At 35.9% G+C, this 72089-nt stretch overlaps 2 protein-coding genes across 3 annotated transcripts in view; both read left to right on the forward strand.

Moving 5' to 3' along the window:
* The first annotated feature begins 14354 nt into the window (after positions 1-14354).
* On the forward strand, positions 14355-53727 carry LOC128229677 (glutathione hydrolase 1 proenzyme-like). 2 transcript variants are annotated; one of them, XM_052941462.1, is made up of 14 exons: positions 14355-14591; positions 36493-36559; positions 36969-37235; positions 38226-38323; positions 44070-44180; positions 44724-44940; positions 45822-45988; positions 47057-47206; positions 47601-47743; positions 48070-48257; positions 50705-50780; positions 50956-51096; positions 51342-51455; positions 51870-53727. In XM_052941462.1, exons 2-14 carry the CDS (start codon positions 36510-36512, stop codon positions 52053-52055), a joined length of 1908 nt encoding a protein of 635 aa, XP_052797422.1. In that variant the 5' UTR covers positions 14355-14591; positions 36493-36509; the 3' UTR covers positions 52056-53727. The 2 variants fall into 2 exon arrangements, with proteins under 2 accessions (XP_052797422.1, XP_052797421.1); XM_052941461.1 differs by lacking the exon at positions 44070-44180 and adding an exon at positions 40422-40538 and having other exon boundaries at positions 14357-14591; positions 51870-53726.
* Positions 53728-64691: 10964 nt separating this feature from the next.
* LOC128230885 (uncharacterized) overlaps positions 64692-72089 on the forward strand; it is a 13525-nt gene continuing 6127 nt past the window's right edge. Inside the window, exons 1-4 of the mRNA XM_052943312.1 lie at positions 64692-64985; positions 65554-65727; positions 69121-69249; positions 71951-72089. The exon at positions 71951-72089 is cut by the window's right edge and continues 2 nt beyond it. Coding sequence (XP_052799272.1) covers positions 64943-64985; positions 65554-65727; positions 69121-69249; positions 71951-72089 — 485 coding nt within the window. The 5' untranslated portion in view covers positions 64692-64942. The remainder of the gene's footprint in view (positions 64986-65553; positions 65728-69120; positions 69250-71950) is intronic.

Below are 72089 nucleotides of genomic sequence, written 5' to 3' on the forward strand. Positions count from 1 at the left end.
TATTGAGCTCCATACCTCATTATTTCATTTATGTCATGAGAAAGTTGTCATTGTGGTGCTGTGTTGATACTATTGGTGTAAATCTTTAAGTGTAAGTATCAATATTTCAATATAACAAACCAAAGACATCTAAATACGCAGTTAAAGAGTTTTCTTACAAAAGTCACTATATTATCCTGAGTCTTACTTGTCAGATAGATTACTGCCAGCTCTTTTCTGAGATTGCAGTGAATGGTTCATAAAATCATTCTAATGCTTCACTTAATTATCGCTTTGAAAATCAGCTTATAGATCTCATATTCCGTACACTTCTACTTATTAGTAAAGGGAAAAAACTGGTCTAATGAGCCTTTCTTTGTGCACGGACTTGTTCTATATGGAAATAAACGCAGTTTTAAAACATGTACTTCGTTTTTTTTATTTGATGAAATGAAAGAATAAGTTAACATCCAAGCCAGGGAAACATTTTTTGAATAGATTAATTGAATTTGATTCAAGAAAGATTTATATTAACTGATTTGTTTGCAAGGAAATATGGATTGCAAGCTTGTAAAACGACAAATTGTTATCTGATAATAGATAGTCAAGATAGATGTGATAGATACATATAAACTCATTTGTTTGCTAGAAAATAAAGATGGCAAGCTCGAGAAACGACCAATTTGATTTGGATGGGTTTTTAAAAAAAACAACATATTTTTTGGATTATAAGTTTTAGTTTGGAATTATCGGATTTTTAAAAAATAAATAAAAAATGATTGAGTTTGAAAATCCGCTGCCTGTTATTATATTTAATAAGGTGTCCTGTTCCCAAGATAAAATAATATTAAATTAAAAATCGCTGAAACAGAACGTTTATTGAACTTTGCTTTCTTCTCAACAGGCGTTGGAATGGTAGATATGGCTACTACAGACACCTGAGTGAGAGATTACATTAACGGTGTCGGCCCACAACGAAAATCTCATCTTTGTTTTATGTACATAACTCCAGTTCACCACTTTATTATGACTGTGCAGAAAAGATTTTAGCTTAAAAACTATTTTCCCACAAATTATGAATACTTTCTATGTTGATTTAATACCAGAAAACCATATAAAAAACTTCCGTTTTTCTGCTATCATTATTTCTTTACAGTCACTATCTAAAACCTTAATTCATGTGTTGGTTATTTGCAATGCAGTTTCGCTTTTAACGTACATGTGAACGTTAATGGTAAATTCTTAGTCAGACGTTGGATATTTCAAATTAATTGGTTACGCTCGCCTTGTGGTGAAATATTAATTGAACTAAGCAATTTGTTCAAATATCGGATTTGACTGCGGCATTCTCGTCGTTTTATGGCTATGTCATTGATTAAATGATGCCGTTGACCATTTTTCCAATACCATTTATATCAGTTTTCCCCAACTACGTTACGCTGTGTAACGTTGATGGGTAAAGGCAGTGAAGCGAACGTCAACAATGAATAGGCGTTATATTGATAGATATTGCCAAGAACCTAAAGCTAGTTTGAAAGAGAATAACCAGACTCACAAAATGCATGTACAGTATGAAAATAGCAGTCACAATTTGATTAAAGCTGTTCATTGACAGTACTGACTGATATTTAGTACAACACTGTTCCTATCCACTTCCATCTGAGCCAGCCATTCTATATTTGCAAAACTCATTTAAACCCTATTCTGTATTCCCAAAGGGTTAATAGAAACTAACTATAATGTGTCAAGTGATGTTTTGTCTATTTTTTTCTTGAAAAAAAAAGCAATAGAAAACATGTTTTCAGTGTAATAGAAGGTATTTTTTAATAATCACGTAGGCTTACCTTACACAGTTATCAATTGCATCACCTTTGCATTGCAGACCCGTAGTCCGGAGTGCCGCTGGCGGCGGGTAATAACCATAATTAGTCCCACCTGGCGGACACCTGATGTGCTTAAGTACAGGACCCGGTTTTTAAACGTTTTACCGATAAGGCAAGGACTTTTCAGCTCCCTAATTGAATTGTTATTATTACTGTCTAATCTGACTATGGCATTTCGAGTGGGAAATATTTTAAGCTTAAATCTAAGCTTATTCTTGGAATCGGTTCCACACACATAAAAAGCTTTGTTTGTTGAGGTTGAGGTATACTGCACCCTTTTTCCGTTGAGCGGTGGTCGACTGAGGTCGTGACTATTGACCATGTCGGGTTTATTACCATTACCAAAGAATATAACTACACCCACAAACGTTTAATGCAATGTACATTGAAGGAACAGCGTTGTTTTTCTTGATAACCTGGCTCCGAGCCGAAACAGCGGATCTGTTACATGATGTATTGGTATTAGGAAGAAACAAATGTACTACCGGTGTGTTGTTCTGATTCCTGATCTGATTAGATTATATCTGGTATATTATGAAAGAAACGATAGGCACAATTTGTATTGGTGTTAACATTATTGTGTAAGCCAAAGACAATCCAGGATTGTCACAGTTTCTGTTCATTAATTTTACTTCGATCGTTTCTGACAAATACAGCAAGAATTGTTTAGAAATATTTGAGTCAGTCTAGTGTTACACCAAGGCTTTATTATTAAACTTACGCCACTAGTAAAAGGAAGGAAATACTTTAAAATATTGTGTGGGCCAATGACAATCGAGGATCATTCAAATAATCTTTTTCATTAATTTCTCGTCGATCAATTCTGAAAATACCAAATAAGTTGGAGTCCAATTTTGACGATCTACCGAAACATCACCAGAATTGAACTTTAACATATACGTAGCGAATCTTGGTTTTCATAACTGATGACAGAGTGGAGACTACAGGGACAAGCCACGTACATATTTCTAGTATAACCAAGTTATTTTCAATACACTTCGGCTGCATATTTGCTCGTATTGTTTATTGTCAAATGCATAAGAAAATAACTTTTATTACACTGAAAACATGTTTCCTTTGTTTTGAAGAAAAAAAAATGTCACTTTTCACATTATAGTTAGTTTGTCTTAATCCTTTTGGAATACTGCATAGGGTCTTAATGAGTCTTGCAAATATAAAATGCCTGGCTCAGGTGGAAGGGGATAGGAACAGAGTTGCACTAAATATCAATCAGTATTGTCAATGAACATCTTTAATCATATCGTGACTTCTTTTTTCATACTGTACATGCATTTTGTGCGTCAGGTTATTCTCTCTCAAACTAGCTTTAGGTTCCTGGCAATATCTTATATAACGCCTATTGATGACTTTCGCTTTACTGCCTTTACCCATCAACGTTCCACAGCGTAACGTAGTGAAGAAAATTTGAGGAAAACTGATATAAATGGGATTGGAAAAATGGTCAACGGCATAATGCAATGTCAATGACATAACCATAAAACAACAACGAAAATGCCGCAGTCAAATCCGATATTTGAACAAAATTGCTAAGTCCAATTAATATTTCACCACAAAACGCGCGTAACCAATTAATATGAAATATCCAAAGTCTGACAAAGAATTTACCATTAACGTTTACATGTACGTGAAAAGCGAAACTGCATTGAAAAAAGAACACAACAATTAAGATAAAGCATCAACACATAGAACACTAAGCATTTTATTACAGCTTGAAAAAGAAAAGAAAAAAAACTATTCAAACGAAAAAGTACTCCTCAGAAACCATTACCATGCAAAAGGCTAAAATTGTTTTACCAATCTTAACCTGTGGCTTTAAGGGAGTGCTTGTTCTTATTGGATCAGTTCAGAGAAAGGTTCTTAAAACTGTTTTTCTTGTCAGAAAAGGCTTCTTTCTAACTTCGCCCCCCCCCCATATGTAATGCTGTAATGTACCAACAGTTATAAGGCGTTATCTGTGTTTTGGTTAAAGTTGTACTAAGTCAACATTTTCTTTCATTTTCAGATACTAAACTATATCACAGTGCAATACAGTACATTGAACAAATCCTGACAGGTCTTCAATGACGATTGGACGCTTTTTAATTATAGGAAGGATAACAAGATGTACATTTTAATAAATATTGCGCCATGCCACGATTGCTACGGACATTTATCGTTGCATGGCTTTAACTGAGACATAGAGCTTCAATGAACTCTAAATATTCTCACAAATTAAGAAATGTGTTAAAAGTCAAAAGCATTATGTTACTTCGGGCGTAAAACATTCTCGACAGCGCCATCACTAGACCAACAGCGCCAACACTTTTATAAATATGTGCATTTTTCCTTTTAAGAATTGCTTTTTTAGTGTTGTTGTGTTCCGGCGTAAGTACTATACAAACAGTTATATTTGAATGTGCCAGAATGTTATTACGGGGTGTGTAAGGAACGAATTTTATTTGAAATGCTAGCAGATTTCAAGATATGCTCAAGTCCCATTCTTGAGAAAAGCTTCTTGCAACATTGAAACGAAATTGTAGCAAACCTGCAGTAAAAGTGTTCTTACACGGTACCGCATTCTCCGATTTTCGAAATATGACCGTTTAATAAAATTATCAAATGAAATATAAATCATATTCATGTGTATATTAACTAAGACAAGGCACAGGTGCACCATTGAAGTTTCGACAGCTCATTTTCTTTGCGCCACCGAAGTGGTGGAGCTGGCGTTTAGAGGCCGTGTCATGACTAATACTTCTTTTGACTGAGTCTGTATCTTTGTACAGTTTGTTTACATTAAGACGAAAAGACGCTGATATACATGCTTGTACATATCAAAATTGTTTATTCAAACACCCTCTGTATGTATATGATATATAAACACACAACATTCTGGTAGAAACTTAATTATCATGTACTAACACGAGTAATGAGTTTACGTTAGTTTTTCTCATAGACACTTCAGAAATTTCTGATGTCCAAATAATCAGAAATAATCTTAGTGTTTGGGCGTTTTGTCTTAATTCTACACCGGTATGAATATTTTTGATCAGGACCATTTTGAAATTTTGCACTAAATGATAAAATAAATATTCCACAGTGTATGTACGTTTGCCAGTTAAATTTAAAGGTTCGCGAGAAGAGACGTTTGGATTAAAGTAACCTCTTCCATTCATCCCAAAGTGAAACAAGCCATCATTGTGGTCGGTAATGTTTTGGTTGATGGCCTCTTTTATGTCGCAGGCGCCACCTCCCGGCCGTTCACGCTGTAAGCGGCCCTGGCGTTTCGGCCATAGATCACCAACAAACATACCTAAAAACATACCTAAAATGGACAGCAGGAATATGGTTATATGCTTTCAAAAATAGAAACTCATTAAAAGATGCACTCCTTACTCCCATATACGATTTAACACGATTAATGATCTTGTTTTATATTCCAAAAAGGAATAATTTATATCGAAAACATTGGTTCTTATGAAGGATACCGACGATATAAAAGAAATAAGCATAAAACACGATATTTCTACCTTGTGAGACTATAGTAGACCACAGTAAATCTTTTAGCATTCATCAATCATTTAATACTTTTGCGTTTTCTGCTATTAAAATACTAGGTTACAATCTTGTTATCAGTAATAAATAGTTTCCAAAAGGCATTATTTAGTAAGTAGGTAAAGGTTTGTCAGTCAAAATTTATGTTTGTTATAAATATTATGTGCATGTAATGATTTTGAATAAAAGTGTCATTTTATACAAGACAATTTGAAATCAACAGCCGCTTTATGATCGAAACTGTAAATATATAAGTGATGCGTTCAACATAGAAACGGTTTAGCTGGATTTCTGTTTTCAAGAAACATTAAGAAACAACCAAGTATCCCGAAGCACCATACAATGGTTAACTGTATTTAGGACCATATAGAAGGTAACAATAGCTGCGTTCTGCGTCAAACACAAATAAGAGCATTTTTGTATAACCCACTCAGATAACTTTTTGTCGTGTTGCGAGCTTGCAATCCATATTCCATTGCAAACAAATGAGTTAATATCAATATTTCTTGACTCGAAGCAGTTCAATTTAACTATTCCAAAACTTGGGTCCCTGGCTTGGATGTAAACTTATATTTTCATTTAATGAACTAACAATAACGAGGTACATGTTTTAAAACTGCGTTCATTTCCATAGAGAACAAGTCCGTGCACGAAGAAAAGCTCATTATGCGAGTTTCTCCTTTGCTAATTAGTAGAAGTGTACAGAATATGGGATCTATAAGCTAATTTTTAAAGCCATACTTAAATGAAGCATTATAATTATATAATGAATCATTCAATACCAAATCAGAAAAAAAAACTAGCAGTAATCCATCTGACAAGTAAGACTCAGGATAAAATGACAGACTTTTGAAAGAAAGATCTTAAACTACGTTTTTAGATGTCTTTCGTTTTGTATTTTAAAATAAAAAATAATGACTTATTTATATCAATAGTACCAACACAGCATCACAAAGACAACTTTCTCATGATATAAGTGAAAATAATGAGGTAGGAATGTGCAAAACAAATATAGATGTATGTAGTTTACATCTCTCTTCTATTAATTTATAGATGAATTATCTTGCAGGGCAAATGGAGATGTTTGTAAAATCCATGATATTTTATTGTAATATTCAACACATAACATCAGTTTGTTTTTGACGGATTGTGATTATAAACATATAGTATGCCCATATTACCCATTATATAGTTTTGAAATTTACCTCCTCCGACGCCCATTCTGTTCGGGGTGCGGACGCCCATAGGATAGCTATAGCCGCGTGCACTGCTGTTCCCTGCCAGTCCAGAACATCACTGGGAATATCAACTCATGTATCTTAGCAAGCCAGCATTCGAAAGCACAACATACATAGACTATATCAAAATGCCAGTCTCGATTTGTAAGAGATGGACGGATGTAAAAACAATAATTGTTCGCATTTTAAACACCCATATTAGGCCATGGTTTCTCTCTAGAATCTGCGAAGGTCCCTAACTGGTTTGCTGCATTTTGGCCTTTTTTCCGCTGTAACGCCATCACAACAAAAAGTGTGTTTAAATGTCATAACAGACATTAGATAGAAGTGACGGAATTCCCTGTGAAAACCATGTAGATATTAACAGTTGAAGAAAGGACTGAGCCCTAGCTCCTTGTGGATGTATCTTCTGGATCATTAATTGAAGAGTGTAAAGCAACGGAACATGAAATGCAAACCACTCCTGGGTTTAGATCAGTACTGAGAATACCATTTCCCCAGAACTACCAGTTTAATGCCAAGGACCACCAAGGCAGGTTCTGGTATATATTGTGAAGTGTTTCGGAATGACGCGGCCGAGTATTGAACCAGTGACCTTCCGCTATCAGGAAGCAAACTAAGTTATCAACTCGAACAGCAATCATTTTATGTAAAGAAGTTGAAAAAAAATAGAAAAAAGGAATGAAAGGAATTAAAAACTGACAATTGAGAGGTTAAGCGCTCCAATAATTATTGATAAAACACTACGTACAAGACGGTAGCCAATTTTTACCAAATCGAAGCTGGAACCATCAATTAAACACGTGATGACGACTACTTTACTGATCAAGGCAGATTAATTATCGAGGTAAAACGGTTAATTACCCAATAAACAAATATCTAAAGCTTAATGTTCCGTGTCAAGGATTCCTTTGATGAACGGACATAACGCGATTAATTCACATTATTCTACTGAAGAAACGTGTATTTCACTCTTTATAAAATGAATTATGTTCCTAAAATAATCTCACATCAAATTGAAATGGCTTTACGTATAAACATTTGCATGTTTGCGTTTACAAGCCATATAGCGAGCCCATTCCCTAGTAGCAACACCACCACAATTAGGCTTACTACAAGTTTCTTCGTGCAATGACATAACGGACACACTCGCCGGCTCTCCTCGCAGTTCGTCCATTTTCTGGTCACTGAACTGGGATTTCAAGAAAAGACAAGGTTACATCAAACTAATATTTACAGTAAGATAAGATCGTACACTTTAAAGAAATGGTGCAATAAAGAAACACATTAACTTCTGCTTATGACAGAATCAAGTGTTGGCTTTTCTAATTATTTTCACGTTTTATTTCCATTATAACTGTCATCGCCTGTTGTTGGAAAAAATTATACAGTTTATTCAAAGGCGAGTATATGCCGTGTATTCAACCATATCTGTAACACCAGACCAGCTGTCTGAAAACCTGTCAAACATGTATTATAAAAATTGTTTGTGTATTACCTTTAAGAGTGCCAAGGAACGACATACATTTATTGTCTTTCTTTATGTTGTTATTTGTCTTGTTTCAAAATATATCATCATTAAGAATTTAATACGAATTTTATTAAATACTCGACCTCCTTATGTCCAACCTGAAAAATGCGATTCATAAAGGTCGCCCCCTCCAGAGGGCGCCAATAAAGAGATGGTTTTTTGTGTGTGTAAATTTCTCGAAAAAAATGGTGAGTTCAAGTGCAAAAGCTGATGAATATGAAACATTTAAGCAAGGTTACCATGTCATACTGGTCAATTTCTGAATTAGCAATTCAACATGTTGAGAAACAGAACATGGCGAATGTCGTTATCTAGGAAAATACATGTGCACGAACCTGGATCTTGGTTTAGGTTTATAGCTGGTACTTCTAACCATCGATAGGAATAAAATTTTATGTTTGTGAATCATTTCAGCATCTGAGTAATCATTGCCTATATGGAAACACAAAACAGTGCTCTCAATACTACGACTGCCGTTCTGCATCTGTTTAGTGCCAGCGAGTAGACTGACAACTCATTGAAGCCGGTAGATCAGATGCTGAAACACGTATTCTTAATTGTATCGGGAAATAATCATGAATTATACAACATATCACCTACTCATGCGCTCCGAGCGATGTTGCTGGGACCCTGGTCTCTTTTTTCAGACAAATATTCACGCATCAACCGTCAACCGTCTGAAGATGTTGCCCATCATGTAGGTCGACAACTTTTTTGGTGACTTTAAACTTAACATTGAAAACGTTTTAATAAATAATATCTGTTTAACCAGTAGAGTACATAAACATTCGCATAACATTCTAGTTCTACATAAACCAAGGCTAGTATTAGAAATACTCTGAGATTCTCTTACTTAAGTCAATTTCTTAAAATGTTCATAGTCAAATTACACTATATTGTACAATATAAGTATTTTTTAAAGTATATTTTGGATATAAAAATAAAACAAGAATACAAGTTAAGTTTATGAACATTATAAATTGGTAGATAAAGTGGACATTTGAGCGCATTGCCCAACAATATTGACCCTGCACCCATGCATTCATAACTGTTTGTGAGGAATGGGCAATAAGTGGCATTTACACTAACAGTGTCAATAAGCATCACAACCAACAAAGACCAATACATAATAATGTGCTCGTGCAATATAAAATTTAGCTGTTCAGGTGCATTTAACATCGTGACCAGACCTGAAATATTGCTACCAAATTTTATGACAATAAATAAGCAGCCTTAGTTCTGGACAAGGACATTTTGGTCATTTCATTATGACGATTCATGGGCCATAACTGTTCTAGAGAACTATTCACAGTGTGTGTTGTAAAACAGAAAACGACAAACGCAATAGCTTATGTTTGATGATTCTTTAACCAAGTCCACACCATAGTCGACTATAAAATAAGTTTTACCAGGAAGCAAAGAACCCCCAGTATTTGGAATGTTTGTACGAAATTTTATTGCTATGGCAAAATTGGCGGGATTGTTCTCTCAAAAAGTCATCATAGAAAATCGAGTGTCATTACGCGAAATCGCAGAATAGAAAGAATGTATTAATGCGCTTTAAGGATCTGGCTGGGGCTTCAGGAGAGATGATGAGATGGAGCTTTCAAGAGCCAGACGTGATGAATCAGAAATCAGGAGTTTTAAGGCGGGAACAAATATCGTATTTTCATGTTCAATGACCTTAGAACACTCTCGCTGTTTAGCCTACATGTACAGTAATATGTACAGTATGTTAAACATAGCTGTGCAACAATACCATATTACAACATGTGGAGAAGAAACTTCTTGATGACCTTTATATCGTTAAATAACGTGTTCGGAAAATATAGACCGAAATACGTTACCTCGGTGTAACATTTTGCAAACACATGATATCAACCATTATTATTTGAACGAACTCTTTTGTGTAGAAACGATTCTATCAATAATACTGTATCTTGTTTTCTTAAAATAATGAACTTTACCAGCCTTCACTTCCAAGTTAACAGCATTCACAAAGTCAATGACAAAGAAGTTAAGTGTTGTTTATTTCTTTACGCAATTATTTCTAGCATATGCTATATAGATGGAAGCCGTTTTACTTCATTCACCACTAACAATTGAAATTCCTTGTTGTTTCAATTCAGGAAGCTTGACAGACGATCGAACAAGAATTCCATGCTTTCCTTTTCGTTTGCTATGTATTGTGCCATTCAGCCAATTTTAAAATGTGAACATATTGAACAAGTTTTTAAGTTTTAAGATACTCTCCAAACCTGTTTCCTGCTTAATCCATTTGTCAGGCGACACCCATTTTAATTGCTTTGAGTCGAAAAAAATAATGACTGGAGTGAGCGGGCGATTTCTTTTCACGTTTTTCAGAGGAAAGAGTGCCGTAAATTTGTTGAACGTAGCATCAATTTAGTGTAGCCAAATAATGGTGTAATTTTCTAGGTGCAAATTCTTGTATCTTATGACAAATCGGGTAAACATAATTTAGCATACATCGAACTCTTTGTAACAGAACAATAAGCAAACCCATGGCATAATAGATATGTAACATTGTTTACTTAGTTGAGCCAGGAAAATGCCATGAGTGCTTTCATAACATCAAAAAGTTATGTATGCTGAAAGTGATTGTTCCCTTGTAGGTTTTCATAACCTACTTGAACTCTAGCAAATAGTATATACAGACTACCGTTGTCACACAATAAAAAGAAGAAAAAAACTGGTGTCATGAATCTGCACTCTGGTATGAACTGTTTTGGTCGATATGAAGATAAGAAATCAAGAAAAAAATACCAACATATATGATTTATACAGCGCCGGTGATATCCTTGTACTAATGCACACTATCCAGATTGGTTTATTCTCGTGTATAGAATGCATATTACTACTATCCATGCTTCCCAAATTTAAAATTCAATTACCTTAACAACATAACACAAATGTACTGTGCTAAAACATTGCATTGGGAATTATTCTACAAACTCCTTTACCATATGAACATCTGAAATTTAGGAAACAAAAGCGCTTCTGTAATGAAAGTGATGCGATATAAAACTGTTTGACAAAAATAAGGAAATATTGGGCCGATTTGTTAAAGTTAGCAACGTGATTTATCGTTGTTAAGCTTTTAACGTGATCTATTTGATGATGTGCTGACATATTTAATTATAAACAAGTACAGCTAAAACAGTTGCCTCAAGTCTTGTTAGAAATATAGAAGATGTCAAGTGTATTCATTACACCTCCAGAGCGGTAACGATTTGAAAGTTAACAACTATGACGCCAAAGAAATGTTAACTTTAACAAAGCTGTGAACAATGGGCCAATGGTTAACTTTTACGGTATTGTCACATGGCAATGCTTGCATTAGTTGACAGAAATCGTAATTAGCATGAAACAATTCTCAAAACATCTTAAGCCCCTTATAAAAGAATAAAGCTAAGCGCACTTTTTTTGTTTTGGTATAATATGTGTCATATTTACATTCTTCAAAAATTTTAAGACATTAAAAGGACATTGTCTTTATGATAGACTATTTCTAAGTAGTAAAAGCAAGACTGAATTTCGGCTTTACGAAATAAGCTGCTTCAGCTTGTTCTTGGCTTTTGTGTTGATTACTGGCCACCGTATAGCCCATATACAATCGAAATTCGTTATGACAAAGTTGTCGGACCTCAGGAAATATTTCGAGATAACGGACATTCGATACATTCGAAATACTAAAACAAGTAGCATCAAACACAATACAATTAATAGGAGTGCGATTTCTATTCTCGCTGATTATAAGTATTTTCGCTCGGAACGTTTAAGTTGATGAGAAACATCTTTTGATGAGAAAACAACATCTTAGTAAACAGTATAGACAATAAAAATCTTATTTTATGCAGCACAATATCAGATTGAAACAATACAATGGTTAATTTGTTAAGAAAACATGTCATAAATAGTGTTTTAATAGTGATTACATTCTTTATGATAGCGTTATTGAAATAGCAGTAATTAATAAACTAACATTAATCTCAGAAGAAATACTCGATGAGAATTATCATAAATGTATAGGGTTAGCAGTATCCAGTAAATCATTGTTAATATTTGGGTGGGAGTGGCTACATAATTATAATAAACAATATATATATTCACTGAATGTGAACGAATCATGTAATGTATTCAGAAAAGATCATTTTATTTATAAAACAGCTTACACTGCTGCTAATATATCCCCGGTGTCGGATCGCAGCCCTATCAGTCCAGCTGGAAGCACCAGACTCGTAATTACATTGAGGCAGATAAACGAACTTTCAGTTTGGTAATTATATACCGATCAGTGGCATTAGATAATAATATAGTTGCTATAATGTTTATTATGAAATGGACTGCATTTATGTCTGCATCTTACCTGTAGCATTTCGAAATGTACGCACGCACAATTGAGCGAGCTATCGGTATGGAAAGACTATTAGAAGTTAACATTCATAAAGAACCATTTTCAAGCATTCTAAGTTCGATTTGTGACAAATTTTAACCAGTAAAAGGTTGCATGCATATATGCATCTAATCCTTCTGTTTTTTACTTAGAGATGTAAACATTTGCCATAAACGAGGAACCACAATGGATTTGTTCGCCAGGGCGTACTGAAGTATCATTGCTAGCACGTATCATTGGCCATTCTACCATATAGTTAAGGAACTTCGCGTTGCACAGTACGAATTTATGAAATCGTGAATTTATGAAATCGTGAATTTAAGAAATCGTGAATTTATGAAGGTGAAGTCGTAAATTCACGCAATTAGAATCGTTATATCGTGTAGGTAGTTGAAATGTCACGCAGGTCTTTCGTTTTGGTGGGGGTCTTTGTATTTTGACACTCGATTTTTTATGATGGCGTTTTGAAGAGACCCTATCAGCAGATTCACCATAGCAATCAGATTTTTAAATTGCTTCAATTGCCATGAGGTTATCTTTTTCAATGACATTTCGCTTTGATTTCAATGACGAATTTTATCTTCTGGGAAGAGGAAAACAATTGTATACTACAGTCTTTTCAGAACAAATAAGAGACTGTGATATTTTGTGATGTGTGAAAAATGACATTTATAACTGCTAAGCTGAGCAAAAAGTTTGAAATTTTATACCCATAGATCTGAAAATAATAAAAAAACTGACGTTTTCAAAATGCTCCCCTATATTGATTTAATTGGCTTGCTGGATGTTCAATTTTTTCCAGTCTGTGTCATTTGGTTATTGGACCTTCAACCAGTTCCAGTCATTAAATCATTTTACACGTTCAAATGTAAAATTATCTTGACGATGATTTCCGTTGATTTACTGATAAGCCCTGTGTACGATTCCTATGTAAGCTGGCAGGAGCTGATAAACCTCTGGATATAATCACGATTGCAATAACTTTTGGCATTTCTCCGTATGGGTCTCCTCGGTTCGGATGAAGATGATGATCAGCTTACCTTCCTTTAAGCTCGAGTGAGTTTTAGCGTTGCTTCTGGTACCACTGGGATCAAGGATAAATAACTATGATTTTCATTGTATCGTACACATAATGTTGTGAAAAAATTGTTTTGATAAACCCGACATCAGGAGGAACATGATGTGTTTGTAATTCCTAAAGATTACGGCAATGTTAAAAACCCAGAGCGATTGTCAAAAGCGCGTTTACATGTTTAAACATATCTGTTCGATTACAATTAACTGGCGCTTCATTTCTCGGAAAACTTAACTCATAGCACTCTTAAGTATATTTTCGAGTATCCAAATTAATGACTTAATCTTGATTTCTAAAGCAAAAATAGTTTATCGCGATTACTCTCAATATTGTTTTTCTTTTAAACGGAAAATTACACAATTAATACCAAAACAAAAATAGCGTGATTACATTAAAGAGTATTGGGCCAGGGGTCAGTCACCATGGATAAATAGAATAAACATTAATTCAAATATCTCGGGTCCAAAAACCAGTTCATTAAAATTGACACGCTACTTCATTATCTACTCACCATCCAACTATTGGTCAGCAACGTACTCAGGAAATGGGCTATATAATAATTGGCCGCTAATGAAATAATAAGTTGTTAATTGACACGCCATTAGGCTACCAGATCACTTGCGATGCTGATCATATTTCATTTTGAATCACAAACCGGACTCTTAAATAACAAAAGCGCTACTGTAATGTCAGCGATGCGAAATTACGAAGTTTAACCAACAGTTTACTATTTACTACTTTTGCCCAAACCATGATGACACATGAATAGCTACTGAACGATATAAAACCAGGGAAGCACTTCGCTGGCTGCCTTCTATCAATGCCTATCAGGATTGTGAGCAATGTGGAGCAGCGAGGAATTTATTAACAGTTTAACTGATACCGTGTAGCCATCGGATTAAATATTCCAGAAGTTGTAAGTTTTACTGTAATTGAATGGTATTTCGTTTGGAACATCACATTATTGTATTCTTATACCAGTTCTATGAGTGTTATTGTTTTTAGTTGTTTGCGAGACTATAGTACAAGGACTGAACTCTCAGTAAATAACAACTGAGATAAGGATTTTACTTACCGAATTAGCTATAGGAAGACGAAATTGACCACTCGTGTCACTATACCATTTAACTGGCCACTTAACCGGTACTTCAGGCAACGACCAGTAGTTTCCTGTCATTAACACCAATCATCAGATTATCGCTTGTTTCCTTTTAAATCAAAATTTATATATTTTGAAGGATTTGTGGACTGCATTTTTTTGTTGATATTTAGATATCGGACTTATTATTGTTGTTGTTGTTGTTGATGATATTATCATTATTATTATTATTATTATTATTATTATTATTATTATTATTATTATTATTATTATTATTATTATTATTATTATTATTTATATTATTATTGTTATTGTTATTGTCATTGTTATAATTATTATTAGTAGTAGTAGTAGTAGTAATAGTAGTAGCAGTAGTAGTAGTAGTAGTGTTATTATTATTATTATTATTATTATTATTATTATTATTATTATTATTATTGTAATTGTTTTTATTATTATTATTGTAATTGTTAAATTTAGAAATAGGGTTAAATCAAAAAGGACAAAGTCCTCATTGTATATTGTCATAGATGTTTTTTCTTTAATATGTTTTTGCCATATCGACCTAAACACCTGATTAAAGCGTGCAGATTTAGGACACTAATTTAACTCCATTGTCGGTAGCGTACGTGGAACATTTTCAGGAGCTGTCATTTTATGAAAACCTACAAGATAAAAGTACAATGACTGTCAGCTTTCAAAACGCGTCGTTATGCTAGCGCTCTTGGCATTCTCCTTGCTAAAAATATTACCCATCAAGCATGTTTATTGTTGTGATAAAGCATGATGTATATTCAGATACAAGTAAAAGCAATTTCACAAATATGCATTAACAACGTATGACGAAATATACTTTGTTTTGACGGTAATAGCAAAACATGTTTTGTTAAAAATATAAAGCAAGACTGAATGGCACAAAACTGACATTTATACATATCGCAAACGAAAGGGATTGGTTCGTTTCGTGTTACATCGTCTCCGAGTCAATATTCTTGTAATGAAACGAAAGGAAAGGAAATATTGTCGCATCTCTCAATCTTATTTCTAAAGGTTTTTAATATCTACTGTTTAATGTTTAAGTAAGACTTTAGTAAATGGTTTCTATATATGACATCAAAAGTACTGCTAGAACACTATCCCTGTCAAAGAAATATTATTCTCAGTATGGGAGTTGAAAAATGAATGTTCACATCCAGACATTATTTTTTTAAAAAGAAAGCACTTTTCATGCTTTAGTATTTGAAACGGTATTTTGTCTTGAACGAAAATGCTGGTAAGATTCCTTGTTTTGAAAAACTGTACAGTCATATCGAAAGGATCATCTTTTACACAAGCTAGTTTGTTTCAAAGAAGAACAGAGGCTAGAATTATCATATGTTTGCATTATGCAGCGTCAAGGGACCGAACGTCAGCTTGTATTCTTTAGTCTCTCTATACATTATTTTTACGTTATTTTACGGTATATCTTTCATCTGGGAGAATTATTAGGTAACGTCAAAAGGTCAGGCTAAAAAGAGTCAGGCTTAATAACATGACGTTACTTTGTCGTTTTGTCGTAATAACAACTGGATGATTTATTGTAATTCCTTACTACTTTTCATAGGTTTTGTTTTGAATCAGTTTATTCTTGCCGTGTGGCTTTAATGAAAACAAAGCATTATATACCTATATTTTACATTGGCGTAATATAGTTAGAAGTTAGTTATTTGGGCCAACAATCGTTTTAGTGATAAAACAGCATGTGCGCATGAAATAAGGCATTTTAAGATGTTCTTTTTAATAAATAAAACCGGTAATCATATTTATTTGAAAATATTTAGTATCTGATATATAATTTTATAAAAATATATATATATATATATATATATATATATATATATATATATATATATATATATATATATATATATATATATATATAGTTTTAAAACCTCTAAAATATTGGGGCCCTGTTTATATTTACACCCGAATTATTGGGTCCACGGTGTATTTATTGGGGCATACCTCAATATTGGGTCAAAGACCCAACATATAAGGACCCAACATAATTGTTTGTTTTAAATGTATCTGCAGGGTCAAATACGTGATTGCAACCTGTATTCCTAAACACATTTATTGGGTCGCAATTTCACTGTTGGGTCGCCAAATATACACGCACCGTGTTTCGTGTATATTTGTATATTATATTATATATTTTGACCCAATATTGCAATATATTGGGACATCACAATAAAGTGGAAAAGCTATCGTTATTGGTATATGTTATACTTATTTTTTTCCATACACAGTAACAACAAACCTTAACGTAGCAATATAACACCTTAACCGTTTAGTTGATGTACTATTATATAGATGATGACATCATTTTCTATAAATAATTCAATTTTTTTTTTTTGCTTGTGAATAGCTTTGAAAATATGATGTAAAATGGAGAATTGGCTCCTTAGGAGCAAAGTTTCCATGTTTCATCGTGTTTTTAAATATCACATTCTACATTCTCTAGATGCGTTAGAATGTGTCTCTATCAGTTATTGGGTAGATGTGAACATTAACATGTAACTCAAAATAATTTAATTCATAGAATAACTCCTATGTCAGCCAGTATAGATCCCAGGAAAAAAAATCAGGCATTCTAGTGCAAGAAAACTTTCTAAATATTACTTTCTATGAAGTTTAATGCTCCTTCCCTAAAAATCTGTTTCTTAAATGCTAAATAATGGTTTATTTTTTTATTTCTTTCCTGTACATCATCGTATCACTTCATAAGCATACAACTTGAATCCAAATGAGACGCCGAGTAATTGGACGTCCCATTCGGATCCAAGCTGGTTGACATTCTGATATGAGTTAACAATCAACATACAATAGGGGAGTGGGTACACTGACGAGCAATGAAAATGCAACAAGTATTTTTGAGTGTAACTACAAAACGTGCATTTTCGTAGACAACAGACCAAGACATATTTCATATTAGTTACCTATGCTACTCCCTGAAATGGGTTTTGTTTTCTGAAATCAACCATGACTGACTACGGCCGGACTTCTGGCGTATTCAACGTCCGCGACGCGCACGCTTTCTTAGCGACGTTTTTAAAATTCGTTTTTACTTTTATTGCACGTGTGCGTTGATTTACTTTATGAAAATCACCTGAAATAGCAAATCTCTAAGAAATAGGCAATGACACGATAAAACAATCGAAAAGTCAGTCTTCAGATTGAACGGTATAACGTCACGGGCTCCGTTTCAGACTGTCCATGACAAGGTACACAGCGTGCAACGCCGTCAAGACAGAATGTCTACCAACGTTAACGTAATCGATTCCTTGCAGCCCAATCGACGACAGAAGACTTGGTCAGGACACGGTGGTAAACCAAAACATTGGAAACTGTGTCAAGAAGACTTAGGGACTACGGTGGAAGTTGTCATCGGCTTTGCAAATTGTCGTGTTGCGCCGTAGCCATCGTATTGAAGTTACAGTCAGCTTGACACAGGCGTGGTAACTGTGTTGCTCTGGGTACCACATCTTGCACACCCGTCTCTCAGGCAATGCCTTGTTTAAATTTTCTTTTTCTGCAGGCATTAAATCTTAACACTTTGCTAGATGAAATGACGACCTTAAGAGATGTGTATATGTTTGCATTCAAAAGATATTGAAGCATATATTCTTTGTTGCGTTTTCATTGCTCGTCAGTGTATAATCCGAAAGCAGACGAAGACAACCAAAAATAACACATAGGCAAAGCAAGTTTGTCGTCACTAAGTATTATCTAACAACTGTCAACAAGTGTGTATGTGTTTAAATTTTCCAAACACTGCTGTCTGGTTGTGAAAGATGTTTGTAAAGCACTGACAAATCCTGACGAGTCCTGACTAGCAATTGTGTATAATTAATCAGAGCTTAAGATAAGGTGTGTATTGCATGTTCTAAAATATCCATTTCTCAATCTATTCCTATGTTTGACCACTTATTAGAATCGCAACCGGATGTTTGGATTCCTAGAACAGGGGGAATGTCTAATATATGGGCATCGCAGATACGGCCACAGTACCACTTCCGGGTTTAATCAGCGTGTTTCCTGGTAGTATCGTGTCAGTGTTACGAAAGCTTTCCATTTTATTAAATCATATTTTAAAGTATTTCAAAACTGGATAAAAATATCTCGAGAACATTTCAAGGATACACCCACTCTTATCCAGAAGCAGTTTTAGCCACTTGTGCCTATTTTATAACAACATGCTGTCGCATTTATAATTCCACAAAGATGTAACGCCCTCGCATTTTTGAAGGAGTAACATTTTTGTGGACTTAAGGTGACGATGTGACATGATGTGAAAATTTCATTAGCACCTTTCTCAACCATTTACCTGTTTATCACGTGTTTTCACGCCCTTGCAAACAGAGTAGACCCAGATCAGGCAGCTCCTAAAGATCTGGGTCTGCTCTGCTTGTTTCACTCAGGGGTGACAAAATTCCAGAATTCCGGATTTTGGGCAAGTGTCCAAAAAAAATAAAAAAAATGTTTTGGACACTTGCCCACTCATTCTCAATATGTTTCTAAAACACATTAAGAATTAGTGGGCAAGTGTCAAAAACAAATTATGTTTTTTTCTCAGCTCAAATACAGTTTTCACATAAGCTTGAGTCGGATATTGTTTATGAAATTTGGACCAGGTCTCTTATTCTTGCATGCTCAGACTTCACCCTTCCTCCACACAAGCACAGTGCACCTATTGAAACCTTTGAAACTTAAAGTGGTTGAAAATTTAAATGAAATTAGAGTATGTGCTCCTATAGAGCAAAATGCTCCATTTCCCATGATATTTTTAAAGGTATTCAGACCATCATTTTTTTCAAGTTCATTTTGTGCTCTTTTTTTTAACTTCATTTTCTATAAATTTGTAAACAATACAAATTTATAGAAAATGAAGTGATGATCTAAAATTAATGTATGAAGTAAATAGGACTGCAACGGTTCACCGAAGTTCGGTTATTTTCGATTCTTTTTTCTCGGTTCGATTTTCGGTTTGGCGCCGCAAAATTTCGGTTCGGTGCGTCAATTTACGGCCATGACGGCCCATTAGACTATACCGCTTATTTGGACCAATCAGCTTGCCGATAATATTCTGCCTACCGTTGTTAGGTAAAAATGTCTGAATTGTGCGATCCACTGGCTGCTTTAAAATCGGCACTTTGGAAGCATTTCGGCTTCTTCAAGAAGGCTTGCAGCATAACTTGATAGTTGATACAGTTGACAGATGTATATATTAGTCTTATTAGATGAATATTGGCAAGTAAATGAGTTGTTTTAAAGTGTTTCTATAATTATCTTGTGTTCCCTATTTCCGAACCGAATAATCGATAACCGAGAGGGTAATAATCGAAACTGAACCGAACCGAGAAGTACCTGTATTGTTGCAGGCCTAGGAGTAAAGTGTTAAGACTTTGGAATAGTCTTGTGTGAATGGAGAAAACGTTCGAACAGAGGCTGATAATCATTATCAGCTTCTACCAAAATGGTTATTTCATTCATTTGATTGAAAAGTCCCAACTGTGAACTGAATACATAACACTTGATAGTTCAAAAGGTAGCAGGAGATTGCATTTTGAGTCTTGATTTCCATTTAAACCCAGGAGCTTTCGGGGGCTTTGCCCCCTGGCACCCCTGTTCACTAAACAATGTAGTTTGAACTTCAGACCAAGGCTTGTAAGACAATTAACTCTCAAACCAGGACTGGTGGGACATTTTAATCTTAGACCTGGACTAATGAGGCAGCAGGCAGTGCAGTGCTGACCAGATGGAAACAGTTGACCCAACAATGTTATATATATTACTTGCAAAACCCTTAGAATTGTTGGGTCATAAATTTTCTCGCAAAACCTGGTGAAAGTGATGATATATAGTAGACAAAATTGGCTAGGGGCCCAAAAAGAGTCCCTTTAAGCCAAAACAAAAGTGACAGTTAATATGGTTCCGAATTAACCAACAATGTTGCCTAGATGCCCCTTAAGGTTACCTTTAGAGCTAAGAAAGCTACAAGCTGTAATGGAGATCAGTGATCCAACAACATATTATACATGAATACCTGTTGGGTCATAAATTGTTTTCATACAAGTCCTGTTCCCATAGAGACCATGACCATTGAGACAGTTTACTCACAGGCCAAGACTAGTGAGACAGTTTAATCTCAGACCAAGACTAGTGAAGTATCAGGCAGTGCTAACCAAATGGAATTGACACAACAATGTAATATATACTACTTACAAAACCCTAAGAACTGTTGGGTCATTAATTTTTTTGCAAAACCTGATGAAAATGATCATATATAGTAGACAAAATTGGATAGGAACTCTTTTGAATCCCTTTAAGCCAAAACAAAAGTGACAGTTTTGGTCAGACCTCGGGCCAAAAACTTGCTCAGGATGTTTTTCTTGATGATGTCTTGATCGAGTTCAGTCATGGATGGGGCAAGGTCAAAAAATAGGTCAGTAGGTCAAATCTTCGAAAAATCCTGTTTACCCTGTAGGAGCCCCATTTTTTGCCCAATCTTCCTGAAATTCAGTCAGAATATTTGTTTGATGATATCTCAATCGAGTTTGACCATGGGTTGGGCCAGGTCAAAAAGTAGGTCAGTAGGTCAAATCTTTGAAAAATCCTATTTAGGCTTTAAGGGCCACATTTTTTACCCAATCTTCCTGAAACTAGCTCAGGATTATTTCTTGATAATATCTTGATCAAGTTCAATCAAGGGTGGGGCCAGGTCATAAAGTAGGTCAGTAAGTTAAATCTTAAAAAATCACAAACCTTCACCTTTGACATTAGTGCGTAAATGGGCACTCCCAACCCCTATTGCATGCACAATTGTGAAAAAGTGCCTTCATGCTAGACCCAGTCCTTTTGGGGCATGTGTCATGTGACTGTGACAGCTCTTGTTAATCATTTCTTTTTATATGCCCAAAGAAACTTTGGTTGTATTTTGTTATGGCGCATCTTCCGCTTGTCCATCCCTCTGTCTGTTTGTCTGTCAGCCATTCTTGTCCGCTCAATAACTTTAATACTATTCAGCTTAGGGCAACCATGGATTAAAAATTTATGACCCAACAATTCTTAGGGTTTTGCAAGTTATATATATATTACATTGTTGGGTTAATTTTTTTATGACCCAACAATTATTCAGAGTTCTCATGGAATATATAAAAAAATGTATAATACATTGTCTTTTTGTCTGTTAGCCATTCTTGTCCGCTCAATAACTTTAATACTATTCAGCTTAGGGCAACCATGGATTAAAAAATTATGACCCAACAATTCTTGGAGTTTTGCAAGTTATATATATATTACATTGTTGGGTCAATTGTTTTATGACCCAACAATTATTCAGAGTTCTCATGGAATATATAAAAAAAATGTATAATACATTGTTGGGTCACCAATCTCAAATACTACCAGTAGCTATCTTTAATTTGAAGGTTATGTTATCGGGCACCAAGGCAACACTTAATTAGGGACCAAATCAATGTCAATGTCACAGTTATCTGATATATAGAATGCCTGTGCACTCAAACATTTCTGCTCAATACCGTAACTTGAATAACTCGATCAATAGGTCATCGCCACCGTGATCTTTAATCTAGTCAGTACCATTAATTGAAACGCATTCAGCTAAGGACTACCTTATGTGGTGTTATAGATGATCATGGTCTGTAGTTGATGCTTATTTTTATACCCCCAGAAACCAAGTTCGAGAAGGGGTATATAGGAGTTGGCATTGTCGTTGTTGTCGTCATTGTCATGGTTGGTGTAGGCATGAAAAACTTTAACCTTGGCTATAACTTCTTTGTTCTTGAAGCTACTGCAATGAAACTTCACACAGCTGTTTACAATCACAAGGGCTTTAATCTGACCAAGAGCCATAACTCTGTGATGCTTTGTTGTCAGAATTATGTTTATGGTCTTGGGAAATAATAGACGAGAGTTGACCTCCATGCACGGGACTTATAGTTTTGAATTGTCTCTTCAAGACGATTATTGAGTAATAGCCCATAATAACAAAACCTTGTTGTGTCAGGAGCTGGGGCAGAAGTACTGATGGTTCTAGGGTTTTTGTGTCACCTGCTGTAGGCAGAAGGTGACACTAAACGATCACTTCTCTGGCGTCTGTCTTAGTCCGTCTGTCCAGCCGTCTGTCCGTCCATCTGTCTGTCCGTCACACTTTTCATGTCACGCGTTTTAGCTCACCTGAGCAAAGCTCAGGATGAGCTACTGTGATCGCTCGAGGCATCCAATAAATCGACTATTATTCTTTTGATATAATTAGAAATAATATAAATGATAATATAAATATAAGAAATGAACGCCTACTCGCTACATTTCAACGGGTATATGAATACAACAGGTCGCATGCATAGTTAATGTAAACCCCTTCGGGGTTTACGAACTCTGCACGCGACCTGTTGTATTCATATACCCGAGAACAGACGCGAGAAGGCGTTCATTTCTTAATTGAAATTAAGTTTTAAATTTTATTCATAATTACACCTGTAATAGCCTATAGGACTTATTCTTTTTGGCTGAAATCTGTTAAGGTTTTGGGGTTAGTGTTGTAATGCACTGTTGCTCCATGAAATAATATTTGCCCTAGGAAGCTTATATGTGACGTCGTTTGAAAAAATGGGACCAATTGCGGGACAAAAAATGCAAACTTAGATCAGACGCCGCTCATTCTGCGCGACGTCTGATCAAAGTCTGCACTTTTTGTCACCCATAGACGTGTAGAGAAAACATTTTCTCTCTCTGTGTGTGAAGATTAAACTAAAAAATAACGACACATGTGTGAAAACAGCTGATATATAATGTCACCATGTTTTCCGCAATTGGTCCCATTTTCTCAGACGACGTCACATATTTGAAATGGAAGTGCCCTGTATGCTGAACATAGATTCTGCATAGATACTGTTTCAAGCAATTGGTAATTTTAGTCAAATTTCACAGGATTTGAACTGAGTCATTTTTAGTTTAAATCTGATTGATAGTTGAAATATTTGCTGTAGGGAGCTTATATGTGACGTCGTTTGAAAAAATGGGACCAATTGCGGGACAAAAAAATGCAAACTTAGATCAGACGCCGCTCATTCTGCGCGACGTCTGATCAAAGTCTGCACTTTTTGTCACCCATAGACGTGTAGAGAAAACATTTTCTCTCTCTGTGTGTGAAGATTAAACTAAAAAATAACGACACATGTGTGAAAACAGCTGATATATAATGTCACCATGTTTTCCGCAATTGGTCCCATTTTCTCAGACGACGTCACATATTTGAAATGGAAGTGCCCTGTATGCTGAACATAGATTCTGCATAGATACTGTTTCAAGCAATTGGTAATTTTAGTCAAATTTCACAGGATTTGAACTGAGTCATTTTTAGTTTAAATCTGATTGATAGTTGAAATATTTGCTGTAGGGAGCTTATATGTGACGTCGTTTGAAAAAATGGGACCAATTGCGGGACAAAAAAATGCAAACTTAGATCAGACGCCGCTCATTCTGCGCGACGTCTGATCAAAGTCTGCACTTTTTGTCACCCATAGACGTGTAGAGAAAACATTTTCTCTCTCTGTGTGTGAAGATTAAACTAAAAAATAACGACACATGTGTGAAAACAGCTGATATATAATGTCACCATGTTTTCCGCAATTGGTCCCATTTTCTCAGACGACGTCACATATTTGAAATGGAAGTGCCCTGTATGCTGAACATAGATTCTGCATAGATACTGTTTCAAGCAATTGGTAATTTTAGTCAAATTTCACAGGATTTGAACTGAGTCATTTTTAGTTTAAATCTGATTGATAGTTGAAATATTTGCTGTAGGGAGCTTATATTTGAAATGGAGATGCAATGGAAGGCTGAATATAGATACTTCATAATTAAAGATGATGAAAATATGTTTTATCCAAATTTTAACCCTTTACCTGTTTAATGTTCATGTAAAAAAAACTCTGCCTACTATGCATATATTATTAGATCATTTTCATAGTTTGTGAATTATACTTGTAATTTGTAGAACAATATCCAGACTACAATATTTTATGTTGCAAACAGAGCAGTGTAGTGGACATGATATTTATTATCATATGTTAATATAATAAACACCATGTCCACTACAGACCATAGTTATCTCCCCTTGATGTGTTAAAGTAGGCAAAATAAGCCCTGTCCGGGATTCTTCTTTGTTATTATTCAACAAATCTTTATCAAACTTTCAGAAATTAATGGCCATGTTGTAAACTTTCGCCTCTGTGAATTTGGTACGGGTCACATGACCCTGACCAGAGTTATCTCCCCTTGATGTGTTAAAGTAGGCAAAATTAGCTTTGTCCGGCCTAACTCCAGGGCAAAAAACCTAGACATGGAGGGGATGTACTTATTTCAAACAGTTAGCTCTAGGCGAGCTTTGCTCTTTGTTACTTTTTGTTGTATAAATGGTACAACATGTATTTTTATGCCCCCTCTCTTAAAAAAGGGGGGGGGGCATATAGATTTGCCTTTGTCCGTCCGTCTGTCTGTCTGTCTGTCTGTCATTCCGTCTGTCTGTACGTTCCGAAAAGTTTGTGTCGCGTGTATCTCAAAAACCGTTAGTAGTTCAGACTTGAAACTTCATGGATGTAATACTCTGGGTGGGAACTTGCGCACCTGGGTATTTTCATCCGGCCAAAATTGATATTTACGGAGTTATGGGCCTTGATTTTGTGAAAAAATGGCATTTTTAGTTTGTGTCATCTGTAACTCTAAAAGCCTTTGTAGTGCAGACTTGAACTTCATGGATGTATTACTCAGGGTGTGAACTTGTGCACCTGGGTATTTTCATCCGGCCAAAATTTATATTTACGGAGTTTTGGGCCTTGATTTAGTGAAAAAACGGCATTTTTAGTTTGTGTCATCCGTAACTCTAAAAGTATTTGTAGTACAGACTTGAACTTTCATGGATGTATTATTCAGGGTATGAACTTGTGCACCTGGGTATTTATCCGACCAAAATTTATATTTACGGAGTTATGGGCCTTGATTTAGTGAAAAAGCGGCATTTTTAGTTTGTGTCGTCCATAACTCTAAAAGCGTTTGTAGTAGTGACTTAAAACTGCATGGATGTATTATTTAGGGTGTCAATTTGTGCACCTGAGTATTTTTAGCCAGCTAAAATGTATTTTTACGGAGTTATGGGCCTTGATTTAGTGAAAAATCTGCATTTTTGACAAAGCACTAGTGGGGGCATCTGTGTCCTATGGACACGTTTTCTAGTTCATAAAAGAGTTCTTTAAGAATAAAAGTTAAAATGAAATTTTAGCTTTGTCTGATTTATTCCCAAATCATTTGAATTTTATGTATTATTAACTTGGAGGTGTGTTTCTTGAGGCTAGGAAATCCAGTCCCTACCTAGGTTTACGGACCGCTTAAAACTAGCACCTAGGTTTGGAAAGGTTGGGGAATAATCTTTCGTAGGCAAGCAAGGTCATTTTGCTAAAAGCTAGATCGTTTCTTTTTAAGCAAGATTAAAATCTACCTCTGACTTCCTCTTACTTTGAGAGTCTAGCTGAAGGAAACGCACATCTGATGACTTTAAAAAGTAGGACCCATGCAAACATTTTTGGACTGATTTTTCAACGAAAAAAATCGTCTATTAAAATAGTGATGTCCGGGCGGGCGGGCGTCCGCACAGGACCACCTTTTGGTAAAAGTGCTATAATTATTTTATCCTTCAATGGATTGCTTCCATATTTGGACAGTTGCTTCATTGGATAGTCCCTTTCATGTGACATTGACCTTGACCTACTTTTTGCCCCGGAAAATCCGTCCATAATGCGTTTCTCGATTTTATTTTTTTAGCTCACCTGAGCACAGCTCGGGGTGAGCTTTTGTGAACGAGCGTGGTCAACAATTTGCTAATAACCTAATAACCACTTTATAGGCCAGAATTTAGAACCTTGTGTCGCCAAACTTGCTCATAATGTTTTCTATTGATAATATCTCGACCGGAAGCTTTTTTTTCTTCACTATTAGATCTATTTAGACAAATAATTGATATTTTGTTCCATGTTTAGGTCAATTATTTCAGGGTGACATGGCTTACGAGCATGTGCAAATAAACAAACTAGCTATAGCTTAGGTGGCCGAACTTACGTACTTCAAGGGGCTAGCTCACGTAAGAAGACTTTAAAAATTCCAATCATAGTCACACGGCCTGTAAACGTGGGCGCCACCTCTTTTTATGCCCCCAGAATCTGTGATTCGGGGGCATATAGGTTTTGCCCTGTCTGTCTGTTTGTCTGTCTGTGTCACGAAAACTTAACCTTGGCTATAACTTTTCAACCATTGGTCATAGAGCTTTCATACTTGGCATGTGTCTTCCTTGTGACAAGAGCTTTCCAGCTGTGCAAGATTTGTAACTCTGTCTGCAATATTTAAGGAGTTATGCCCCTTTAACCGAAAACTTAACCTTGGCTATAACTTTTCAACCATTGATCATAGAGCTTTAATACTTGGCATGTGTCTTCCTTGTGACGAGCTTTCCAGCTGTGCAAGGTTTGTAACTATGTTTGCAATTTTGATGGAGTTATGCTCCTTTGAAATTTTGAGTTTTTTTACAAAAGTGCCGCCTGGGGGGCATTCGTGTTTCACAAACACATTTTTCTTGTTTTTAGATGCATTGAAAATGCCCCTATGCAACTTCACAGATACCAAGACATATTTCCACAATTTCCTAGATTGAAGCAGTTTGGATTAAGCAGACGATAATTTTATCGGCGGGTTCAGGGTTAAACTATCGTAAGCAAAATTATGTGTGGCCGCAGCCTCTTAATATAGCGACAAAAACATTTGACGTCATCTGCGAAAAGGACCTTATTGCGGAACAAACCATGACGTACGTCATAAAGCAGCTGCTTTCACACGTTTATGTTGATATTTATAGTTTATACTGCACACAGAGTGATAAAATGTTTTTCTACTAGACTATACAGTCCTATGTGACAAAAAGTGCAGGCTTTGATCAGCCGCCGGGCAGAACGAGGCGTCTGGTCAAATCTTGCACATTGTGTCCCTCCATAAGGTCCTTTTCCCACACAACGTCATTTTTCAGCCGTTTTAGATCTGCAGTCCTGTGCTTTTCAGCTTATTGTAGAGCTAAGCCATTAAAATGTTTAGTGTCCTGAAAAAAAATGAAACTGCGTAGACGGTCAGTGTGACACGTGCTCGCTTAGCCCATTCAGCCCTAGCGACGAGTTTCAGCGTCCTTTGCAAAAACGTGTAAACCAGATCAGAGGGCTCCTGATGGAGCCCTCTGATCAGGGTTTCACTTTTTGTAAAAAAATTAGATTTATTCATATTTTTTTCTCAAAAAAATCCCCCAAAATCTCAGACTGAATTTGTCTTTATAGATCGCATGGAAAAGTCCATTTTAAGGCTAATGCTCAAGGAACTATCTGCACTTTTGTTTTAACGCACTTATGCCTAAAGTCGACAAAAGTAGACATAGGCAAATGGTGTAGACCCAGATAAGCGGACTATGTTTGCTCAACCTGAAATTTCCAAAAAAATCAAAAATCTTAACACTTTGGAAAGTTTGTCCTTATTGTATCAAAATAGACTGTTCCGTGGAATAAATTGGAAAATCCCACTATTAATTCAGGCATGAATAGTAGTGATGTACTGATTAATCAGAAAGTCAACGAATCGTTGACGAGTAGCCCTCTGACTTGACGATGACGGCCGCAAATATTCGTTGACGAAATTTGCCCAAACCCGAAAATGCTTCATTAGTACTGTAGAAGGCATGCGTCTTTGCCTTCGAAAAAATACTGCACTTTTATCACTAGTTTTTAATTGAAAGAAAGTATTTTTCTATAAGTTCTCTATATCCTCCTATATACCCCCAACTTTTGTGTCGGGGGATAACAATACTGTATCAAGCATCAAAGAGTATTATAGTAGTCATTTAACCTTTACAACATTAGTTCTAATGAAGTTTTGCAACTTTTCTCACAAACATTAATACTGTCCCTTTTAGTTGACTTTAGTCGATTAATCGTCAACTTTGACCACTGATTAATCGACGAACTTTTTGGGGGCTGATTACAATCACTAATGAATAGGTTAAGTGATTACCGAATTATTTTTTTAAAATGGTTCTTTCATATTTTACCTCATTCTAACTGCAAGTTCACGATTATACTAGCAAATGTTACTACCGCTGTTATGATATACCACTATACCGGTATATCGAGGGGTTGCTGCCAGAAGCACATAGCTCCTTCTGGCAGTAATCCCTCGATATCATTCGATGTAATTTACACAGGTTCTTAAGACCTCCAAACTGTGTGCAAGAATAGCGGTCCATTCAAGACCTAGGGACTGTTACAGAGGGACTTCGAAATTTCCTTAACATTGAGTTAATGTTTCGTTAATGTTTGCTGGTAAATAATGGTTACAGTAGTGAACTTGATTAAATTGACAACTCTTCCGGTTCCGGTTTGGTATTACTGATTGAATTATGGGATGTGTCAATTCTTATGCAAAATAGTTTGGATGCTGGGACTCTCACAGCTGGCGGTGTCTCACAAAGTTTCCATCTGTAGGTATTTGCAACGCTCAAATACATGTATAATGGCCACAAAATGTTTGAAAACGCTGGATTTTCTTAGTTTGTTAAAGCTTTTAATGGCATCATTGATTAAAAGGTTAAATACTGTGGTACACGTATTAAGGTTAGGTGTTGATAATTATGACAAAAAGTTATGTTTATTGTTTAGCGATTTATTAACACAACGAGCTTCATTAATACTAACCCTATCCAATACAGTAACAATTATTAACGTATAAAACATGATAAAAAGTATACATAATTCGAATTATCTGCACTGATTAACCCAATCATCCAAATTGGTAGAGCTGTTACGAGTATCCGAGTACTCGGATATCCGTGAATCAGGCCTAAAAATCGTGTACGGATATTCGTCATTGCCGAGACCGGTGGATCGCAATCTTTTGCACATTATATAAGTTATACAAAGTATAACGTTTTTGTTCATTATCTTGCCATTTTAAACTGTTCATTTCTGAACAGAAAGTAAAGAATCAATCTATAGGTAGCAACGAACCTTTGTCATTATATAAGATTCGATGATATTCTTGTATGAATTTTCAAAACACAAAAACATGTTTTGAAATTAAATCTTAAATCAGAATGACAATGAACAAGAAATTAATTATAATTTTATGGATATAAAATAATAAATAAATAAATCGGGCTTATTGGTTGACATGACTGATACACACACGCTTTGTAAAATAAATAATTTGCCAGCATTAACGTTTGACTTAAATGATTCGTATGTGAGCTATTCACTAGGAGAAAGAAACTACTGAGTAAGAACAGTCATAAGGGTATTGCTAGTATTTGCTATCTTTCCATTGCTGTGTTGTTATTATTATGTCTCCCCTTCTCTGAAAGGGGGGAGACATATTGTATTTGTAGTTATTCTTATTCTTATTCTTATTATTCTTAGTCTTCTGGGAATTTTTTTGTCCGAGGCAGAACTCGGAAACTAGTTGAAGGAATTGATTGAAACTTGGAACATAGCTAGATGGCGATGTGAAGTTGTGCCCCTTGCAAGAGTTATAACTCTAGACCATTTTTTTGCAGAGTTATCTCCCCTTTTTCAATTTTTTAATGGTGTACTTTGTCCAGAGCAGAACTCAGAAGCTACTTGAATGAATTGATGGAAACTTGGAATATAAATAGATGGCGATCTGCAGTTGTGCATCCTGCAAGAGTTATAACTCTAGGCCACTTTGTTGCAAAGTTATCTCCCCTTGTTCAATAGTTAAATAGTGTAAACTTTGTCCAGAGCATACTATGACAACTACTGGATGGAATTTTATAAAACTTCATACAATTGTAAAGCTCAATGAGAGGAAATGCATTATTCAGGGGCCATAACTCTTAATTACATAATCACAGAGTTATGTCCCTTTGTTACTTTTTCTTATCTAGTTCTTCTTCTTATTCTTCTGGGAATTTTTTGTCCGGAGCAGAACTCGGAAACTACTTGAAGGAATTGATTGAAACTTGGAACATAGATAGATGGCGATGTGAAGTTGTGCACCTTGCAAGAGTTATAACTCTAGGCCATTTTGTTGCAGAGTTATCTCCCCTTTTTCAATATTTTTATAGTGTACTTTGTCCAGAGCATAACTGAGAAACTACTTTAAGGAAATGATTGAAACTTGCAACATAGATGACGATGTAAAGTTGTGCATCCTGCAAGAGTTATAACTCTAAGCCAATTTGTTGCAGAGTTATCTCCCCTTGTTCAATAGTTAAATAGTGTAAACTTTGTCCAGAGCATACTATGACAATTACTGGATGGAATTTTATAAAACTTCATAGAATGGTAAAGCTCAATGAGAGGAAATGCATTATGCAGAGGCCATAACTCTACTTTACATAATAACACAGTTATTTCCCTTTGCTACTTTTTCTTATTTGGAGCATACCATGAAAAGTATTGGATGTAATTTGATAAAACTTCATAGAATGATAAAGTTCAATGAGAGGGATTGCTTTGTACAGGAACCATTACTCTAATTTACTTCATGACAAAGTTGTCTCCCATTCTTTAGGTCAAACATATGCTAGGGGAGACATCTGTTTTCGACGCTATGCTCGAAAACAACACCCATCTAGTTTTCAAACTGAATTTCGATGAACAGATGATGAAAGCTATAACACAAATATCAAAATAGATATTATTTTACAACACAAATTTAAAGAAAATGATTTTCGTAAGGTGTTTATGTGGTCGTTAATTAATGCTGATGATTCGTGGTTCGATCTGTGAATCGTCATCTCTGACTCGTGGATCGAATCGGATCGCCACTTGACCGGCGATCCACAGCCCTACAAATTGGACAATCATTATGTAATAATTAAAATTGATAATAGAACTATCACTAAAATATTTTGATGCTCTTTTCTGACAATATTGTCAATATTGTCAAACATTCTATTTTATCTAGAAGTCGGAGGCAAAATTACCTATTTATATTTCAAAGTGATATAAACCTTCAAAGCAAATAAATAGGATCCTGATGAAACAACTACAGATGCTGTCTCGACGGGGTCCAAACTATTTACATATCAAATTGGTTACAGGGTTGATTGTTCATACTTCTTTATATCCAGAAGTTCTTTTTACAATATTCAGTTAAAAAAAACTAATGTCTTGCTGTCAGTTTTTGATTGCCTCCAACTGTCCCCACTTTCAGGAAACGACTTAAGCCTCTTGGTGGGCCAATTTGGAAATTGGTTCCTGATCCAATTTTGTTAACAGATCTGATCATCATGTCTACTAGAAGTAAGACATGTTATATCTAAATCCATACATTTTGAAATTTTAAATTCATTCAGCCCTAGTGTCAAAGATAAGCGTGGAATCATACCGATTCGACCCAATAGCTTAATGCATTTTATATATTATATATAACATATTGGGTCTAAAGCCCCAGTAAAATGATGGGTCTGACCCAAGAAGTTGGTGACACTAAAAAGGTACCTATGTCTCAAGATTTTCTGATGTATATTGATATACATAGCATTCCAACAGTCAATCTATACTGTATATAGGACAGTGACGCCTGTATCACTATTATATCTAGTAGGTCCCAATAAATATGGATAGGATTATAGTCCCAATAAGTTGGCGAGTTTAAGTATATATATATATATATATATATATATATATATATATATATTATCCAATGAAAAATATAATTACCCTTCAGCTATTCGAATTATGAGGTCTAAAAGTCGAACAAAACAAATAAAACAACACATGGAAATGCTCAACGTCAGTGAGTTTAACTTTCTCTTTATTCGCCTTCAAGTTGTTTATGACAAGAAACGGTTGGAAATAATGTCATGATGTCTGTCGATAGCGTAGACGTAATTTCCAGCTAAAATGAGCTAAATTTTGTTCTGCGTCGCTTATGTTTATGTTACACGTCATCTTCGTTTTTATGGAAATGTCCATTTAAAAAAATCGTAAATAAAGGGTCGCTCCAAATTACTGCATTTTGGAATACATGGGACTATGTGGATTGTGTTACTTACTAATTGCATTTATATAAAATTCATTTAGCTGAGAAAATTAACAGGAAAATAATCAAAAATTAACACAATCATTTGTGATGGCTTTCGAATTAGCCTGACATTTGACATTGTGGTTCACCATTCAGTATCTTCCCCAAATGTAATTTGGTGTGGTTCCACATTGATGCCTTGAATGATGTTCAAATTTAAAACAGGCTTAGAAGTGAGAGTATACGGAGGTCAATCACTCCCACCTTAAAACTCCTGCTTTCTGATTAAACACGTCTACCCCTTGAAAATTTCAATCTCATCATCTCTTCTTAAGCCCCAGCCAGATCCTCAAAGCGCATTAATACATTCTCTCTATTCTGCGATTTCGCTTTATGACACTAAATGTTCTAAGATGACTTTTTGTATGGACCTCTCGGAGAACAATGCCGCCAATTTTGCCATAGCAATAAGATTTCGTGCAGCCAATCGAATCAGTGGGGGTTCTTTGTTTCCTGGTAATGCTAATTGTATTGTCCATTATGGTGTAGACTTTGACAAAGAATCAAAGCAAGAATTTGTCATAGCAAAAACTAATTGTCAAATATAGTGTATATATATTTATTGCGAAAAGTCATTTGTTTTTTACCCTGAATAAGCTGTTAATGAACACAAAAATAAATACGCTGAATTCTTCCCAGGTTAATGTAGTATGTGCACATCATTCTTGTTTATGGAGTAGGCAACTCCCTAGTATACGAACTATGAACGCAACTCCGTGGTATATGTAGTATGTACGCAACTCCGTAGTATATGCAGTACATACGCAACTCCGCGGTACATGTAGTACGTACACAACTCCGTAGTATATGTAGTACGTACACAACTCCGTAGTATATGTAGTACGATCGCATCTCCGTGGTATATGTAGTACGTACACAACTCCCTAGTATACGAACTACGTACCCAACTTCGTGGTATATGTAGTACGTACACAACTCCCTAGTATACGAACTACGTACTCAACTCCGTGGTATATGTAGTACGTACACAAGTCCGTAGTATACGAACTACGAACCCAACTCAGTGGTGTATGTAGTACGTACACAATTCCGTAGTATACGAACTACGTACCCAACTCCGTGGTATATGTAGTACGTACACAAGTCCGTAGTATACGAACTACGTACCAAACTCCGTGGTATATGTAGTACGTACACAACTCCGTTGTATATGAACTACGTACCCAACTCCGTGGTATATGTAGTACGTACACAACTCCATAGAATATGTAGTACGTACACAACTGCGTAGTACATGTAGTACGATCGCATCTCCCTGGTAATGTAGTACGTAAGCAACTCCCTAGCACATGTCGTATGTACACAACTCCCTGTTATGTAATTCGTACGCAACTCCCTATTATATAGTACAAACGCAAACCCCTGTTATATGTATTATATACACAACTCCCTATTATATAGTACGTACGCAATTCACCGTTATATGTAGTATATACACAACTCCCTATTATATAGTACGAACACAAACCCCTGTTATATGTTGTATATACACAAATCCCTACTATATAGTACGTACGCAATTCCCCTATTATATGTAGTATATACACAAATCCCTACTATATAGTACGAACGCAAACCCCGGTTATAAGTTGTATATACACAAATCCCTACTATATAGTACGTGCGCAATTCCCCTGTTATATGTAGTATATACACAAATCCCTACTATATAGTACGTACGCAATTCCCCGGTTATATGTAGTATATACACAAATCCCTACTATATAGTACGTGCGCAATTCCCCTGTTATATGTAGTATATACACAAATGCCTACTATATAGTACGTACGCAATTCCCCGGTTATATGTTGTATATACACAAATTCCTACTATATTGTACGAACGCAAACCCCTGTTATATGTAGTATATACACAAATCCCTACTATATAGTACGTACGCAATTCCCCGGTTATAAGTTGTATATACACAAATCCCTACTATATAGTACGTACGCAATTCCCCTGTTATATGTAGTATATACACAAATCCCTACTATATAGTACGTACGCAATTCCCCCGTTATATGTAGAATATACACAAATCCCTACTATATAGTACGTACGCAATTCCCCGTTATATGTAGAATGTACACAAATCACTACTATATAGTACGTACGCAATTCCCCTGTTATATGTAGTATATACACAAATCCCTACTATATAGTACGTACGCAATTCCCCCGTTATATGTAGAATATACACAAATCCCTACTATATAGTACGTACGCAATTCCCCGTTATATGTAGAATATACACAAATCCCAACTATATAGTACGAACACAAACCCCTGTTATATGTTGTATATACACAAATCCCTACTATATAGTACGTACGCAATTCCCCTGTTATATGTAGTATATACACAACTCGTTGTTATATGGTGTTCGTACGCAGCCTCTTGATATATGTCCTCGACACCTTGGTGTACGTAATATGTACACAACTCCAGGATCTATATAGTATGTGCGCAACTCCCTGGTATATGCAACATGTAGGCATCTCCCTGGTATATGTAACATGTAGGCAACTCCCTGGTATATGTAACATGTAGGCAACTCCCTGGTATATGTAATATGTAGGCAGCTCCCTGGTATATGTAACATGTAGGCAACTCCCTGGTATATGTAATATGTAGGCAGCTCCCTGGTATATGTAATATGTAGGCAACTCCCTGGTATATGTAACATGTAGGCAGCTCCCTGGTATATGTAATATGTAGGCAACTCCCTGGTATATGTAATATGTAGGCAACTCCCTGGTATATGTAACACGTAGGCATCTCCCTGGTATATGTAATATGTAGGCAGCTCCCTGGTATATGTAACATGTAGGCAACTCCCTGGTATATGTAACATGTAGGCAACTCCCTGGTATATGCAACATGTAGGCAACTCCCTGGTATATGCAACATTTAGGCAACTCCCTGGTATATGTAGTACTTATACAATTCCCTGGTATATGCAACATGTAGGCAACTCCCTGGTATATGCAACATTTAGGCAACTCCATGGTATATGTAGTACTTATACAATTCCCTGGTATATGCAACATGTAGGCATTTCCATGGTATATGTAGTACTTATACAACTTCTTGGAATATGAAACATGTAGGCAACTCCCATGTATATGTAGTACTTCTACAACTCCCTGGAATATGCAACATGTAGGCATCTCTATGGTATATGTAGTACTTATACAACTCCCTGGATTGTGTAATATATTCGAAACTTCCTGCTCTATGTAGTGAATTCTATAATTTCATTAATCTATATCTATATCGTATGTTTGCAACTCTCTGATATATGTAACATATAGGCATCTCCATGATATATATTCCTAGTATCTATGTAGTACTTATACAACTCTCTTGAATATGTATCTCCGCAACTCCCTGGTATATGTAGTATGTACTCTCTTTGCAAAACGGATTCTATGTTTTAAAGATACTATTCATTAAAAGTGGCCAGGTTTATGAGGTACATTGTAATATCGTTTTCAGACGGTTGACAGGTGAGGATGTCTGAAGTGGAGACCCGGGACCCAGAAACACCAGCCGCCGCGCAAGAGTAGGTGGTTTCTTGTATACATGTACATACAATTAAGAACACATTTATCTGCGATTGAGCTCCCGCATACAGTTAAAATCTTGCATACAATATTCATGGGCACTACATAGATACCGAACAGCCTTTAGCTTCCTTTCTATTAAAAAGTCAACTCTGATTACGCAGATACTGAACTCTGAATTGAAAAAAAAATATTTCTAAACGATGGTTAGAAGAACCAGTTATAAACTCATTCCCTGTTTACCGTAAACAACCACATGTGCCCTGTTCTGTTTCGTATCATGTTTAATTGCTTAAATACGTGCAAATCTGACCAGTTTGCCAGGTAAAACGTGTTGGATGGTTCCATGTTTATCAACCTTTGCACTTGAACTGACCATAACTGTCATAACTGTATCCTACCATGCAGTCCCCTGTTCAGCGTGCACGAGAAAAAAGACTACGCGCAGAAGCCTCGCACGTGCAAAGTATGCCACTGCACGAGAAACCGGATGATCTGCATCACTGTGGTGCTGGTGATGTTGCTGCTCTACGGAATTGGGCTCGCTATTGGGTTAGCCGTTGGGCTTAGCCGGAAAAACAGCGAGGCAGGATCCGTCGGTGATGGAGAGCAGCATATGCAAGTGCCGATCGGCGCCGTCGTCTCCGACCACGCGGCATGCTCTGACGTAGGCAGGTACGCCAATATTGCTCATAAAACTGTGTTTACTTGACCATTAAGGTAACTACATCTTTGCGCAGATATACTAAGCACTTGCTCGAACAGATGCAGTTTAAATGGTAATCAGTTAATGAAATACCAGCATGCGAGTGATAAAACGGAAACCTATTTAATTAAGTCGTAAAATCACTTATCAGAATTATTCATGACATAAAGTTAAAACAACGTGCATTAATGGTTTCTGTCTGTTCACCAAATTTACCTTAGTCACGTCATATCAGCGTCAGATATTTGTATATTGGGTAATTATCGAGTTAATTAGAACCTGTTTATATAGAACATACATATGGTCAGTTTTCATAATCAGGGGGTGAATGGTTCATACGTCCAGCTGTGCTATGTTGAATACAACAGGAAGTGCCAAGGATTGAGTATTAGTTGGAGCAAGTCTATAAGCTGAAAACGTTTAATCAGATCGCTTATATTTTTGCTAAAGAAAAACGACTATCACAAAGAATAAAGTACATGAAACGAAAACTCGGTGTCCTAATTCAAAACATGTTATATGTATTAATTAAATATTGACGAATGGTATCTAAAAGGGAGCCTCAAATTCGGAGCTCCTCGGCCATTTTTTATCGAAAACAACCTTGGATGTATTGCACGGTTTACAAACTCAGAAATTGGTATGTTTAAGTCCGTTGCAGGTAGATCGCGTTGTAATTTAATTTTGCAGTTATAGTTAACGACTAAACTCTTGGTATTCTTTAATATAAATCCGCGGTTGTTTTCGATAAAAATGGCCGAGGAGTTCCGAATGGGAGCCTCATAGTAAGAATCAGGCACACAAACGTGACTCAGGTTAATACACATGGGAATAACACACCATGTGGATTTTTACGTTCGGCTTTTGGGGCGTGTCCTTTTAGTTTCCAATATTTCATTTCCATGTACGTCGTGCTTTCGAATAATACCGTTTTTCAACTTTATTGTTGATATTTGAAGGGACATTCTGGACCGCCAGGGAACAGCGGTCGACGCGGCTATAGCCACCCTCATATGTAACGGCGTACGTACTCCGCAAAGCATGGGCATCGGTGGAGGTAAATCTTAACATTATAATGATAATCATTCTCATTCATAGTGGTGATGTGTAAGAATTATCATCATCATCATCAGAGGTTTAATAATGATAAATCTAACGTTTATAGCATCATCACTCTGGTGTACGGAAATAGATAATAATTTGGGCATTCTTGATAACTATTTATGAAATAATAGTATTCAACCTTTTTGGACAGTAATCGCAACTTACTCTGTAAGTTTGATGGTTGGTTGCTGTTCGCCATTATGCGATATTCTCCCGAACATGTCCATAATAGCATGAGGGCTGGACTCTTGTTAATGGAATCGAGGGAGATCAGCAACCAATCAGCTACGTCTTTAATACATTTCCTTTAAATGCATTATGTTTTATATTCATTCTTGTTGTGTACTGTATTATACTGTACTGCACTCACTGCACTGTACTGTACTGTACTGTACTGTACTGTTCTGTACTGTAATACCATTTAGTACATATTTCGGTGTATCTGGGTTTTTTATGAACTTAACTTTAGGTTGAGTCTTGTAAGAAAGAAGCAATTCAATATCAAATGTTTCTCACCTAAAGTTATAGAGTTCTGTTAAATGCATTTTCCAGACTGGCATCAGGAATGCGTTGAAAAATATTCCAAACGCTTCGTGATAAAATCGTAAAGTAAATCAAGCGTCGTGCACACATAATGACAGAATTTTGATTCAAACTTTCAAGCGCTCTCTGACTCCATTCAAACATAACATAACATGTTACCGTATCGAACGAGATCATTTCACTCACGGTTGTTTCCTTTGAATAATATTTCAATTATGATGTAAAAGCAATTCCCTCACTGTTGTTTCAGTACATTATATAATTTTTGATCTTTTTTGAACGAAGAAAATATTAAAATCACGTGATCTTATTCACTGTCCCATGTCGGAAACATATTGTCATTTTTGTAATAATATATTTTAACAATAGATATATCAATATAATATATGCGCAAACTTAACAAACGTTAGAACTTGCCTCCAACGCAAGAACATTCATCGATAAACTGAATGAAAACAATATGTTGAGATGCTAAAAAGATGGATTTCTTTTATGTGATGCTGTGTATCATATTTTTGTACTATTGTCAGTATTGATATTCTTTTTAAAAAAAATCTGACGAAAAAAAATATCTAAATTAGCAAATACTTGTAACTATCTGTAAGTCAAAACTGGTTGTATTGGTAATTAAACTTACACTTATCATGCGTCTTATGGCAGTTTCCGACTTATGAAGTGCATTAGTGCCTCTGGCACGCAAAATGATGTTGATAGCCTTGAAAAACTACTACAAATATAGTTCTGCTTCCAGAACATGCAAGTGTTTAATTAAGCCTTTCCTTCATGTTTATGTTAAAATCAATATTTAGCTTGCTTTTGTTTTGTGATTTTCTGGTTGACTGAAATGGCCACCATATAATTTAATGCTGCACTAAATATTAGCGTAACGTTTTATGTCGAATGCATCCAATATCGAGTTTATCCCGACTGTAAAGCTCTAATGATGAGCCTATGAGATCACTGGTATAATGAGCCTTTCTTCGTGTTCACACTTACTGTATAGATACGGATAACGCAATTGAATTGCCTCCTTATTTGCATTACACGTTGACATTGATCATTATAAACACAAGTGTTGGTGACGTTGTACACTGTACAAGTCATAATATACTGTCTGTCTGTCTGTCTGTCTGTTTGTCTGTCTGTCTGTCATTTCACCAAAACAAGACGCTCAAGTAAAAGTTTACAACCAAACCAGGGTGACACTTTTTTTACAAATTTATTATTTATTTAAGTCAAAGTAGACATGAATTAACGAATTTGTTTGGAATAGAGCTCATTGCAAGCTATTGCTCTCGGTATGTTGGAACAAAATGCTCTCATTTAGTATTCATGAGTGTTTGTTAATGCTGCTTGAAAACAGAAAACCGCTAAGGCCGGTGCTAGGTTGCACTTATAACTACTGTCTGAACTGTTTCAAAAGTGGTTGTTATCATAGATTACATTCTGTGCTTCCGAACGTTTCTTTTGAAAAATAACATGACCAGGGTTTTGGTGTCGTATGCTAGGTATGTTTATGGTGATCTATGACCGGAACGCCCGGGACGCCTACACCGTGGACGGCCGGGAGGTGGCGCCCGGGGACATCACAGAGGCCATCTACCAAAACATGACCAACCACAATGGTGCGGGGTACACGCAACTGAAGGCATCTTGATATACTTTATATACCTTATACATTGGTTCGAATGTTGGTGTTGCCTATACACGGCCTCTAAACGCCAGCTCCACCACTTTACGGTGGTGCAAAGAAAAAGAGCTGTCGATACTTCCGTGGTGGAGCTGTGCTCTATGTTTACATGAACAAACGTGAGTATGATTTATATCTTATTTGATAATTCATTTAACGGACATATTTCGAAAATCGGAGAATGTGGTACCGTGTAAGAACACTTCTACTGTAGGCTGGTTACTATTTCGTATAAATATTGTGCAAACTGTGGTGCCAGGAGATTTTCTACCGAATCGGACTTGTGCTTATTTTGAGATCTGATTAGATAGCAAGTACATTTCGGTGCTTACACACCCCGTAAGAACATTCTCAAGCATCCAAACATAACTGTTATATATAGTACCTATGCCGGAACACAAAAAAAACTGATAAGCACTTCTTAAAAAGGAAAAAGGATTTTTTTTATAAAAGTGGTGGCGCTGTTGCCCTAGTGGTGGCGCTGTCGAGTAGTGGTGGCGCTATCAAGTATGTTTTGCGCTTGAAGTAATATAAAAGGTTAACGCTTTTGGAATGAATACAAAAGTTGCTATGTTTATCGTTCATTGAACATTATGTTGGTTATGATGCATACTACTTGCGGAAACAAAAGTCTACGCGAACTACCTTAACCTTACTGAAAACTATTTCGAAAACAAACGGCTAGGTGCTGTTAATTTTACCATAGAACTATAAGTATCTATCATGTGTGTCCGGTATTTTTTAAGAAAAATCCGACCCGAGTGCACGCGCGTAAGCTGGTTACGAGATTTGCCGAGTTACCGGCCACGCAACGTGACCGAAGGACGGATTTTTCGATCCGAACCGGAAAAAAACATGATTGATATTTTTTCTTGCATATCTTAAATTATCAATTTGTGGAAGAATTGACGTAGAAAAAGCACTTTTGTACATTTTACCAAAAAAGCGCGTGAAACGTTGTTTACTGACGTCATAAAACGCAGTAATTTTAAATCACTATTGATGTCAAATAGTACATATTTAAATCGCGTTTTTACGATTATTCATTATCTATTTTAATTAAATGCATACTTATATATTTTATTGCGCTTTATTGAAATGAAATAATGTACTTTTCATAAGCCATACCATAAAAGAAATAAGAAGTGGCGCGTTGTTGCGCGTAACTCATCTTACATGGTGGTGTAATATGCGTTTTTCCAGCACTAGTCAAAGGACCGGAAACACACGTCCGGTATGCAAGAATACCTCTCTCATAGCCGGACACATATGATAGATACTTATAGTTCTATGGTAAAAATTGACAGCACCTAGCCGTTTGTTTTCGAAATAGTTTTCAGTAAAAGGTTATGGTAGTTCGCGTAGACTTTTGTTTCCACAAGTAGTATGTATCATAACCAACATAATGTTCAATGAACGATAAACATAGCAACTTTTGTATTCATTCCAAAAGCGTTAACCTTTTATATTACTTCAAGCGCAAAACATACTCGATAGCGCCACCACTTCTCGACAGCGCCATCACTAGGGCAACAGCGCCACCACTTTTATAAATATGCGCATTTTTCCTTTTTAAGAAGTGCTTATTAGTGTTGTTGTGTTCCGGCATAGGTACTTTATATAACAGTTATGTTTGCATGCTTGAGAATGTTATTACAGGATGTGTACGCACCGAAATGTATCTGCTGTGCAATCAGATCTCAAAATATGCACAAGTCCGATTCGGGAGAAAAGCTCCTGGCACCACAGTTTGCACAATATTGAAACGAAATAGTAACCAGCCTACAGTAGAAGTGTTCTTACACGGTACCACATTCTCCGATTTTCGAAATATGTTCGTTAAATGAATACCCACGTTTGTTCATGTAAACATAGAGCACAACTCCACCACGGAAGTGTCGACAGCTCTTTTTCTTTGCACCACCGTAAAGTGGTGGAGCTGGCGTTTAGAGGCCGTGCTATAATCCATGTATCTCTTTGTGCAATCCGAGAGGATTTAACATGTCGTTTCCTCTGACAATCACAGATGTAGGATAATTTCCAATGAATTGGACATGCCCTTATCATCACTGAGATTATACTGCCATTATCCTTTTAAACGAAATGAGATTATAGAAATGGGCATGGGTAAAGGTTGTATTAGCAATACGTGTTCATTTTTAACAGCATGGTTATTAACTTGATACTCTGAGAATACTGTGTTTGCTGTGTTTATATATCATATACCAGTAGAAAGTGTTAGCATAAACAGTTTTGAGATTACCAAGCATGTTTACCAGTATTTCAATTTCCATCTAAACAACATGAAGAAATACAGATCCTGGTGAATGGATGGTTTATCATGACGCCGTTCTTATCGCAACTCAAAATGACGGATGGTTTTATACCAGATCGTTTCCCCGGAAATGTTTACCAGTATGTATGCTTACCATGCCGGGAATATTAATGGACGACTGATGTTTGCATTGATGCGTACAAAGATGTGCTTACACTTTTAGGAAGATAGATCAATGAATATTTCCCAAGCAATCCAATATTCAATAAGTTGTCAAGATAAAAAATTCTTAAATTGGATTGCGCTGAAACAGATTGTTTACGGAATAATGAATCTTATCCACAGGCGTTGGAATTGTTGACATGGCAACTAGAGACACCTGCACAAGACTTTCCATTAATGCTAGAGAGACAATCGGTCGGATCAAAGTCTTGTGGCGATGCTGATTAATTAAAATTGTGATATCGATGCCGGTTGAAATGCATTCAGTGACAATAATGGGGCAGATTGAATACAATCATTGTCTGTGCCTTCAAATAGCAACGTGTCCAACCAACGGTTTATATTGACTTTAAGATAGAAACAAAAGTGCATCCAGCTTAAATTACATTATTTTTAGATTATACAGTCTCGTTTATCGTCACTTATTTCCGAGCCCTTGTCATTAGAGCGTTCATGCGTCAAATAGATGCACAATCATCGACTTCGGATGTATACTAGAAACGACTACAATAAAGCAGGCAAATGGAAAAAATATAAAATGTGATTAAGTTTTAAGAAAATATATTGTACACCTACAAGGTGGTGCCCCTTTAAATGTACTGTGTAGCAAGTGTACTCTTTGCAATTCCTTATCCAATGTTGCCAGGCACGCAACTAGAATTGTGAATTTCATAACTGTACAATCACACCACACACCATAATATCCAGCATGTCCAAAATCTGTCCATCTCTAATGGGAAAAGCACTGTAACAAGGCACTCACTGTAATGTATAGTGATATCGTTATCAAGAACGGAATTGAAAGGAACATAATAAAACTGGGCTAGCGCTTTGAAACAGTCGAGGACCACACAACCTTATTTTTTAGTAACACGATCGTCTCATGCAGTCCTTCGGGAAAAAAACCTATATTTAACTTCCGGAGGGCCACTAACTGTTTGTTAACATGGAGGAGTCGGTATGTTTCAGGAAGCTTTATGCTCGTGTACGACAGCGGTCGCCATAGGGCGCTTGCGTTGGACGGTCTTCCGGTTGCACCCGAGTCTATGTCCGCTATCTTGTTCAATAAAACACAGCATAGTTAGTGTTCCGATACGTAAAACGTGTTGTAATTTATCTTGCTTTTTAATACATTCAAATCTTTAATTACGTCAAAGAAATACAGTTTGTTTTAGTTGTTCATGTGCCCCTTGTATTTAACCCCATCATTTGTTAAGGTACGCATGCATGTTTGTAGCATGGACGCATGGTCCAGTCTACGGTATGTCTTTACTATATATTTTGTACTAAAACTTTCCTTATTATGCGTAAAAATATGCTTGTAATAAATACATATTCTTTATTAATTTGAATTATATTATTTTAATTTGGTTTTAATATAAGCATAATTTTTGTAGGTTGTTCAAGACTAATGGACTTGTTACTGCAATATCTTGTAAACATACTCATATGCTGGTAAAGTCATGATAATAACAATAAAAAGGCTTTGGATAACATTTTTAAAACTGATTTCATAACTACTTTCAAAGTCGTTTATTGAATTGTAAAACTGTTTTTTTTATATAATAATAACAACTTAGGTAGTTATTTTCTATCATATACATGTACAAACCGATCATTTAGTTAACGCCCGGCGGATTGCAATCCCCGGGGAGCTGAAGGCATACAAATACGCGCACGAACTTTACGGTCGACTGCCCTGGGCGGACCTGTTCGCGCCCACCGTGACAATGCTCCGGGAGGGGTACCCCCTGTCCAACGACACCGGAACCGCCTTGCTATTCGTCATCGGTCGCCTGAAGCAACTTGGACAAACGCTACTGGATTATCCAACGCTATGGTAAATTGTTTTGTTTGTATGTGTGCGTGTGTATATATCGTCACTTTTGTGCAAAAACTCAATATCTGCTTCTTTTTCTATATGCAGTTATTTAGTTATTGCACTAAGGTGACGATATATTTGGCTGTAATTCACATACTATTTAAATCATTAACAATTGGTTAAAATTTCAAATCTTCGCGATTCGATTCCAGGCAATTTCACAACGACCTGATTCGCTTTCATATTAACGCTAACACGCGCGTTGTGCAACTCCTTGTAAACACGGACACTGTCTCGTTGACTGTTGCGAACCATTTAGTTTAAATGTCAGATTTAATTGCAGTCATTTCTATCAGCAATATGTATGGAAATGCAATGGACTAAAATGACTTTGATCATTTTACCAATCCCATTTAAATGAGATTCATCATAATCGTTTCACGATGTTACGCTGTAGGATGTACACAGCATAAGGTAAAATGTAAGTCGCAATTTGTGTTTAATGATATTTACAATTTACTGAAAACGCTCGGTAATGAATACATAGGGGAAAGGAATAATCTGAGAAAGCACTCCACAGTAAGAAAATAGCAGTCAGCTTGGTTGAAAATGCTTATTGACAGTACTTACTGTCATTGGTAAGAGCAATATTGCCATCGCCCTCTTCCATAGGCTTAGGCTTTTTTCTTTTAAAAGAATAATGAAGAACTAACCAATATTGCCAAATGTCCAGGAAATATAAAAGTACAATGTGTTCAGTGATGGGATTTAAACAAGAAGATACCGAATAGCAAAACGAAAAATAAATCAAATGTAAGAGGTCATTTCTTGACTTTTCCCGAAACAAATACATGCGGCTGTCTTATACAAATTACAATTGCATTCACCTCGTATTGCAGCAACATATTCTGTGCAGACCGGGAGACCGGAGAGCCGCTTAAGGCGGGGGACATCCATTACTGGCCCAACCTGGCAGACACCTTACAGGGCGTGGCAGATCATGGCCCTGATCACATCTACAATAGCCCCCTCACTCGCACACTCGTCCAGGAAATACAGGACGCAGGTTCGTCTGATGCCTTAATTAAGTTGAGTTAATTATACATAAGACATTATTTTCATGAGTGTACACATTATAATATAAACATTACTAACAGAGAATATCATTTTTCTAGTAAATGTTTTTCGTAAGTAAAACGCTTCATACACATACATTGCCAATTTTCAATTAGCAACATTTTTGACAGGTCATCAACTCAATAATTTTTAACATACTCGGTCTTTTAAAATGGTATGATTTAATGTATATATTTCGTATGTTGCATACAATTGACATAAAAGTAAAGTTAATTTCGTCTTCACGACAGTTAGTTCTTTATAATTCCTAAAGCATATGAATGTGTAAGCATATTTATTAGAAGTCGTTGTCACTAAAAATAGCGTTCATCTTTGGAATGAAAGTGAAGCAAAGAGAAGGTCGACATTGTGTTAATTCATCTTCGTTTTAATGTAATTCATCACAATTGAAGTATTAACCTTGATTTTCCTGACAACCCGAGTAGAACATTGATATTCAAGAGAAAACACAAAACAATAACAGTACAATTACAAGTGAAGGAACTGGCATCTGCCACACGCTTCTTCCTGATATAACGAATGGTTCAAAGCCAAATTGGCAGATCTGTTACATGATGTATTGGCATTAGGACCGGTCAGGTGTTCAAAGATTAGATAATACCTGATATGTTATGAATGCACCAAGTATGTGCATACATAGTAGTAGACAATGTACGGATTTAAAGTATTGGTTTTCATTACCTAGTTATTTCCACCATGATAGAGCTCTTCAGCTACATATCTGTTCGCATCACATGTTGCCAGTGATATACTCATACAACACTTTCTCTATTATGATAAAGATGCACGCCTACAAAATAACCATGCACACACCTGAACATGGACAGATGTGCCATTAGGGTAATACCTATCAAACTGAATGTACTACTTTCGCAAATCGTTCACATTCAAAACGAGACAATTCAACAATAGCCACCGCATTTTAATGGGGTAGTGAAAATACAAAAAAAAATCAAGTAAAGTAAATGTATCCCTCAATTAATTATTCCATTTCCAGACGGTGTACTTGACGTGAAGGACTTCATCTTGAACTACGATGTTCGGACGGACCCACCAGTGTACGTTGAGCTTGGGAACCTTACTCTGTATACCATGCCTGGGGCCACGGGAGGACCTCTAGTCGCTCTCGCTCTGAACATACTCAAACGTAGGTAAAGCTAATAAATCGCTTGATTAAAAACTTTCGGATGGGTGGTAATGGATGGAAGCTATGTTTCTATACATTGCCTGGTACCAGCGGAGGATTGCTCATGTCCATTGCTCTCAACAATTCAAATATAGCCGCAAAGTAATTGCTTGAACATAATGGTACGGGAACCTAAGCTATACACGATGCGTGGTGCCAAAGGAGAGTCCATTATATTGTTCTTAATATCATCAAACGATGAATCGCTTGAATTAAAGCTCTAAAATGGTGCCAGAGGAGGGCACTGGTTTCCATTGCTATCCATTTGCAATGATATATCACCTACTGCTACTTAATTTAGTTGTGTCGGTAATGAACCTTTTTGCTTCTTGATATATATATTTTGTCCATCCAGGTGGTTTCATGTGGGAGGGCGCAGATCTCGAGTCACCAGAGGGTGTTGGTGAAGTGTACCATACGATCATAGAGGCTCTTAAATTCGCAGACGCCGATAGGTTGATGCTTGAAGACCAGCTGTTTAATCCAGACATGAATAAGGTGATAGTGTGGCGGTTTCAATAAACAATATTAATTTGCTTTTATCTCGATATTTGTTTCTCTTACTCTAGTTGAAAAGAACATAGATCAACCTCTGTTGGGCATGTTCATTTACAGTTATAGTAGGTGCAATACTGTCAACATCCGCTCACACCGGCTTAAGCGGTATAGTATTTTCAAAAATCATTGTTATATTCAATAATCGCGGGGACCATAAAACATATATTTAAATCCACTATAAAAATGCAAAATAAAAATTAAAAGAAGAAGATCGAACTTGTTTTATTTGTGGAATGGTTTGACAGTAATGTAATCTATTACTTCAGGCAATAGAAAGAATGACATCCGAAGAATATGCTGACGTTCTGCGTACAAAAATCACAGACAAAACCCATGACTACAGTTATTACGCGAACGCCATGAGAAGTTACGATGACCACGTTGGGACGTCTCACGTATCGGTACTAAGTCCATACGGTGACGCTGTTTCTGTAACTTCAACGGTTAATTGGTAGTAAGTAGTTTTAGTTCGTTCAAGAGTTTTGATATATTCAGGCGTTATTTATGATTCTATTTACCTCTATAGCATACCTATTTTAGTATTTCTGTTAAACTGCATGTTTCCACAAGTACCACACGTCACAGTATTGAACATTCCACTAGTCAAAATAACTTTTTGTTATATCAAGAACGCTCTAGAACTGATACAATCAGTACATATTTACGTCATTATTATAATCTGATGTCAGAACGATGACCAGAAGAAAAATGCAACAACTACCATACATAAATACGGATAATCCAATAAACGCAATATTGTCAACCGCTCGGCTTACATCTTTCCACGTCAGCTTGTTATTTTCTCTGTTATTTTCAACTCCTGAGAATTCTTCAGCATCTTTAATTTTCTTTCGTTCCCCGTTTTTCGTCGATTGAGTTATTTCGACCACCTTGTTGTCTTCTGTTTTAATTTTATTCCGGTGTGCTAGTTTCACAAGAGCAATGATATATCTGTGTATTCTGCATTTCTCCATTCGGTCGTCTCTGTAATACAATTTAATACTAAGAACTACCAGACAAGTTGCCAGCGATCCCATTACAACGAGTATAAAGACGATGATGCACATCAGCGGAATCGGCTCGGACGTCTTTGGAATTTCATCGGCAATAACTGTTAAAAATACCGTCATAGACAGCATTGCTGTGATCGAGAACCCGAGTCGTTCACCGCTCTCAATTGGTAATAGAAAAACAGTCAATCCAACAGTCCCGGTCAGAAACGCAGGCACGATTATTGTTAAGACATAGAATGATGACTGCCGATGAAACTTTATCACAATTTCAACCAGTTGGGTGTAGTCAAAATGTTCAAATGTGACGTATGCATCATCCAAAGACCACTCTATCGGGGTTTGAAAGCGTGTCGTGTTCACATATTCGTCACTGTTTCCGAGATGAACTCCGTCAGCAAGCATATCGTAGCCAACAAAGAGGAGGGAGCATTGTTGTTTATCGAATGGCCAATATTTCATATAATAATGACAAGAACTCTTTATACTCCCCCCAACGAAAACGGTCGCTTTCCCGTCGTGTGTATATCTCACTTTCTCCCATATTCCTCCAAGTTCTTCATACGTTATAGTGTCCGATATTACAAGTGCCGGTGTCCACACATCGCTGCGTCTGAACGAAACTGATTTAATGTTATCATAGTCTCCAGGAGTCCATGTTAGTTTAGGGTCTGTCCAAGACAACTCCACAGTTGTAGATATTGATATCACACCTTGTATTGTATCGATGTCGTATATTCCATATAGATTAACCTTTAATGTACAATTAAGTATATCGCTAGATTTAAGTATGGGTGCGACATCTTTGTTATAGTTATTTTGGAGATTTTCTCTCAAACGCGTTGCGTTTCCATAACGCTCATTTCCGCAACTAGTATCAGCAAATATAAGGATAGCTAACACAATTTGAACAATCATTTCTTATCTTGACAGTGCGAATGTTTTACCAAGTTTGCTTTAAATGCTTTGGATAACCAGTTTTAAAGGGATGGTTTTAGCTTATTGATAGCTATTGTTTGGAAAGCGGTTCCACCACTTATGCTCTTAATGGATTTTTTTTGTAATCTGTGACTGGTGGCCATTAAACCTTTTAGACAAACGTTATATGCACCATTGTTGATTGGTTATTCCAAAATATAAAAAATACATTTTCTATTACTGAACTCGAATATTAATCCCACTGCTAAATATTCCAAACTTGTACAAATAGTTTCTACAATAAAATAAATACACACATTAGAAAAGTCCATTTGTGACATTCTAATGCTTTTTGTATTAGTTATTCAAACGTGATAGATTGGGTCACATATTAAAATAGAGCCTAGCACAAGACAATGCCGATTAGGAAATACGAGAATTTAGTTTTAAGGTTGAAATATTTAAAGATGCTATCAGCTTGGCTACCAGGGTACATATCTGACTTACATAATTATGTACCACGTATATGCTGTAACAACGTGGCGAAAACAAATTGGTGTCCATGCTTTGACTTAAACTATTTCTTAGCATTTCAGAACCAATATCAGCAGCTATATGTGTTTATTTAAACCTGATGTAGCTACGGTGTTTACCGGTTACGCTAGGTTGGGTTTCGATTGCTCTCAATAGACTGTTCATAAAGCATTTAGCCTTGCATTTTGACGGAGTTTGTGTTAATGCAGCAATGCGTTTTATATAAAGCGGTTATTTGGTTTAGTTCGTTAGTATTTATAAGTGAGATTTTGATATTGATGAATACATATGTTTGAAGGAGTATATGTTTATACAGCAATGCGTTTTATATAAAGCGGTATTTTCCAAACCGGTTTAGGTATGACTCAATATTGATATATTCATATTTGATAGTAATGTTCCTTGAAAGTTTGCCATTAACATTGCGAATGTTTTTCAGCTTTGGATCCATGTTTGCATCAAATTCAACGGGCATTATTTGGAATAATGAAATGGACGACTTTACAACACGAGGGGTAATATAGAAGACATATACCAAAAACAGTTCAAAACAACCTTATTATCTTGTCATTTTGTTTTACATTAATAATGTATGTCTCTTTTTTGAGCACATAATAAGGCCGATAATTTAAATAGGTGACACTAGACATATTTCAGTACAAATGTACGTACATGTATTTGTCATTTAAGTCGGACAAGATTAATCGCATTGAGCCGCTGAAGCGGCCCCGGTCGTCGATGGCTCCCTGCATAGTGGTGGACAATGAGGGGAAGGTGAAAATGGTTGTAGGAGCAGCGGGTGGTAGCAAGATTGCAACAACAGTCGCACAAGTAAGTCCATTGTTGTTAAAATATTAAACATTTAAGTATATAAAACATGGATCTCTATCAAAATCAAATGAATGTATCGTGGCATCATAAAGTATACTGTACAATTACATCTCTTTTTGTCATTTTCGATAAGTACAGTGAACCTAGGAGTCCGTTTACCATTAATGTGTCTCAATTACTAAAAACCGCTATGCGGATAAGACATTCTTTTACTCACTGTTTTTCAAATGTATATTTCGTTGTAGGTCTTAGTGCAGACTTTGTTGCTGGATGTGCCTATCAATAAAGTCGGGGATTCCAAACGGTTCCACCCGCTGGTATTTGAGAACAGTCTTTCCATCGAAAGGGATTTCCCAAAGGTTTGGGTCCGATTAAATCTTAATTTGATTATTTGAAAATAAAAGAAAGATAATAATTTAGTAAAACAAATCAGTACATGTATTGGACGATAGACTGTACAAAGTCGGTAAATAAACGACATTTCTAAGAATTGTGAATATTGTTTTTGCTATTTTGCTGATAGCCATTTTTAAATATCACGCAAAGATGTTTGCTTGTGGGCGTGCCCATAAAGGTTTCTTTTTTATCCATAGTGTTAACGGAACAATTTACTTTAAATAGTTCGTCTCCCCTCCCCGATCATGGGATTAATGTCGTTTCTGATAGAAATGTATAATCTGAAAATATATTGATGTATCTGACCTTCGTAGATCTGGACTCTTCACCGAAGAGAACAATAGTATATTTGAATTCGGTATACTTATTTATTTCAGGACATTCTCGATGAACTGAATGAACGGGGTCATAAAACTACGAATTTTACAGGAAACAATTTCTCGATCTTGGAGGCAATTTCCGTTAGTGAAGTAGGGGAGATAGAGGGTTATGCGGACCCGCGTAAACCGTCTGGAAAAGCCAGTTATGTGTTCAAAACTGTAAAGTCAGGGACAAAATCTTGATGAAACAGCATTGCTAAGAGTTTTCATACTAAATAATATACGAGGTTTAAAGGAGTTTATAGTAAACGTATTTGCTTCGATGTTGCCAATTGACATTTCAATTGAAACTCCAACGCATTAGTCTAGTACGTGTGTTAACTGTGTCAAGAAATGAAACGATGGGCATCCTATTGCCAATTACCAAAGCGTTTTGTGGAACGTTAGTTACCAATCGTTGGTTTTGTCCCCTTTCTAAGATATCTTCTGAAAAGCCAACTTACTATTTATGACGGGTATTTCTGACAAATCGTCTTTATGTGAAACCATTATATCGACAGTTGTTTTGTTAATGTATAGAAAGAAATCCATTTGTGACAATGTGCATATTATTTATTGTGTCGAATACATTGTAAAAAAAGAGTTGTTTTTGGAAAGACTACAAGAAAGGTAAGTTTTATCTCGTTTTATGTAGGTTATTTTTGGGACATTTATAGGTTCGGCCAGAAACTATTCAAGTGTATAACCTTTTGTTAGATACCTGCTCAATTTCTTGTCGAAGACAACGTCTTTAACGTTTGTAAGATTAACTAAACAAAAACTGTACATTCAAGTTTATAGATTATTTCCATCACATATATAAGCGCAGTTTTAAAGGAAACAAGACCAAGAAAGCGTTCGGAGTTTCAAAACTGTCTGTATTAACAGGTTGGTTTATGGTATAGAGTAAAACGCATTCGGCTACTATATCGTACACAAGGAAATGAAAAAGAACATTGGTGCTTGGTAAATGGCCAACATTCATGTAATAACGATAAGAGCTTTTCATACTTCCTCCGACGAGGAACGACGCTTTTTCCTCATGTGAGTTTCTCACCTTCTCCCATTTTCCTGCAAATTCATCATAGGTGATGGTGTTCGACACTACACGAATTGGCGTCCTTACATCTTGGCTTTTAAAAGACATCGAAACAATGTTAGCATTTTATTCAGGATTCAATATCATTTTAGGGTCTATCCAAGACAACTCCAGTCCTAGAGATATGAATATCACGACCTCTTTGGTGGCAATACTGTGTATTCCGTAAAGATATACGTTTATGGAAAGATTAAGCCGAGATAGGAACCACGTCTTTGTTGTAACCGCTTATGGGTTTTCTCTTAAATCTGTTGCATATCCATATAGGAAACATTCGAATGTAATAGCTATTGCTGAAAGGCAAACTATCTAACGCCAAATATTTCCTACTCTCGCCATTCTATATATCAGTCAAGAATCATGTAAAATTCAACTGAAACTTATTGAGAGATGAGTTTCTGCTAGCCGACATTTTTATTGTTTATTTTGTATTCTTTGAAATTGATTTACATCGCTTATATAAAAAGCGTACTTTTGCTAATGGAACATATGAAAAGGAGCGCAATTAAACTTGAATTGACATTTGTAAATGTGTGAATATGTGAACAATTAAGCACTTGGGGAATACATTTTCAGATTTCAACTATCCAAGGAGCATGTGTTGTCAAGGTAACAAGTACGTTTCGCGTTTGGCAACCTCTCTAATATTAATATTGTGCTATGTGTCGGCGCTATCATCTCTTCAAATATATATATATATATATATATATATATATATACTTATTTTCCTTTGGCTACTTTGCCAATTGATTGGTATCAACTGCTTATAAACTTGTTGCATTAAAATAAATATTATTCAATAAATATTAAATCAACAAACACCGGCCATTTCTTTTTACTTCATTGAACAATCGAAAGCAATGAACGGATTTTTATTGCCTCCTATTATAATTATTTTGTGACAATGGAAGACAATGTACTTTGAATTCGTTTTCATGACTACTATAATAATGCTTTACAATTTGTACACCGAGAGCTCATTCAATTCTAATACTTATGTATCGCAAGGATAGACAGTTGGGTAATGGCCTCTATCGGATTTTAACTGTATATATTTGGCTAGGACAAGCACCGGTTAGACCCCAATGTAGAGAAAAAATACGAGCGTATATTACATTATATAAAAAGTGACTACGCACTGGAGCAAATTCGCCGTCTTCGTCAGGTGACCAGAGAAAGCAGTTGCAATTTCTGATATTTTCATTATCAAGGAAATCCGGCTTTACCATCGTATTTTATATCATCTGATATTGACTAAGACTTGACTTTATATCTTGTATAGTTTTATAAAATATTCTATTTTTCAATCCATAATAGAGTTATATTCATAAATTTCATTTTTTCATTCAGAAATGTATCCATTAAAGTACATTACTACCCTTTATAACATATGTACTTTGAATACAGCGGTAAAGCAAAATCGATACTTTCTGCTTAAACAAGACCCGTTTAACGAGACTAAATTCCTAAATAAAAAACACAACAACGTTATGTTTTCAGATATATCGCTAGGCCAAATTTGCAACATTTGTAAAAAAAACAATTCGGTACAAGACTTTCCCGCATGGGTGAAGAACACGCAACCCATTCGACATGACCTCTTTCGTACAATCCTATGACTGACACGCAACCAATTGTAACCAATAGGACTTATACTTACAAAACATTAAAACGTGCTTACATTGATTATATACCTTCCCGCAATCCCAAGAGACATATAAGTGTTACCCAACCAGACGGTAAAATGAACGGAAGCAAAAAAGACCCACGAACAAAGACGAACATACACGAGCGAAATCTGTGAAGTCGACGATCTACTTATACGGTACATTGTATAGATTCATCAGTGCCGGAATCTTTCGAGACGATGCTGCCGAAAGCTGCTTTATGTGAAGGTATACGTTCGCGAAAACGCTAATATTAAGAACACGAGATCAAAAAACAATCAAATTTACATAATATCCTTTAATATGCGCTCAATTTCTGACACCGTGGTATACTTAAACAATATCTTTTGGCAACTGAATACTTTGCAATGTTTAACTTGGTTATCTGATCTATACTTATTTAATGTCCATATCTGTGTTCCGGTTTTGGTTCTTTATGTCCATTATTGTAACCATTATAAGATACCACAATTAATAATATAACTATAATAAATATGCTTATTGTTGTTACTGCTGCTGATTTCGTTTTGTGGCTGGTTATAATGCTTTTGTTGTTTTACTTAGAGAAAGTAAACTTTGGATACTCTTTTATAGTCAATATGATCTAACAGCTTTGTGTTTTCCCCCAGTAGATGGTCGGCAATAAAAAATTTACTTGGCTTCAATTGGACATGTCGTCCTTCGAATTTAATTTCTTCAACTGAAAGCAAAGCAGTCGTTTATTCTAAACAGCCTGCGGATAATTGTTCATTGTCAATGAATGCATTCCAATCCACTCGCGGACTAAGGGAAGGAGAGGGACACCACTCCACATAACACAGTCCAAAGTAACTATATTATTTCAGTTTCTGAGAAAAGCAAACGAAATATATAAACATGTAACTTTTCCGATTAAAAATAGCTGACATGTTCGTTGCAGACGACCTCAAAACCTACTTTACCAACAATTCAGCTTTTCGGTTTGAAGGAAGGGGGCACATGTAAAGTTGGGCTCCTAAGTTACGCCCTGTATTATTGAACAATTTAAGAATATTTGCTTTTTAAGTATGTTCAATTGAATGGTTCGTAACTACTTGGAACGTAATATTATGTGGACGCTTTGTACCATGAAACTTTTTACCCAGAGATATTGTGGACGTTTAGTTCCATTCATATTAATATTTTTATTCATCAGCATATATAACGCAACATTTCATTAGCTCTAAAAATAGTTTCCATACCATGGACATACTTCAAAATGTCTCTCCCCTTCAGTACTAATAGTACCTTTGTAATTATTGACAAATGTTTGCTAACCTAGTCAAACCCTTCAAAAGTTATGTGTCGTTGACCTTCCCAAGGCGCATTTTAATACCCATGTGTGTGTTTTGTCCACCATTTCAAAATGATCCGGGATGTTTTGTCCTCCCTGTCAAAATGGTGTGGGAAGTTTTGTCTACCTAGTCAAAAAATTAGTGTCGACTTAGAGAGGCGATTATTGAAAATATTAACCTTCCAAAAAGGGCCAAAACATCACAGCATAATGTTGTTGTTGTTTTTTTTGTACGAGGAGATACTTGTCATAGTGCCTTTGTTGCAACAGCGAATAAAGGCAAAATGTATTCCGAGAGTAGGGTATTTAGTTTCGTATTCGTACAGTTTTGTTAGTGGACCCCGTGACTTTATTCATAATTTAACACTAAACCAGCATCAATTAAGATAATGTATTAGCTTGTTAAGTTTGTATTTATTGAATACACTGAAAGGGTCCATTTGACTGCAGTATGAATAAGAAGCGAATTGTTATTTAACAGGTAACATGCAGCAGAAAATTCTAAAATGTTGTTCAGAACAAACTTTTTTTAATAAATACATATAAAATATGCTTGTTATATGACTGCCTTGTTTCAAGGTGTGTTATTCCAAACTATTTTACTATGATATTAATATAAATCGACCTTAAAACTTTTTAGAGCTCTAATAAAACTTCAAACAGGAATTCTCCGCCATCGGACCCGCTAAAAACAGTTAAGCACCTTAAATTCATAGTTTACGGATTCGTGCTAGTGATCTACTGAACTTCAAATATTCGCCGTGTTTAAATGTCTAGAATATTTTGGCAACTACGGTATTTTCATGGTTTCTGTCTCCAACGTGAAGAAGAATATTACAGACAGAAAGGGTAAATTTTGTCGTTCACATTTTTACTTAAACGTGGCCTTATTTGACTATGTACTTAAAATAATCCATGCGAAAACAAAAGTACTGTAGTCCTTTCAGAAGAGAATGCACCAGAAACAAATAAGTTCGCTCTCAACAATTGGTGCTTTCATTTTCGTGCGGACTACTTTTCAAATGTTCTGTTCATTAATTGTATCTAGAACCGGCGATTCTGACGAATGCACAAACATCTAATAAATGAGAGTCAAATTTTGACTGTCTAAAGAAAATAGAGCGGGCCACTGCGGCCGAGGTCCGCCCGCTCTATTTTCTGTTTATCGCCGAAATTGTGTAGTAAAATAAAAATGATCTTTCGTTTAAGTCATCATCTTAAGCAAAATGTTGCCTTCCGACTGAGCATTTATGACGCAATTTATCACGTTGTATACACACACTGAGTCATGGGATCCCAGCCCCAACGACGGGCTTGCAATTTAGGTACTACGGATACCAACCGAACCGAACTAACACCAGCTAGAGGTAGCTCTCTGATATATTCAAGTCACACGAACCACCTTTACATTTATCCCTTAACACCCTTCAATAAGTCATGTTTATTGTCCTTAAACTATGGGTTTTTTTTAACCTAACTGCAAAAGAAGCTTTTAAACAAAGAAAATTTAATTGTAAATGCAATACAGTTCGTTTACTCTGTGATCATGTTTTTCATTCCAAAATAGTTGACACTGCGTAAATAATTTGGAAGAAGTTAGAGACAGTTTCATGTTGGCCCGTTTAGACATGTCTAGCCTAGTTAGGCATATTTGCTATTTTGGCCATTGGTTACAGATGTCCATAAAGTTTTATTTGTTATCAGTTAAAGTAAAAAAGACGTTTTGTGATTTTGAACAATATTCTATACTTGAGTTGTAGTAAGTATAACTTTAGCGTTATTTTCCGCGCTCAGAATTTGCTTTCATGTAAAAGTTCTATTCATTTTTAATTGTTTATATTAACGTAGAAAGTTCGCATGTCATATCCGCCAGGTTGGCCGACAGCTTAGTAGAAATGTCATTTGTATGTTTCATGTATTGTGTTATTCAAAGAGCCATGCCATTTACTGGCAAACTGTTAAATAAATTCATCTTATTGAAAAGATACAGCGTTTTAGTATACATAGTCTATTCTAAAGAGGCACTAGCTCCTAGTATGTACAGAATGTATACCAACATATTGAATGAAAGTATTGTAAAATGGGCTGATGATAATGATGAAATTGCTGATGAGCAAAACGGCTTCCGAAAGAAACGTAGTACAATAGATCACATCTCGAGTTTGACAAATCTTGTTGACACACGAAAGAAAAATAAGCAATCTACTTTTTGTGCATTTATCGATTTTAGTAAGGCGTTCGACTCGGTTAACAGAAATTTGCTTTGGAAAAAATTGGAAAATATTGGCATGACAACCAAAATGCTCTCAGCAGTGAAATCCCTGTATCACGATATTTCATCCTGTGTCCAAATCAATGGCCACTATACAGAATGGTTTAGCATAAATACTGGCCTTCGACAGGGCTGTTCTTTGTCAACAGTACTTTTCAGTATATACTTTAATGACTTGACATTAATGCTTAAAAGTTTGGGAAAAGGTATAGAAATAGGCAATGAAAAATTGTGTATATTACTATATGCAGATGACATTGTTCTAATAGCAGAGAATGCAAATGATCTGCAATCCATGTTATCAACTTTAAATTCTTGGTGCAATTCAAACGATATGAATGTTAAGTTAACACTATGAAGAGCAATGTTGTACATTTTAGACCAAATTCAGTGAAACTTTCTGACTATGTATTTAAATGCGGTCCGTCCACTATAGAATATTCAGACAGATATGTTCTCAAATTCAAATCATTTATTTGATAAAGGCAACCGGCCCAAAACAATCATTATGTACAAACAAATACAAATGAGACAATTACAGGTGAACGGTGAACACAATATATATGCAAAAAGCTACAGAAACATGCTCAGTAGCAAAAAGTTTAAACATAAACCCGGTTTAGTGGCAATGGGCAACGCCAAAGAAATAGAACATTTTCACAAGTCACATGTGAAAATTATTTGGCATAGAGTATATGTAGTGATAAATGTGCATATAATACCATACAACCTTATATATAGTTATGAATAAATATATATCAGTATGGTGTTTTTCAACACTTTTATGGTAAATTATTATTTACAATTTCTTCCAGCAATTTTAAGGTATAGAAGATAAACATTGCTAAGTTATTAACAGTGCTATCTGTTGTTGTGTTCAGTAAGAGATGAAATTTATGCATGTTCGGATTATTGTAATACTTGCTGGGGAGATATTTGATCCTCAGATCATTAAAAGTAGTGCATTTCATTATGAAATGGTACTCAGTCTCAACCTCTAATTGACATATTTTACAAATTCTATTTTCATAGGGAGTATTATAATATCTGCCTAATTCAACTTCTAAATTATGGGCGGAACACCTAAGCTTAGCTAAAGCACTTCGGAACTTTCTTATTTTTACATTATTTAAGTATGGTGCATGTCTATAATCCGTGTTCAGATTTCTGAATAGGCTAAGTTTATGAGATTCTGATATTAACCTTGTCCAATCTTGCATGTATTGCTCTTTAAGTCTTTGCACAATGTTGATCAAGAATATATTTTCATTTTGGACCAGTTGCTCTATCAATACATAGCTATACCCCGTCACATTTAATATATGTTTAACCCGTGTTGTCCAGTTGCTGTGCCCCAGTTCGTCCATATATTTGAGCATATTATAAACAAGGCGCACAAATCTGTCATTTGGCAATATCTTAAGCCAATATTTTATTACTTTTTTCATAGTTTGTATATACATCGGAAATCTTCCACAATCACCAAGAACTGCTATGTCTTATGCAAAATCTTAAAATACGATTTTTGGTTAAGATGGCCAAATTTGTATAGTTTTGATAGCAACGAAATAAGTAATCGCTTCCCAGTAGTTGCCTGTTCATTTGCCATTCTTGGGAATGATAGTTGTTGTGAAAGGAAAACACCAACATATGGGAATCCGTTTACAACTTCCAATCGTTCCTTATTAAAGTACCACTTTTCAGTCTTCGAAAGTGTGCCCCCATTTTTGTAGACCATGACTTTTGTTTTCTTAGTATTGACTGTAAGGTTAAACTCCTGTGTAAAATCTGATAGTTTGTTGGGTATTCTTTGAAGGCCTACTACAGTGTCAGCCATTAAAGCTAAATCGTCTGCGAATAGCAGGCATAATATTTCTCGCCAATCAGGAGCTGAATCCCTTTTAGTTCGCTATTCTCTATTTGTTTAACAAACTCATTGACAAAGAATACGAACAATATCGGAGAGCAAAGGCATATGTATATCTTGGTGTAACACTCACAGAACATAATTATAGACTTTAATATAACCGCTAAAATTGTTGCCCAATGTGCTGGTCGTGCCTTGGGACTTCTCGTCGCTATGTTTAAAAACAATGGTGGTTTTCCATTTGACGTGTATTCAAAGCTTTATTTATCCTGTGTTGTGCCTATAATAACATATGGGGCTGCTGTTTGGGGAACACGGTATTTTCATGTATAAATGCATACATCACAGAGCAATGAGGTTTTTCCTAGGCACAGGCAAATATACCCCTAATGCTGCAGTTTATGGAGATATGGGTTGGAAACCAATCATTGTTGATCAATGGAAATCAGTCTGTAATCATTGGAATAGATGTCTTAGATATGATGTATCAAGAATTAACAAGAAAGTATTTGATTGGGCTGCAGTAAAATGAAATAATAGATGCAAAAATTGGGCATTTGCTGTAAAGGATAAATTGTTGTCTCTGAATCTGAATTCATATCTCCAGCTACCATTTCATATAGTAAACTTGTTTCAGATCTGGCAGATGCAATGTTTAATGTTTAAAAAACATGTTGAGTTATGGAAGAATGATGTGAATATAAATTTAAAAAAACTTAGAACATATAAATTGTATAAGCACTCATATGAAACTGAACTGTATTGTAAATTGAGTTTTTCTTTTCCACATAGATCTGCTCTAGCTAAGTTTAGATGCGGGGTTGCACCCCTGAGTAGTGAAACAAGTCGTTATCAGAATATTCCAGAAATGGAAAGGGTATACCCCTTCTGTACTGATGTTGTCGAGTCTGAAAAACATGTTATTCTACATTGTCCAACATACAATGAGCATTAGTATTTTAATAATATCAAATGTTTTAAAAATGAAACATGTCTTTGTATTTTATAATGTTCAACCTTTTTATATAATGGTAGGATGAGTCAGTTAATCTGTTCGCTCCTAACCTAGTTAGAGGTGATACATGGTTTATTAAAATATTTCTTATCAGAGCTTATTTAAAGCACCAAAGATACAGCTGTTACGTTTTATGTTCTTCTCTCTTTTAAGACTTAAGACTTTTAGACACCTAGTGTCACGATTAAATAACTCAACCTACGTTTTAGTGTATTATTGTGTCTTAGTATACAATGATATATAATGTATTCATATGTGTTGTTTGAAGCAGTTTGCACACTGTGAAATGTTATGTAAAAGTTTTATAGTCTCTTGTAATTCTATAATAGAATGGCCGCATATATACCCTGTTTTGTACATACTATGTTTTAACTGATTTGAATATATGTGGATGATACTTTAATAAATAAATAAATATTTTAGTACTGGAAGGTGTCATAATTGGTTTACGGTAACGGCAACTTGGTAACCAAAGGGTAGACCTCACACAGGTATTTAGAAAAATAAATTAAAAGTACCAATAAATCTCCAAGAATAGGCCTAAAAGAAACACAAATATGGCTGATTTCATTGAACACTATTTTTGTCAATCATGATCATTGACAAAAGAATGATATTTTTTTTTTCTATGGCACTTACCGCCACTTTAGAAATAAAATACGATGTTACACTGAAAACAAGCACTATTTTATATAATAAATTATTAATAATGTATAATATAAAAGGTGCATTCCATTATGGATGTCGCCATTGACACAGATTTGATTTTACTCTTCTTCATTTCGGATAACTTGCGTTAGTTTGCTGATATTTGATGTCTAGGATTCAAATACAATGATGTTTCTACAAGATAAATGAGTATTTCACCCACAGTCAACATTGCTTTAAGCTTATTCAATTTACAAACTATTTTTTTAATAAATTGCCATTGATATCCTTGTCTTTAACCTTTGTAATACGAGTAAAATACTAAAAAGACGTTAGTGTGTCAAGTTCCTGTTACATCTCACATTCAATAGTTTAATTAGATTTCAACGGATAGAATACGACCTTCGCGTGAGTGGTAAGGTGACCATTCAAAATAAAAATTTATCATGCAAATTTTCTAGAATTATATATTTCTTTAGACATTCGTTACAATGAATTTGAACACTGATGTTCCGTCCTTATGTGTCAAACGGCGATGAACTCAAGTTTACAAAAAGAAACAATTATAGGGTCATAAGGAATTGTTAACACAAAAAAGATGTTCGAAAAATAAATTTCCGAGAAATTTCCGTCGCAATGACGTCAACCAATCTTTAAAAGCCCTAAATTTAAGTCTTTATCAGTCAATGTGATAAATTCCATGATAGTAGACTTTTTGCTTGAAAAATTCCACGTTTATCAAAATAAATAGAGGATATTTGTTGAGTTCAGTTGTTGAGTATCGTATTTTACGAGTGTCAAAAAAACAAGTTTAAAACGAGTTTTATTAGTTTTTAATTTAATTTCTAAATACTCCATTTTTTAAAAAGAGTGTTTTTACGCCCCTCGCGCTAAATAATAGCTGGTAATTTCTTAAAGATGATATTTTCACTCCTAACTTTGCAGTGAAATATTTTCACTGTATTTGTTTCACTGATAAAACTCCAAATTTCATCGAAAAACATGCACGATTGTTGTAGGCTTGTTAGAATGTGTCAACTGAATATGTAACAATATAGACACTCACGTATCGGATAAGACATGACCTTATAGTTCACAGTTGCGCAAGTTTAATGTCTTATCGCTGTTTTGGTGGATGATTTAAATTTATTCTTCTCCAGCTCGAGCAATATGAACATGCCCTACGCGCTCAACCAATTATAAAGTACAAGATTTAGAACGCTAGATTCGATTTTTTTACTTTTCTTTCCTCTTAACAGAGATTTTTTTATAAATTAAAACATGATAGAAAAATAAATTTACGTTATATAATATCTGGGAGTAAGATGTATTATTGGTCCCAGATAATATTCAATTAAGATAAGAACACTAGTGTAAAAACGTTAGGCAACGTTTGTAAGTTGAAGGAAACAGCGAATAAGAATAAGAACGTTGTCACATCACTAAAATAGCATTATCATTTTAATACTTGCAAATAAGTTGCTTGACTTGAATTATATATTCCATTACTCGTTATTTGAATGATGATAGGTGGAAAATAGTTGCAAAGAAATTTAGTCACTAACGTTGTGACAGCCTTATACAGTATTATACAATGACCTTAATATGACACGTCCTTCACACAACGTTGTACTAACATTATGTGTTTGCAGGGATGATTCACTTCATTATTGTTAAATTGTGTGTATTGCTGTCAATTACATGTGATAAGATTTTCAATTGACTATTTACCTCGAATGATTTCTCAAATCAAAAAGACAGTAATTTATTTGACACAAATGGTCCCCTGTCGCATTTTGATAACGATACTTTTATATAAACCATATGCAACATCATTTTATTATCCTGGAAGACCCTTTAGAGCTGTTTCATACATCATTTATGTCTATCATCTTGTTCTTATCAATATCATTCGTTATATTTTATATTGTGCTTTGATATATAGGCTGGTAAATATGCAGTGTATAACAACTTGACAGGATGAATACGCATTGAACTACATGAAATACGAGATGAAGTCTGAGTGTGCATTCATCGAAGCGATTCCTGGTTTCCAAGGCGCCATTCTTGGTAGGCAGCCATGATTAAACAATGCGACGGAGCGCCTCTCCGCGTCAAGGAAGGGGTAATATGTAACAAATAAAATAAACTTCATTAAACAAGGTATTAACGCACGCTACAATGCAATTCTTTTGCAATACTATCAGTATTTGAGATTTAATTGAAAACAATTTACAAAAGGAAAAATAACTATATTGTTAAAATGATGTATGAGAACTGCAGTACAATCGACAAATTGTGAACATTCAATTTCAATTACGGATCGACCTCGTCTGTATGTTCACTGTCTCGTATATCAAAAATACGCTTGCACGGATTGCTGTTCATATGTCAATGGAAAATCCCTTTTGTGGCCGGGACAATACGCAAATGACATTATTATGTTACAAAAGACGATCGTTATGCTTCGTTTAACGAAATTTTATGCTGAAATTGTGTTCTTTTGTGAATCATATTTGCTGAAAAACATGCCGAAGCATTTTATAATTGTAACTTTGAGGATTTATTTTCTGATATAAAAACTGTTACCCAATTTTAAAAAAAAAATCTGCTGTAAGTCAACAATACAAAGAATATGAAAGAACAAAGTGATTTTCATTTTGGAAATTAAAATATGGTATATCGCATTTTTTGGTTTCCAAAGGCACACACTAATATTCATATAATCTTTTGTTGTTGTTATTGGAGGTTTTTTTTGTTTGTTTTAGCCTAATTCTTAGAAACATATCAATAATCCCTGACGTTGACTTGTAAACAATGCCTGATCCAATGAAGGGTATTAATATGTGTGTGTTTAGAGTTATTACAATGTAACGTTCCGTGTTGCTCTACAGGCACCCAATCGTAGTCCAGTGTCCATTGTTATAGAGCTCAACAGGGCTTTACGGGATAAGCCGGGTGATCGGAAATACTTACAATACTCGACACCACTTGTCTCGAGAAATTAAAAAGTTGTTAGAGTACGGAGTAAATATAGCACGATATATTAGTTTTGGAATTATATTTGATACCAAGACAAATCCGTTTTTGCTTGTTTGTTTTTTTAATTAAAAAGTGACTGGATATGGAATTTGCTGTTTTGACCACCCTTGAATATTTTACAACAGACATCTTTTTCAGATTATAAGGATATATCCTATTTAAAAAGATAATGCTTGCATCGGTGGTGTTTTGTGTTTTGGCGATCAAAGAAGGTGAGATTAAATGCTGATACATTTGTTACCAATTTCAACCTATCATTTTTTTAAATAAATACAATGTGGGATTTCCTGAACGTATTTTTTCTTCGAAAAAACAACAACTGAAAAACCTTTCATTAACGTCCTTATTTTTCAATCAAAATTCTTAAAAATAAATGGATTAGAAATGATTGATATTTATAACTAGTAAATCACTTGTAAAAACTGTATTTATTAGTATTCGGTTGATTAAGGGATGCTGAAATGTTCGCTTATTTTCCTACTGCGTCCATTGGAAGCGTGCTTTGCACATGTTCATGCCCATTCCGAATACTAATTAATAAAACAAGCACTAGCTATAAACTGTTTTATCAAATGATTGGTTTCTAGCATGTATACGTTAGCAGAGATACCATTATACACGAATGTACATTTACGTATATGGATTAATTAAAAAAAGCGGGTTAATCATTTTTTTTTTTCATATGAGATTGATCGCTGATTTTTTAAAATTATTATTGTGTTTTATATGACCTTGATCAATCAATACCAATTGAATGACTATGCGTTACTGACTTTTCAGTGAATGGACTGGGTATTCCTGACTTCGAGAGTAGGTGGATTCCGATGAGGTCGGGGAACCCTGGACAAGCGCAGGCAACCGTCCCACATGGGCTCGGGGAGACTCCCCTCCTCGTCGACGTCCAGGTCCAGTCCGTGCACGCGCCTAACAAGGATTTCATCTTCACGGGAATAGGTTTATTACTTTATTTTCTCGGTTAAAGTATCAAGAATTTTGTTAATGGTTTCAATTTCAGTGTAAATATTTGATCTCGCGCTTTATTATCGTCAGTTTGTAGTAGGCCTCAATGCTATACCATGGAGGGTCACGTGATTATTAGATGGAGAAATAAAAGTTGATGAAATAAATCCTGCTGTTAAATATTAAAACGTTACAAGTATTTTGGGTCAGATACCTTGTTTATAGAATCTATAGATATGTTGGGTTTATATTCGTGTAATGTGTTTTATGTTATTCTAACCAGTACTGTAGGTTTTTTACTTTCCAGAAAGCTGGATTAAAGGATTTTTATTCTTTTACAAAAAAGGGAGCTTTAGATGATGTAAATAATTAAAGAGGCAATATAAATGTTAAATCGTGTATTTTGTTTTTCTCATGGGCCATTTGGCTTATTGAACATGTGCTCAAAATAAACTATATATCTATATATCATGGGCTGGTATTCATTTTATGAGTCATTTCCTAACTTAAGTAATTTTCTCGGGTTAAGTATCTCATTGGTCATGTGATATCATAACTATAATAATATAGTTGCCCGATATGGCAATAGTTGCCCGATATGTCAATAGTTGTCCCGGTATGGCAATAGTTGCCCGATATGTCAATAGTTGTCCCGGTATGGCAATAGTTGCCCCGATATGTCAATAGTTGTTCCGGTATGTCAATAGTTGTTCCGGTATGTAGACAGTTGCCCAGATATGGAAATTGTTACCCCTATATGGCAACAGTTTCCCCAATATGGCAATAGTTGCCTCGATATGGCAATATATGTCCCGGTATATAAATAGATGCCCTGATATGGCAATAGTTGTCCCGGTATGTCAATAGTTGTCCCGGTAGGGCAACAGTTGTCCCGGTATGTCAATAGTTGTCCCGGTAGGGCAACAGTTGTACCGGTATGTCAATAGTTGTCCCGGTAGGGCAACAGTTGTCCCGGTATGTCAATAGTTGTCCCGGTAGGGCAACAGTTGTCCCGGTATGTCAATATTGTCCCGGTAGGGCAACAGTTGTCCCGGTATGTCAATATTGTCCCGGTAGGGCAACAGTTGTCCCGGTATGTCAATATTGTCCCGGTAGGGCAACAGTTGTCCCGGTATGTCAATATTGTCCCGGTAGGGCAACAGTTGTCCCGGTATGTCAATATTGTCCCGGTAGGGCAACAGTTGTCCCGGTATGTCAATAGTTGTCCCGGTAGGGCAACAGTTGTCCCGGTATGTCAATAGTTGTCCCGGTAGGGCAACAGTTGTCCCGGTATGTCAATAGTTGTCCCGGTAGGGCAACAGTTGTCCCGGTATGTTAATAGTTGCCCCGGTATGTCAATAGTTACCCCGCTATAGCAATAGTTGTCCCGGTATGTAAATAGTCCCCTCCCCCTATATGGCAATTGTTGCCTGATATGTCAATAGTTGTCCCGATATGTAAATAGTCCCCCCCCCCCCGATATGGCAATAGGTGTCCCGTATGTAAACAGATTCCCCGATATGACAATAGTTACCCCGCTATGGCAATAGTTGCCCCGATATGTCAATAGTTACCCCGCTATGACAATAGTTACCCCGCTATGGCAATAGTTGTCCCGGTATGTAAATAGTTTCCCCCGATATGGCAATATTTGTCTCATAATGGCAACAGTTGTCCCGGTATGTAGTTTGTTGCCCATATATTGCAACAGTTGTCCCGATGTGGAAATAATTGTCCTGGTATGTAAATAGTCACCCCGGTATGGCAATAGTTACCCCGATATGGCAATACAGTCAAACCTGTATTAAGTGGCCACCCGTGGGAAATGATCAAAGTGGCTGCTTAAGACAGGTGGCCACTTAATCCAGGTTTGACATTTCCGCCACTTTAGCTATAATCAGAGATGGAGTATGTATCTTAACCACCACCTCACACCACAATCAGTAACATCTGTATCAATATTATCGAAGAAAGTTGAATACAAATACATTTGTATAGATAAAATAACTTCAACTTTAATACTTCAAATTTATAAATAAAATACATAATTAGTTAAATGTCGATACAAGGCATAAACAAAACACACCACATATCAGTCTACACATGTACACAACTACACATACATACGTATGTTTAAGTTCATTTTTTTAAAATAGTCCGTACATTATATAAATGTTGATGCAAAGCATAAACAAAACACACCACAGATCAGTCTATCAGTCTACACATTTACACAACTACATGTAGATACACATTTTAGTTAACTTTTTCCGATCTTTCGCAGTCAAATTCCTTGGGAACACTTCTTGCATTACAGCCGTTTTCTAATAACTTTATACACTCGACACATTCTGTTAGAGCCAAACACTTTCGATTAGTCTTATTTCCAGCCATAATCAACGTTTATCAAGAACAATGCATTGTAAATATCCGTTCATAGAAATTTAAATCCGTGCACTTCGAAAAATAATATTGAAGTGAATAAAAATCGTAAGTCGTTTCAGGCCTTAGAATGACAATGCAAACTGTGAATTCATAATAACCGGTGTTTTTGTCGGTATTTAATAAATAACTTCGTAATTATTTAATTATCTTACTAATTGTTTCATTAATTGTGTCAATTCTGATCAAAACATTCGCCGACGTGTAATAAACATGATTTCTCGATGAGTCAACACGGATGGAAATCGTGTGATGCAATATTATTTCATTGGATGACGAAGATACCCGAGGCAGTCGTTCTTTTCCGTAAACTTCTATACGCAATTAAAGCTGTGTATTGGAAAAGTTGCAGTGTCAGTGACAAGGGATTAGTGGCCGTTAATTAGTGTTTATATGGCTTCATGGGGACAAAAATTAGTGGCCGTGGCCGCGTTAGACAGTTGGCCGCTTAATGCACGTATATTATATAGTAAAAACATACGGGGGGAATTTGGAGTGGCCCGTTAAGGCAGGTGGCCATTTAAAGCAGGTGACCGTTCAACCAGGTTTGACTGTAGTAGAACCGGTAGTAAAAAGTTGTTCCGATATGCAAATAGTTGGCCCGGCATGCCATTAATTGCCTTGATATGAAAACAGTTTCCCTGGCATGTTAACAATTGTCCCGGCATATCAATAGTTGCCCCGAAATGACAATAGCTCCCCTGATATATCAGTACATATACTTACCATAATACTCGTATGTCACCATTTGTCTCGATATGTGAATATCTGCCTTTAAATGTCAATAGTTACCCTTTTATTTGAAAAAGTTTACCCGATATGTCAACAGTTGCCCCGATATGACATTAGTTGCCCCAAAATGTCAACAACTGCCCTTATAATGATGTTTTTTAATGCCGTAGATGTATCATTTCAATCGCCAAACAGGTCTAATTTTCCTTGCAGGTGGACGTCCAAGGGACGATGACATAGCAGAGCCGTTTGGTGGCGTCATCTTCTACTACAACGATGTTGAGATTAAAGCCAGTGCCCCCTTACCCTATAACGGCAGGGATGGATTCGCTATATATACAGGTAAACAATGAGGGACAGTCGTTAGATTAGTTGTTGAGCATCACTGACCAGCTTCGGGTGCTGAAGGTCTCGGGTTCAATGCCCGACCACGTCGTCACTTGCTTGACGCTCGGCGTTAGAGGGCGGTGCTGGGAAATTTTGACTACTATGTTAAAACTCGGGAAAGTTGTCTCCCGTACATCTCATTTTGTTTCGTCAACTCTGCTGGTGTTGAAATAACGGCCACTTATATGGCTATTCACTCATTTGTCCAATCCATAGATATATGAATTGTGGATACCTGGTGATCCAATGTTCTTTCAGAATCAGTTGAAAGTTATTTGTTTTTAATAATTTATTTCAGTCTTATCAATGTACTTAAATTCATGAGTAAAACTACACTCAACAAACAATACATAAACGTGCATTGCCACTCTAGTAAGAGTTATAGGAGAATATTAATACCAGATTTATCTCAGCGGCGGATACAGGAATTGACGTTAGAGCGGGCGTAACTTTGGGGCACAACCTTTTGCTATTTGCCCCTCCCTCACAACCGAAATTTACATATTTGAAATGTTGGAGGATGAGGTCATAATGTTGTTTCAATTTCTAGTCAGAAATGGTGCATTTTATTACTTTTTTCTCTGGTTTTGGCATTGCATTAGGGGAGGGAGGGCGCTGGGATCCACCACCCACCCCTCCCTTCCCTCCTCATGGATTCGCAAGTTTATCTTACAACTTAGACATATATCCATATGCATACAGATAAGAGAAATATACCCATGCTAATCCAATTCCAAAAACTGTTTTAAGACCATGAAATACACCTGCGAGTATAAATGTGTACCAATGCACCATAAGAAATGGGAGTAAGATTAAGGAATCCACATATGATCAGATCAGTTGAGGTCATTTGTGGTCGGATTAGCATAGCTCTTTTACATATGACTTAAAGGGCCACATTTGCTATTTTAATAGAAAAATGCATTATCTACACTTCTAAAATTATCTATGAATTAAAATTGCTAAAAAACACATAAATTAAATGTTTTCAGATTTACTGTCAGCTAACTAAGAAATACCGAAATACCAGCAGCAAATAACAGATCTGGTCTGTTCTCGTATGTATACACACAAGCTACTTGTACAAGAGATTAGTTCAGCAGCAAATAACAGATCTGGTCTGTTCTCGTATGTATACACACAAGCTACATGTACAAGAGATTAGTTCAGCAGCAAATAACAGATGTGGTCTGTTCTCGTATGTATACACAAAAGCTACTTGTACAAGAGATTAGTTCAGCAGCAAATAACAGATCTGGTCTGTTCTCGTATGTATACACACAAGCTACTTGTACAAGAGATTAGTTCAGCAGCAAATAACAGATCTGGTCTGTTCTCGTATGTATACACACAAGCTACTTGTACAAGAGATTAGTTCAGCAGCAAATAACAGATCTGGTCTGTTCTCGTATGTATACACACAAGCTACTTGTACAAGAGATTAGTTCAGGCTTTTAAAATTAAGAAACAATGTTTGGCACCGACTTTTTACATGTTTCCGTTTGACCTGACCACACATACTATTAAATCATGATGTAATAAGCTCAGTGGCTTTTCTAACACTGTCATTTCTGAAACTCTGATAGGAAGGACAGTGAAATACTACGTGGATTTAGCTATTGATGACTTGTGCTTTCTAGTTAAACTGGAGCATTTAACATAGTTTTCAGTTTCATATTCAATCTTAAATAACCTATATGTTCTAAGTTTGTTTGTACCTCGATCAGATGGACCTATCATATTATTAATACTGCCTCTCCATTTCCAAATGAGCTTGTTCAAAGTAGCATGTACATTCTGTCACCCGAAAAAGTGTTGATGACATTGGGTGTATAGAAAGTAGAATTAAAAATATATTGCACTAGTTTTTGGCCTTCAAAGAGTTTCAAAATAGGTCAGTTTACGTCCGATTTCAGTTAGAATAAAGAGAACACACGCATATTTTTATATATGTTTGTATAATGTGCTTTTGGTAATTCATTATACATATTATGCACCCGTCAATTGTAACCACGCCCCCTCCCGGGATAGCGGGGCTTTGACTTTCGGTCCAGCCAAGCCCGGGCAAAGTAAATCCCACGCCAAATGCCTCCGCACCCCGGGGACCCTAGGTAAGGCCCATTCCCTGCTATACTTGGCGCATAGACAAAAACCATTGCATTCACCCGGCACTGCGGGGCCACCTGGAAGGTAAAAACACGGCCCGTTTCCCCGGCTATCCCCGGTATACCGCCGGACCTGGTGGGCCGTGGTAACAATTGACTGGTGCATTAGTAATCAGACATAGCCTTTCAAATGATACCGCAATTTAACATTAATGTTAATGGGGCTATTAGAATTGGATAGGTTGGATTCCTTTAGTCCTGATGGTACTACTAAGCAGTCAATGTGCGCGGACAGACTTCCATTAAACTCTTATTAGATTCCACACAATGAGCAAATAACAGACCATAGGCGTATTCACGCTATTGGAATGAAAGTGTCAGAAACATTTTCACGGGACAAGACGGGAGTTTTTCTAAGATTAAACCCTATATTTCCAGCCAATGAAATCTCCTAGCGGAATTCAACACGTACTACAATAAATACCGTTGTTCATTATGAATTTTATGTCAAACAAATAATCAAATGCGTAAACAAACATTTTTACTGCCAGAGAACGGCACATATTTCACGGGCCCAAACTCCCATACAGAAGATAATGTGCGCGTGCGGTTCCGAGCGTGGCGAGCTGGTTCCCTGCCGACCCCGGATTTCAACAAAACATCCGTCCCGGTCAGGGCTCGATCCAATGA

Source organism: Mya arenaria, chromosome 4 (assembly GCF_026914265.1).
Source record: "Mya arenaria isolate MELC-2E11 chromosome 4, ASM2691426v1".
NCBI lineage: Eukaryota > Metazoa > Mollusca > Bivalvia > Myida > Myidae > Mya > Mya arenaria.

Coding starts and splice junctions, on each gene's coding strand:
- LOC128229677 (XM_052941461.1), top strand. CDS start 36,510: ATGTCTGAAGTGGAGACCCGGGACCCAGAAACACCAGCCGCCGCGCAA. Junction 36,560..36,968: donor ACACCAGCCGCCGCGCAAGA/GTAGGTGGTTTC, acceptor CCTACCATGCAG/TCCCCTGTTCAGCGTGCACG. Junction 51,456..51,869: donor TCGAAAGGGATTTCCCAAAG/GTTTGGGTCCGA, acceptor TATTTATTTCAG/GACATTCTCGATGAACTGAA.